The 72,089-nt window shown below is 34.7% G+C and overlaps 1 protein-coding gene and 1 long non-coding RNA gene across 3 annotated transcripts; one reads left to right on the forward strand and one right to left on the reverse strand.

The window, feature by feature from the left end:
• The first annotated feature begins 34,348 nt into the window (after window positions 1–34,348).
• On the forward strand, window positions 34,349–41,043 carry LOC145097641 (uncharacterized). Its single transcript, XR_013704443.1, has 2 exons — window positions 34,349–34,740; window positions 40,127–41,043. It is a non-coding gene; the product is annotated as an uncharacterized LOC145097641 (long non-coding RNA).
• Window positions 34,921–36,054, reverse strand: RTNLB13 (Reticulan like protein B13). 2 transcript variants are annotated; one of them, XM_079035256.1, is made up of 4 exons: window positions 35,784–36,042; window positions 35,483–35,696; window positions 35,202–35,413; window positions 34,921–35,117 (listed from the first exon to the last, which is right to left on the reverse strand). In XM_079035256.1, the coding sequence occupies exons 1-4, from the start codon at window positions 35,863–35,865 to the stop codon at window positions 34,921–34,923; spliced, it is 705 nt and encodes a 234-aa protein (XP_078891382.1). In that variant the 5' UTR covers window positions 35,866–36,042. The 2 variants fall into 2 exon arrangements, with proteins under 2 accessions (XP_078891382.1, XP_078891381.1); XM_079035255.1 differs by having other exon boundaries at window positions 35,483–36,054.
• Window positions 41,044–72,089: the final 31,046 nt, after the last annotated feature.

Raw genomic sequence — 72,089 nt, forward strand, 5'->3', positions numbered from 1 at the left:
AAGAGGGGGTTGACTCAGAATGATTGGTAAGGGCAGATTTTGAGGGCAAAATCTAATTTAAGTGGGGGAGAATTGTGACATCCAATTTCCAGGATGGATCAGTGTGGGGCTTTAAGGAGTCAAAAGCTTGGTTTTTGGGGAAAACTGAGTGTCACGACGTGACCTTAGGTTGGTCACGACGTTACAAGCCAAAATCAAAGAACGTGTATCGGGACAGTTCTCACGACGTGACACATAGGTGGTCAGGACGTGTGGAAGGCTGTAACCCAAGCCTATGATCATTTAGGATTTCGTTCGTATTTAAACCTCATTATCTTGAATTTAGGGTTTATTATCAGCCTCCATCACCCTCAAACCTCAAAAAACCCTAACCCTAATCTCTCTTGGTGAATCTTGGCCTTATGGTGCACTTGGTATCTTGAAGAAGAAGAAGAAGGAGAAGAAGGGGAAGTTGTTCTAGTAATGGACCTAGCAAGTAAACCTCAATAACATCATTTTGTGCTCATTATTGACCTTTGTATGTGTCCAAGATCCAAAATTTATCACCTTATGTTGTCAGATTTGGGTTTTTGTTCCATTTTTTCATGTTGAGCAAGATTGAATGAAAGGGATCCATAAAGTTAGCAACTTTATGGATTCTAAGTGCCCCTTGAGTAATATAAGTTTCGAATCTAGAAGTTGGTTGAGTATTGGATCCATGCATATGAGTTTTGGTGTTATCTTTTCACTTTTGACCTAGAATGTATTGAGGACATGCATGGAGCATGCATGTCCATAAAGTAATCATTTTTTATGGACCTTTTGAGTGCCCTTAAGCTTCTGGAAATGTTAGAGTTGGAGACTTAATGGTTTAGGGACTCAAATCATTAAGTGGATGTTTCAGACTGAAGTCACAACGTGACACTGAGGGTATCACAACGTGACCAAGGAAGGATCTCGCGTCTGAGTTATGTTGTTATGCTCACGACGTAACCAAGGAGGGTTCATGCCGTGATGCGTGTTAAGTGGGTTGTCCGTGACCAAGTTGGAGCGAGTTGAGGGGAATCAGGTTGAGTGAATTCTCATGACATGACCAAGGGCTGGTCACGACGTGAGGCTCAATGTTTGGTTTTGTTGGCTGTTGACTTTGACTTTGGCATGAGTTGACTTTTGGTCAAACTAAGGATTTTGGAGTATAGACTGCAAGGGTACTCTTTATTGTTGTTAGGTGCCATGTAGGATCAGTCTTTTCCTGGTGAGAGCTATGGTGTTTAGCCGCTACTTGCAATATGAGTTTTCTCACTATACTTTCATGTGTAATAATATATGCTTGTTGACCAACTGGGTCTTATTTTGTTAAATATTGTTATATGTGAACCGAGTTGTTGATAACTCCTAGACTATTGTGAGTCTATGGGACTGTTAATCAGTATTCATTATCTCATATTCAAGATTGGTCTTCTCTCCGGATCGTCCATCATGTGGGGGCATATCAAGATATAACTCGGTTATATCTATATTCTATTTAACCCACAACCCACATGTATTTACTCCGTCAAATATTGTTCCATATATATCTCATTAGGTAGTTGTAACACTATATATACCTAGAGGTATTCCTCTGTAATTAATTGAATAAGATACACAACACAGTTTCACGTATCTTCCCTTCTCATCATGTTCTTTATATCTTTTTCAATAATATAACGGTGGAATGGGATACTCCATAAGATTTATAAACCTCTAAAGTCTAAACCCACATAAAGATTAACAAACCAGAATATGTTAGTCTGAAATCTCAATCCAGAATAAATGCAAGTATGGAATGTATAATATTCGGTTCGGACTGTACTAGATAATTCTCGAATGTATTTATATATGCTATGTTATATCCGATCAACCTTTATATCATGTCATATAAAGAAATTTAAAATTCAAAATAGCCTAACGTGGAGTTCCTGACAATATCCTTTTTCAAAACTGAATTATTTTTTGGTTGTGCTGACTAACCCATTTGGAAAATGGTTAGTTGTGCAGGTATATATTTGGTGAATTTACACTCGATGGAACCATTTTAGTGGATAAGATTTTTCTATTGAATAAGCATTTTATAAACTATATTCTTTCATGCATTATCTGAAAAAAGTTGTGGAAGATACTCCAAATCTATATTTGGATATAAAATATAAGTAAATAAATATTGTGGACAGCGACGAAATATATAATCTAGTAATCTTTATGATGTGACCTTTAAAAGTTAAAACTATATAAAAGAATTCTGGGATGAAAGTGATACTCTAAAATAATAATAAAAAGCTTATGTCGTTATTTTATGAAGGGCAAATCTTAGAATTATTGTTAATATTTTTATTTTTATCTAAAAATTCATTACAAATTCTTTTTATAGTAAAATAATAAATTGATTTGGATTATATCCATTTGATTGGACTTGAACGTTTCCATATAAATATTTATATTTATTAGATAAGAACTTATTTTAATAAGTAAATAAAAACTAAAATAATAAAAGTAGTTATTAAATAGTTTTAAAATATTTATAATATATATATGATATATATACACATTAAATACATTTTTTTTTCCAAAATTTGACATTTTCCAAATGGATACTTGCAAGAGAAAACAAAATTCTGAAATTTGACATTTTCTAAATGGAGACTATTTTTTTCCTAAAATTTGACATTATCTATTTTACTTAATGCAACTTTTTAATTTATATTTATTTTTTTAACAAATTTTTATATTTTCCTAAAGTGAAACTCCCAAAATTATTGTTACGTTTGTAGAATTTTTACAATTTATCATAGGTATTTTTTTTTTCATTTTTACCCCATAATTTTCATGTAACTTTGGGTAATTAACACTATATATATATATATATATATATATATATATATATATATATATATATATATATATATATATATATATATTATAACTACGATGTATATAATAAAAACTTAACAATTGTCAAAACTAATGCAACATATATGTCTATATGATTGACATTATTTAGGTGTTGTTTGTTTTTTTGGAAAAAAAAAAAACTTTTCACACCTTTTATTGTTACGCGGCGCAGCACACACACAACAATTTTCATCTCGTAGGTGTTTGTTTTTTAGAAGTCTACGGATTAAAAAAACTTTTGCACATGTTCTTCTTGACGCAACACTTGTTTTGCCTATTCCTACTTCTTCCAACCTCTTATTCTTCTTTTTTTCTTGCTAAAATATTGATTATATATTGCTGAAATCTTATTTCACATTTTTTTTGTTTATTCCTGTTGAATTTTTTTTTTTCCTTTTTTTAATATTGAATAACATTAATTTGTTAATGAAATATCATTATTTTATGCTAAAATATCTTTAATTTTAGTTAAAATATCATTAGCTTTTGCTGAAATATCATAAATTCTAGCCGAAATGTCATACATTATTAAATTTTCGGTATTAAAAAACTATTTTTGGATTATAAAATCAATTTATTTTAATTTTTTAATATCTGCAGTAGCATCACTACAAGAAAAAGATCCTTTTACGACGCGCAAACCACGACACTCATTGGTTTATGTTACGCAAAAGAGAGTGACATTAAAAAAATATCATCTCTTCAAAAAAATTAAGGATTTACGTCACGCACTATTGTGCGCCCTTAAATTAGTGTCTCAAGAAAAGAAATTAAAAACATGGATGACGCTTTATTTTAATGGCACGTCCTCTATACGTGTCGCTTTATAATTTTAATGAAAACGCGCGTTTAGTAGAGGGGGAAAGAAATCCCCAAATTTTTGAAAACCCATCTTCTACCTTCTTTCTATCTTTCATCTTCTCCCCTTTCCCTCCTTCTCTCTCCTCTCCGATCCGCTTCTCCGCCACTCCTGACCTCCTTATCGGTCTCATCAAACATCTTGTCCCCTCCTTAATACCTTGCGGGAATCTAAAAATTAGAAAACCCCGTCCTCACAAAGTCTAAGAAACTAGGGTTTTTTTCATCCCTCAAAGAACGACCCACATCCTCCATAGATTGATCTCCATCTCTTCATTTCTCACAAGAAATCAAACACTTTACATTCATAGGGACACAATTGCAAGGATCCTCACTCAAATTTCTTGATAATACCTTCTCATATATAACACGATCATCTTCACGAAAATGGTTGCCACCATTGCTTCAGTCGGCTCAAGCTACGATCGACAATCGGAGCTCAAAGCATTCGACCAAACAAAAACCGACGTCAAAGGCCTCGTCTATGCCGGAATCTAGAAAATCCCTCCCATCTTCTTCCACCCACGGGACACCACTCCCAAAATATCCACCACTGTTTTCAAGATTCCGGTCATAGACCTTCAACCGACCCATAGAGCATCGATGGTGGAGATGATTCGTGAAGCCTCCGCGAACCTAGGTATTTTTCAGGTGGTGAATCATGGGATTCCTGTGAGTGTTATGGATGAGGCGGTTCAAAGAGTTCGTAGATTTCACGAACAAGATGACGAAGTGAAGAAAGGGTTTTACACGAGGGATCTTTCGAGTACATTAGCGTATAACAACAATTATGATATGTATAGTTCCCCCACCTTGAACTGGAGAGACACCTTCTTTTCATTTAGGGCTCCGTCACCTCCACCGCCTGAGGAATCATCGGAGATTTGCAGAGACATTTAAATCGAGTACTCAAATCAAGTCATGAAATTCTGAGGCATACTTTTCAGATTATTCTCAGAGGCATTGGGTTGAACGTGAATCACCTTGGAAATCTCGATTGTGGCAAGGGGCTTTTATTCTCTGGCCATTATTACCCTGCTTGTCCACAACCAGAGCTAACCATGGGCACAAGCAATCATACAGACGACGGATTCCTAGTTGTGCTTTTACAAGAACAAACCAAAGGTCTGCAAATCCGCCATCAAAATCCAAAGTGTAAGTAAAATCTTGAATCTTTGTTGTTAAATTCAAATTTTCAATTCCATCTTTTTTTTCTAACTTTTTATACTTTTTGGGTTTTGCTTTGAAGTAAAATCTTGAATTCGTGTTAGAAATTGAGGGAATCAGGTCAAAATCTTGAGGACAATCGAATTTACTGTCTATTTGTTAATCTACTCCATCCTGGAAGTCATTTCTTATAGATTGTTGTCTCACTTCATGCAACCAGGTCAAAATATGTTCTTGAGTACAGCAAGGAAATAAATTCCCTTTTAGGAAACAGGAAGTCCAGCCCTAGCTCGTTAATTGAAGATCCAAAGACAGTATTAAAGGTATTTGTTTTCGTGAATTGTTTCTTTTTATCATATTGTTAATCTTTATGTTTTCTTTATAAAATCTTCACAATAGATTGATGAGGAGCCAAGCTCTCTGAAAGTTGCATGGGAGCTCCTTGAAATATTCTATGCCGACAAACAATCTCAGTCTTGGATCCCTGAACAACTTGTTGATTGGTTAACTGTAAGCATACTTGTCTAAAGTTTAAACTTTTATGTGAATTTAATCGTCTTTTTATTTATTATGAATAATACATTAATACTTCTCTGATTCTCTCAAAGGTCGATTGACGACGAACAGGAATCGAATGCCACTGTTTGCATCTGGGAAGTGAAGTATGTGATTTTGAGTATTCGATTTGGGTTGATGACTGAAAAACAAAGAATTCGATTTTGGTGGTCTTATGTGTTCGATTTTGGGTTATTCAATGTCAATGGTTTGTAAATGCGAAGGTTATGGCTGGTTGAATGAAAAGAGAAGGACTGTAGTCGATGGTCAAATGGTTATTGGTAATTAACAATCAACACTTGATGATCTAATTTGAGTCTTTACATCTAGCATAAACGATTTTGGTGTCTTACTGTTTTAATGTCGAAGGGTTGATATAGAAGAATTCGTTAGCAACGGGATGGAATGAGACGTCGACTTGATGTCGAGTAGCGAAGGAAAGGACTCGAGATTCCTTAGCTTTGATATTGATGAACGGAGGCTTGGTATTGAATAGCGGAGGGTTGGAGATGTTTCGATTTTGACTTTGATTTGGTCAAATCTTCCCATTCATGTTCAGTGTAACGAAGTGAAGAAGAAAAGGAATAGTTTGGAATTACACCCTTGTTGTACATTGGGTTCCATTTGTTCACTTTCTAAATTATCTATGAAGACTCAAAGATATACACTTCATGGACATTGGCTCCAAACTTCAACAGCAACAGGAAGGTTATCCATGGAAGATCCCAATCTTCAGGTTAATATCTTCTCTTTTTCTTATTTTCATCCTTTTTCTTTTTTGGTTTTCTTATAAATATTTCTTCTAGTGGGTCAAGCATATGGTTGAATTCAAGATAGATAGCAATGAAAAAGAAGGCGATGATTCAGACATGGAACTCTACAAAGTAAATCCTCGTGATTTCTTCATTCCAACCCAGGTGTGTGAATTATTCTAATGAATAGAATATATTCAATTCGTTAATGTATAATATATATATATATATATATATATATATATATATATATATATTTTCATGCAAGAAAACTGGTTATTAGTAAGTGCAGATTATTCTCAGATAGAACTGAGATTAACGACTCATTTTTCTAAAGACCAATCACCGATTGATCTTCTAACAAAGCCTCTTGGTGATGTGTTCAATATGATCACTGCAAAATGGTCAGGAAAAGAAGAGTCTTTAGTGGGCCCCAAAGAGCGAGATCAAACTAAAAGATTGATTTATGGGATTTTATATGGAATGGGTGCAAATTCACTTACTGAACAGCTGGAATGGAGTTCAGATGATGCTAGAGACAAAATTCAGAGTTTCAAAAGATCTTTTCCTGGTGTTGCTTCATTGCTTAAAGAAGCTGTTGCAGATTGATCCAAAGTGGAGTTGAAAGTGGAGCTAAACTACTGCTTGATGGAAGAGATATTGTGGTTTTTTTTTCAACTTCATATAATTCTTTTTGATATAAGGGCAAAATGGTCATTTAGTCCCATTCAACAGACTTAAGTAAACATACATTTTGTTGTTTTTATGTTGAATAGGTTCCATGATATGAAGAAGGAAACTTTGTTGGGCCCATAATCTTGTCTGGTGTTACTGAAGTTATGGAGTGTTACAAGGTATAAGCTTTCTAGTGCTATTTTCAGTTATAAGGATGATGAAGGGCATTTACGTCTTTTGCACAAAGTATGTTACAAGATTTAAACTTTTATCTAAATGCAGGAGGAAATCTTTGGTCCAGTTCTTATTTGCATGCAGGTCTGTTAATACTTTCTATATATAATACTTATTTAGCTGATCATGTTCATAATTCATTCTCTTGAAGGCTAATTTTGTAATTTCACCTTTTTATTTTTCAGGCCGACAGCTTAGAAGAAGCCATAAAAATTTCCAACAGAAATAAGTAAAGTTTATTCCTCTCTTTATGAAAAAACAAACTCCCATCTTCATTATTTTTCAAGTTTTGGAGAAAGCCCACAAACACATTTTGGGATGCGTGGTTCTGTACCTTATAATTTATCTTCCAGAAATGCCCCTAGGCGTCCAAATAGACAAACCTTGATTACTGACTTTCAGGGAACTCGCAAAGACGGTTACTCCGGCACGATCCTACTGTTGGAACAGGGCTTGTGGGTGCGTCAGCTTGCAGTCATAAGTTGTTATTTTCACAATTCATATCATTTGCAGTATAATCGACGACACTTCAATCCAATGCTCACATGGGAAAGTACCAGTTTCGAAGATTTGCTCCATGAAAAGGTTATCAGCCATAGCTTGGCATAAAATATCTTCCAAGGTATGTAATATGTTTAGGTTTAATAAAACATGAGAAATTTCTGTATTTGACCCTGACTTTGACTTTTTTGTTTGCTTCTGAATCAATCAAGTATGGAGGTTGAGTCAATGGATAAGAAGAAAAAACATTTGGTATAACAATTTAAATTTTGTTTGCTGGAAAATCCCTTGATGGACCTTTGTACTACATATCTAACGCATAGTATGTTATTACTTATTATTTATTAATTACATTTGGGACAACCATTTAAAATTTACATTTCTTTTATTTATTTATTTAACCCTTATTGGGTGTTTTGACTTTTAGGTTGAGTCAATGGATAAGAAGAAAAAACATTGACTCTCCATGTGATTCTGATACTGGGCCAACAGCTTCAATCAGGTGTGAAAATGATCAACATATGCCTGAAGAAGCTCCCGGAGCCAAAAAACCAAATTTTTAATCACATGACTTTGTAACTATTTAGAGTAGATGGTGACCTGTCACTGAATTCGTTTCCTTTTTGGAACTTAAGACTGTATTCCATTATCACCTTTTTCTCTTTCAGTAGCTTTCCTTTACCACGTGAGCAAGAGAAAGAGTGCAGTAGGCTAGGCATTATTTTTTTTTTGGACCTTCACTACCATCCCCATGAGATTTTGTATGATAATAGAAATATTTACTTTCTTTTATCTAGGCTTGTAGCTATCCACAGAAACAACACACCAGCTGCACATCATTAATGCAATGAAAAAATTAGCCTTGAAAGCTTTTTATCTGGGCCTGTAGCTATGCGAGCCATTCTGTTCTGTTTTATTTCCAGACCATCTTTAGATGGTAAGTTTTATCTTGAAAATGAGATGTTTCCCCATCCCTACTTTAGTTTTTTTTTCGATTTCAGCTGCTTGTAGTGTTTTACCATCAAGTGTCAGTTGGGGGCAGGGTTATTGTTAGTATTTTGTAAATTAATTGTTTTTTTGATTTCACTACGATGACAAGTTGTTAAACTAAAATTTCTGGTAGGCCTACTACCATCCTAGCTTTTGTTACTGTAAGTGTAAACCGAGTTCAATTTCATGTATTAAAGCTTGATTTTGGATGGATATTGCAGGGTCATCAATGTTTATGGAGGCATTGTGGTATGATTGGTAGGATCTCATGGAGGCAATGAAAAGCCCTGCCATGTAATTTTAATGGGGATTATTAAGTTGTATCTTAATGAAACTCCATGAGGAAGAGAGGGAACATCGATGGATTTTGTGCCTGTTGAATCTGATCGAAGCTAATAAGAAGACCATTGATAAGTTTGTTGCCTTCAGATGGGTGACCTGACCGGAGTGTGAAGGTGGCAGTTGAGCTAATTCAATATTTCAGTAAACATCTTTCATCAATTTTTTACTTCTGATTTAAAGTAAATTTATTTTGTTTTTTTATTTGGTAGGTGCAAAATATGCTAATGTTCATTAATCTAATTTCACAGGTTTGAAATATGTGAATTTCTTATCGATTTGTTTATTCTTAATGAAGAAGTTGAAGTTTCCCAGGTTAGAATTTTACAGATATTTTCATGTTCCTTGTTTTTATATGTGAAGGTTTTCAGATTAAGTTATATTTTGCAAAAATGATGTACAAAATCTATAGTGATTTGCATTTTTGTGCTTTGATTTTCAGGTTTTGAGAGGTGGTGGACGAGGCTATCAGAAAGATGGGACTGATTTTGGCTTCTTCTTTAAATGTGTACAACACAAATTATAAAAGAACCTGTCTGCACCTAACAAGTTCAGCAAGGTAAACTATCAAGTTTAAATGAGTCATTTTTTGTTGTCTATTTGTGGTTTTAAACTTAAACTGTTGAGCATTCTTGTTTTTATGAGTAGTTTCGTATTATGTTATGTACTTGTTAATCTTGAATCCTATTCTGTAATTATTATATGTGTTAATTAAATGCTTTTGTACATTTGTAGATACCTCCCTGGACCAGATGACATGTCAGTTTTGGACATTGCATACACAATCTACACAAAGTTTGAAGAATGTCGAAGTGTAATGTCCTGATTTGTAAAAATTTGTAAGTGTAATGCTATACAATGTCATGATATTATCAATGTAGCCCTACACTACACTTTTCTGAGGAAGTTGATCCTCAATTACTTTTTTACCACTGGCATATTCTCAAGTCACTAGAAAACAACCTCTTTATTCTCAACTGCAGGTAAACCACATTTTACATGTCATATTTTAATTAATAGGATATACTATTAAGTGTGATGTGTTAATCTCCTATATAATGTTTTAATGCAGTTTTGAAACTTTATGGAACTTGGATCTGTCATATGGTATCATTAAAGAAGTGGTCAAAGGTTTGACTTATATTATCTAGATGATGATCTTTATGTTTTCATGCTCCTTTTTATTCCTTCTTTCCTCCATAGCCCTCCTTGCAGATTTCTGTAAACCCTAGAGGAATTCTGTCACCACTTCCTTCACAATCCTTCTACGATTTCCAAAATCGTTATCCTTCTGATTCAAAATACACTGACATGGATCTTCCAAGTCTAGCTGTTGTTCTACAAACAACACTTAGTCCCAATCCTGCTAAAAGAAAAGCCGTTGAAGAGAGCCTCAATAAGGTATTACTTCTCATTTGGATCGAAGTTACATTGGAAATCGTATTCAATCATGGATCTGATGGGTTTTGGTCATAAGACATCCTATGTGCTCATACAAACCCTAAAGCTCGGATCTAGGTTTCTCTATTGTACATACTTTGAATCCAAGACTTTGAACCCTAATACTAGCATATGGAAATCAGAATTCACATGTAAATAGGTTTAAGAACATACCTTGATTGTTATATAGCAATAACAATCCAATTCCTCCTTAAATTGACCTTGGAAAGCAGAGAGTCACAAGTGTCACTCCTCTAATGGCTTACAAACACCATAAGCAAGTGGAGAAGGTATAAAGAGAGAGGAGGGAGGTTAGAATTCGTCCTTAGGACCTCTTGGGAAGGGTTACACGAATTCATGACCCTAGGGGTGTTTATATAGGTATAGAGATAGGGTTTCAGTCATTATCCTTATCTAGTTGCTTATCCACCAAGCAACCAATAAGATAATCCTTGAATCCTTATCACACTCGAATTCTAAGGCTTTCCAACCTTAAATTCGTTCACCATACTTATAAGATAATTCTTACCTTATTTTGTAACTATCACATAATTACAAATCAGCCCCTATAGTTTAATTAATTACACTTGATCACAAAATTAATTTCTTAATTAATTATTGACCAATATTAATTAAACAAATATGATTTCTCCTTTAATATATTATTCTTATATCATAATAACCTCTCTCTCTCTCTATTTATTTCTCCAATCAAGTTGCTTTGGTGAAGGCAACCCAAAAGGACCATGCACCATCGGGTCAAGTACATACCAAAATAGTTATGGACTTAGACACTAATCCAACAGTCTCCCACTTGGATAAGTCTAACAACTATTCTGCGTATGACTTCGGATCCCGATCTGCAATCGTAGCTTTCCAAAGCCGCTGTCAACTCTGATCATATCAGATACGCGTGTCCTTAAGATAAGGGATCATATATTCCTCCATTCTAGATATCATATGAGATATGATTTCAAATCATTCTCTTTGTACTACTTCTCGATTTCTGATTTATGACGACTGACTAATTGAACAAATCAAATTAGCCCTAGCCCGGCCGAGCATTTACGTTTGTCATCACTAAACCATCGAGGGGCCCAAAGATATCGCTTTTATTCTACTTTGAATAAAAGGAACGGATAAACTTTGATACAATGCTTGCTTGTACTCACGCACCGAATCACACACAACAATATGTTTTATAACACCAAGTTACTGGTGCGTTTACATATTATCAATGTGCAACCGATTTGCAAGATACAACTCACACATCTCGGTTTCAAGAATATAAGATGTTATCGTCTCACCAATCACTCGTGATACAATTCATGGAGTGATCCAAGTGAGCGTGGGTTTAATCCAATGCTCAAATCATATTCGTAAGCACTCATGAACGTTGCAGCAAACATTTGCTTATGTCTAATACTTTTCTAGACAATCCACACACCAATTCACGACAGTCTTCATTCATATCTACTTCCAACATATGAACGACTGTGGCCCGTTTGTATAATTCGATTATTCTTAATAAACTCAATTATTCTGGAAGTCAAAACATGCAAATGTGAAACACAAGAATAATACTAATCCCATATGGCCTCAACTCTTTGAGCATAAATAAAACACCTTTTATTTATCACCATATTGATTACTCATTATTTGTAGTTCCGGGTAATCAACTTCTTACTTGAATTACAACACTTGTCCCATGCTCCTAGCATGCACACAATGTTTACCTATGGTTCTTACTTTGTGAAATAGATCATATTGAACACATTTCTAATCATTCTCATTTCTCAACTCCAAATCCTTTTTCCATAAGTTAAAGAATATCAAATTCTTGCTACTTATAGAATATGCTAGATTCTAACATTCTATGCAACTTATCCTTTCGTAATGTCACTACACCAAAGTCACAAAGACTATTGCCAATGATATTACAAAGTCCTCTATCAGAGATTGTTACAAGACAATTCCATAGACGTGATGTCTCTCACTCAAAGTACATCCTTTGAACATCCTTTTGCGTAGAAGTTTCTAATCTAATCATAGATTTCTCAATATTCAATTCCCAATATGGACACACTTCCATATGTTCCATATGACAACTCATTCTTAATAGAATCTTATCTATTCGTAATGATGTCGATATGGTCCATCAAATATGGAAACATTTCCATATTTTCCAATACTATACTTCCCACTACTCACAAGCGACCAATCCTCGTCGAACTTGGATCGTCCTTTGATAGTTATTTAATTATTTTAGTCAAAACCAATTCTAGTCCCTTTTCCCTCTAAATGCGCTCGACATTTGGAAAATTTTAGAATGGTCAAACATTAAAGCATTTGCAATCGATCCTATACCCGAAGCATATGGGACACGACGCATAATGTTTTATTTGCTATGTTCTCAAAATTCGAATTGTGAAGAGGGATGCCGTAATCATAATCAAAATTTTAAGAACACACTTTGTACCTTTGACTAAATTTATTAACATTTCTCAACCTAATCCTTTAGATTTGAAATGAAGCATAATATTCTCTCCCTTAATTATAGCAAAACAACCTTTCAACTCTTACAACTTTGCAAAGTATGACTCTTGTTTTCTATAATTAATATTGCTAACCTTGCAATACTTTCCTTAATAATCATACAATCATAACATTTATGCTCCCACTATCATGATGATTATTATAAAAGATAACACTTATGCTCCTACTAGCTTCGACATGTATTCATAAACATCTTAACTTTCAGAAAACAATACTTATTGAGTTTCTTAAGTTCATGTTTCTAATACTTAGTGCTTTGATAATATTTTATCAAGGCCTATTAAACTTATACACCTTTGCCTTAGATAGTGCATTTGTGTGTCTAAACAATTAAGACTAATTGCCAAACTTCATAATTCAAATTATGGAAAGGGATACCGTAACCATAATCGAATTCGAGAATGCAATTTTACAATCACTATCTTCTTAAACCTTTCTTAGTGAAAGCATTTCCTCACAATCATTTTCATGAAGGAGGAAATCTTATGACACTTAGATTTCAACGGTGTATGTGTTCCTATCCATGTGAATTTGTCAAAACCAAAGTTTACGACAAATTCAAACTTTTATGGATCGAACTTTCTTGATCTCGATTTCTTGCCTTATGGTAGCACAGCTGCCCACCATGTCTTCCAAGTAGTTAAGCAGCTCACCTTTTTCTTATCAATGTACCTTTCATTGATTAAGGTGCTTTGCCTTTTATGCGTTCAAAATGAGAACTCATAGAACTCACATGCATAATTAACTCGATTGGATTGGCACAGAATCAAAATAATGTCAACACGATAGGTTGTAAACCTCAACTCGTGTGCTAGTGATGATCGATAAGGTTTATTTGATTTGTTCTTGAAACCTTTCAAGACCATTAAGACTCCCACTGACTCCTTGACATATAAGATTCTCTTGTCAAAACCATTTCTTGACAAACAAATATTCAAGAGTTAGTGTAGCTTTTATCAAAACACTTCATAAATTGGTCCTAGTTGGTCTTTGTCTTATCCAAGACATCACAACTTTCCACATTTAATGAAAGTTACAAACCTTCTTAATACCTTTCACTCACAATCTTAACTTTAAGATTTGTTATTGGAACGAAGTATGATTGACTTATTGATTTAACCATTTCTTCAATTCTTGATTCCTCTTCTTAGACATACAATTGTACTAAGACTCACTTAGAGGATCAATTGAGATATGATTCTTAATCATTAAGACCTATCATAAAGCATAAAAGGTACTCTCCCTTCATCTTAGAATGGAGTAACTTTTATCTTTCTGCCTACTTGATTCTTCTTATTCGTTATGCTATTGATCTAAACCCTTTAATCAATTCAGAATTACACTTAATCTTGTAAGTATAATCATATTTACTAAACCTTTAGTAAATCATGACGAATATCTTTGTTACTCTTATGGTGGACTTGATCAACACGCAACTTTGTGTGCTCGGTCTCTTAGTCCTTCACTTGACACTTTGTCAACGAATTGGTCTAATTTCCAAATATGAAATTTCTCATTCATCGTGCAACCAAGTTGCATGATTCCAAATTTCTGTCCAATTGAAACTTGGGCGATGAGAAACTCTCCCTATTTGGTAAATTCTCGACTTTTCCATAAACACCATAAATAAGAATCATATCCATTTGTTGTAGAAATATGCAAACACTAATTTTTCATAACGATTTCATTGCAAGGAAATAAATAAATAAATAAGTAAGTCAAACGAAAATTTATTTTATAAAAGCAGCGGAAAACATATGTCCTTACAATGCAAAATCCATTGAAAACTATGTATAAAATTTCTAACAACTCTATCATAACTATCTAAGATCAAAATCTAATCTTCAAGTCCATGCGATCAAGATCCATTCCTTGTGATTAGATTCATCTTGCTCTTTCACCAAGCTTCCTTTCTTTTCACCGATCCTGTAAAACATTCAAATGCAATCTTATTACATTATGTATTAATAATTAATGAATAGGAACTTAATGGAGTTAGATAGTGGATTTTACCTGAAGCGCAGCCATACTCTTTGACTCTCCCATCTTCTGGACTCTTCAGGCTCTTTGGGCAGACTTGTATCCAACGCCCTTTCTTTTGGCAGCAAACGCAAGTTGGTTCTCCTAGAACGTCCTCGGAAGTATGGTCGGTTGACTCTCCCAACAAATACGCTCCATTGCTTCGCCAAATCATTTCTGATTTAGTAGCAACGAACATGTAAGTTAGGTCAATGAGGTTGTCGTCATGATCCATCATATAATACTTTCTTTTGAACTCATTATATGATTTAGGAAGTGACTGCAAAACCCAATTTACAGCCAACTCATCTGGGAATGACACACCCAACATTATCAACCTATCAATGTGTGATTTCATTCCTAGAACGTGGGCACACATGGGTTTACCATCTTCATGTTTCATTTCCAATAGGGCCTTAGTGATATTGAACCTTTCAATTCTTCGATCTTATGGGTTGGGGAGAACAATAGGAGGAGAAGGAGGAAGTGAAGCATGATTTCTCGTTCCTCGATTGAATCGTGGAATACCATCTTCATGTGGAATGCTTGTTCCACGGGATTTGGGAAGACCATAGTTGTCGAACTTTGACATCTACAAAACGGGAGAAAAAACAAATTCAAGTTAGTTGATTGATTGAGTCCTTAGTAAATCACCCAAATGAAATACTAAGGCTAGGACCCAACACAATATGCTACAACCTAGAAAAGGGATGCCGTAATCTAGTTGCAGAATATTTGAAGGTAAGTGAATGACGATTCACTAATTTCCACCATGAAAAACGAAAAAGAAATTTATGTTTTAAATCTATGAAAACTCCTAGATCCTTTGAGATTCATTGAACATTTCAATGGCATGTTTAAATCTCGATATGCCCCTCTTGTTTGTGACTGGGATGCCGAGGACCTGTCACTGAATTCGTTTCCTTTTTGGAACTTAAGACTGTATTCCATTATCACCTTTTTCTCTTTCAGTAGCTTTCCTTTACCACGTGAGCAAGAGAAAGAGTGCAGTAGGCTAGGCATTATTTTTTTTTTGGACCTTCACTACCATCCCCATGAGATTTTGTATGATAATAGAAATATTTACTTTCTTTTATCTAGGCTTGTAGCTATCCACAGAAACAACACACCAGCTGCACATCATTAATGCAATGAAAAAATTAGCCTTGAAAGCTTTTTATCTGGGCCTGTAGCTATGCGAGCCATTCTGTTCTGTTTTATTTCCAGACCATCTTTAGATGGTAAGTTTTATCTTGAAAATGAGATGTTTCCCCATCCCTACTTTAGTTTTTTTTTTCGATTTCAGCTGCTTGTAGTGTTTTACCATCAAGTGTCAGTTGGGGGCAGGGTTATTGTTAGTATTTTGTAAATTAATTGTTTTTTTGATTTCACTACGATGACAAGTTGTTAAACTAAAATTTCTGGTAGGCCTACTACCATCCTAGCTTTTGTTACTGTAAGTGTAAACCGAGTTATATTTCATGTATTAAAGCTTGATTTTGGATGGATATTGCAGGGTCATCAATGTTTATGGAGGCATTGTGGTATGATTGGTAGGATCTCATGGAGGCAATGAAAAGCCCTGCCATGTAATTTTAATGGGGATTATTAAGTTGTATCTTAATGAAACTCCATGAGGAAGAGAGGGAACATCGATGGATTTTGTGCCTGTTGAATCTGATCGAAGCTAATAAGAAGACCATTGATAAATTTGTTGCCTTCAGATGGGTGACCTGACCGGAGTGTGAAGGTGGCAGTTGAGCTAATTCAATATTTCAGTAAACATCTTTCATCAATTTTTTACTTCTGATTTAAAGTAAATTTATTTTGTTTTTTTATTTGGTAGGTGCAAAATATGCTAATGTTCATTAATCTAATTTCACAGGTTTGAAATATGTGAATTTCTTATCGATTTGTTTATTCTTAATGAAGAAGTTGAAGTTTCCCAGGTTAGAATTTTACAGATTTTTTCATGTTCCTTATTTTTATATGTGAAGGTTTTCAGATTAAGTTATATTTTGCAAAAATGATGTACAAAATCTATAGTGATTTGCATTTTTGTGCTTTGATTTTCAGGTTTTGAGAGGTGGTGGACGAGGCTATCAGAAAGATGGGACTGATTTTGGCTTCTTCTTTAAATGTGTACAACACAAATTATAAAAGAACCTGTCTGCACCTAACAAGTTCAGCAAGGTAAACTATCAAGTTTAAATGAGTCATTTTTTGTTGTCTATTTGTGGTTTTAAACTTAAACTGTTGAGCATTCTTGTTTTTATGAGTAGTTTCGTATTATGTTATGTACTTGTTAATCTTGAATCCTATTCTGTAATTATTATATGTGTTAATTAAATGCTTTTGTACATTTGTAGATACCTCCCTGGACCAGATGACATGTCAGTTTTGGACATTGCATACACAATCTACACAAAGTTTGAAGAATGTCGAAGTGTAATGTCCTGATTTGTAAAAATTTGTAAGTGTAATGCTATACAATGTCATGAGATTATCAATGTAGCCCTACACTACACTTTTCTGAGGAAGTTGATCCTCAATTACTTTTTTACCACTGGCATATTCTCAAGTCACTAGAAAACAACCTCTTTATTCTCAACTGCAGGTAAACCACATTTTACATGTCATATTTTAATTAATAGGATATACTATTAAGTGTGATGTGTTAATCTCCTATATAATGTTTTAATGCAGTTTTGAAACTTTATGGAACTTGGATCTGTCATATGGTATCATTAAAGAAGTGGTCAAAGGTTTGACTTATATTATCTAGATGATGATCTTTATGTTTTCATGCTCCTTTTTATTCCTTCTTTCCTCCATAGCCCTCCTTGCAGATTTCTGTAAACCCTAGAGGAATTCTGTCACCACTTCCTTCACAATCCTTCTACGATTTCCAAAATCGTTATCCTTCTGATTCAAAATACACTGACATGGATCTTCCAAGTCTAGCTGTTGTTCTACAAACAACACTTAGTCCCAATCCTGCTAAAAGAAAAGCCGTTGAAGAGAGCCTCAATAAGGTATTACTTCTCATTTGGATCGAAGTTACATTGGAAATCGTATTCAATCATGGATCTGATGGGTTTTGGTCATAAGACATCCTATGTGCTCATACAAACCCTAAAGCTCGGATCTAGGTTTCTCTATTGTACATACTTTGAATCCAAGACTTTGAACCCTAATACTAGCATATGGAAATCAGAATTCACATGTAAATAGGTTTAAGAACATACCTTGATTGTTATATAGCAATAACAATCCAATTCCTCCTTAAATTGACCTTGGAAAGCAGAGAGTCACAAGTGTCACTCCTCTAATGGCTTACAAACACCATAAGCAAGTGGAGAAGGTATAAAGAGAGAGGAGGGAGGTTAGAATTCGTCCTTAGGACCTCTTGGGAAGGGTTACACGAATTCATGACCCTAGGGGTGTTTATATAGGTGTAGAGATAGGGTTTCAGTCATTATCCTTATCTAGTTGCTTATCCACCAAGCAACCAATAAGATAATCCTTGAATCCTTATCACACTCGAATTCTAAGGCTTTCCAACCTTAAATTCGTTCACCATACTTATAAGATAATTCTTACCTTATTTTGTAACTATCACATAATTACAAATCAGCCCCTATAGTTTAATTAATTACACTTGATCACAAAATTAATTTCTTAATTAATTATTGACCAATATTAATTAAACAAATATGATTTCTCCTTTAATATATTATTCTTATATCATAATAACCTCTCTCTCTATTTATTTCTCCAATCAAGTTGCTTTGGTGAAGGCAACCCAAAAGGACCATGCACCATCGGGTCAAGTACATACCAAAATAGTTATGGACTTAGACACTAATCCAACAGGATCATCCAAGTCTAGCTGTAGGTGTATATTTTTTTAATGAATAATGTAATCATATGTATGAATATGAAATAAAGTTTGTTATTTAGTATGTAATAATCATGTATAGGGAGAAAACAACTTCTATTGATTTGTTTTATCTTTCCATGGATCGATTATTTGTTTGATATTAAATTTTATGCAACGGATTTTATTTTTTATATATAGTATTTTATTTTTTGTTATGAGACATTAAATGTAAATTTAATTTGAAAATTAGTAAACCTATAAATAATATTTTTTTAACATTTAAAATTACGATACGCAAAAATGTGTGTCATCTTCATTTATGACATGACCTTTCTTGACAGCGGCTTCCTTGATACGCATTACGTGTCATTGACACGCGCGTCGTAAGGTTACGACGCGCGAATGCGTGTCGTCTTCCTTTATGACATGGCCTTCCTTGATACGCATTGCGTGTCGTAATTGCATGTCATAAATGAGCGTCGTAAATGCGCGTCGTCTCTCTTTATGACATGGCATTCCTTGACGTGCATTTGCGCGTCGTCTGAGCCGTTTACGACGCGCAATGAGCATCATAAAAGGTTGTTTTCTAGTAGTGCATGCAGATGTTAAAAAAAACAAACACCTTTTTATTACTATGACAACCCGAAATTTCTAGCTTACATTCTTCACTTTTATCAAAGTTAGCTTCGTTTTGCTCTTTTATAATGAAGTTTTGGGTCTAAAAGAGTGCTTAAAGCTTAGTATAATTAAGTTACGTATCAGAGGATGGGTTAAATTGGGTGTAGCATCGAAAATTAGGGCCAAACACACCAAACCAGGTGTGTGCTGCTGCACACTAGAGTGTGCGGCCAGCCAACCACACACACCTCTAGCCGCACTCACCCTCCTATATACATTATCCTTGGTCATTTTGATCATTTCTTAGACTTCTACAAAGCAAGGACCCGAAAATCCTCTCAAGTATCATCCGGAAAGGTAACATCTTTCACCAAGAACACCATGTTTTCTGGCAGCACACGCCTTCTGGCCGCACACATGGCCGCACACACATGCTGGCAACACACCTGGCCGCACTCCTGGCCGCACACACACATATAGTGTGTATTTTGGCCATACACTTTCTTGTATAGCCATAAAACCCTTCATACGATCATATATGGTTGTAACACTTCAATTTAAGTGTTTACTAGTCCCTAAGGTGGTCCCAATTCAATAGTCAGTTGTTTTAAACACTAATTGGATTCATATATGTGATATTATATGTTAACTAGGATCCGCGTGTGTGTTCAAGTCTCAGCTTGACCCTTAGCAGCCTATCCGACACTTTCATCCAAAACACTCACTACAAGTGAGTTCATACCCCTTAATCAATGTTTTAACTGTTTTTAAATGTTTGATGGGGGGATACAAGTAGAATCATGCTAGTTATTATATCAATCATATGTGATTGATAAGCAGCATTCAAATGATTGGCTACTCATTAGTCATTTTACCAAACAGTTTCCTTCAAATGATTTTTATAAACACTTCATATGTTTAAAACTCCTTATTAAACTGTACATTTTACTCTGTATGTTCCATTTCAAACTCATTTACAATTGTGTTTCAAATAAATGTTTATTTATACTTAAACTGTTTTATCAAACCCATGCTTTCAAACCGTTTTATAGATTGACATCAAGTCGATCTTTTCTTAGATAATAATTATGATCAAAGGTTTTACAAAACTTATTTTATGCTTTTATATTATCAATTTCATGCCTCTATATGTATAGTTAAATAAGAAATATTTAAAAGACTTAGGAAGGCTATCCACCCTATTTCCTTTTCGCGCGTGAGATGTGGTCTGGTGGGACATCGGGTATCCGTCCGAAGGTTGTTTAAATATTAGTTACATATCATATGTACATATATAGTCATAAAGGTCCTGCCAGTTCATCCAATGCCCTTGGGCAGCAAGGGTATACATCCATGTTCATACGTAACAGTTACATTACTAGTAAGCTACCATATGGGTAGTTTAGGAAGATACTAGAACTATTACTAAAACACGATATCATACAATGAGTCAGTTCATTCATGAGTCAATACTTGCTAGATAGAGAGAGAACAAACATTACAGCTAGTACACACAGTACATTACTATACATGCTAGATAGAGAGAGAACACACGTTATAGCTAGTGCACACAGTACATTACTATACTAATACATAGATACATCTACATGAGTACGTCTTCATGAGTACATTTACATGATTACACTTACATGAGTACGCTTACATATACGATGATAGGACAGACATCACTAGGTGCTATAGCATGGAACGAGTTCAGGATCTAACTATACCGATGAATCACAACGCAATTGTGATAGTTATATCGGGTATACATTATCATAGTAATGTGGATGTGTCACGACGTGCATATATGCATGGGCGTGTAAAGGTCTCAAAATCCCTTTGACAGGGGAGCGTCTAGCCTGGGATCTAGCCATCACATTATGCCTTATCCCTCAAATAAGGCAATAGGAGTACATAAGTAGTCACATATTACAAATACTACAGTACTCACAAAATTACCCTAGACTTAAGGTAATTAGTACGGTTGTAGTTCGACACTACACCATAGTACTATTTCATTTTCCCATTACATTCACTCCGTGAATTTTCACACGACGCACGGTAATGTAAAAACTATATTTTTGGTTAATGATAGTCAGATTTGGGAAAATACACACTCTTACAAGAGACACACACAGACACTAGATGCCTTGGTAGAAGGATACGATTAGTAGGAAACATAGGGCTTCCTAGGATCATTCAAAACATTTTCATACTTACAATTCATATACATTTTCAATACTTACAGTTCATATACATACAAATACTTACATATAAATTAAGACACTAAAATACTTATGATCTCACCAGCTTTAAAGCTGATACTCTCTTTCAAAATAACTTGTATCCTCAGGTCAACCATAGACAGGTACCGATGCAAGGTTCAGAGAAAATGGTGCTCGTTCAAGATGCATCTTTCATTTTGATTTATTCTTTAGTGTCTATTATATATTGACAGAACACACTTGTATTAAAATTATATTATTAATGCAATGGATGATGTTGCTTCTTGTTTACTACTTTTCATTGTTGTGATATTGTACATGACGTCCTCCGCCCCAGAACGTTTCCGCCGTTCTTGGTTTTGGGGTGTGACAATTACAGTCTGCAGCCATTTTGTCCACCTCTTCTACTGCAGAGGGTTGTAGAGGTGGTCTGCAGATTTTATGGATTTTTACTTCAAAAAAATAAACAGCACCTTAAAATAAAACATGTGTCTTACACCCGATATGGTCCCTATAAGAAAGAAGATTCTCACTGAAAGTAATTTGATACCATTGCTAGATGGTCAAATACTAAATAAACAATTATCTCATTTAGATGGTATAATTTTGTAAAGTAATTTGGTAATATGTGTCGGAGCTCGGGAAATTCCCAAAAGTCCTATAGGCCTGGCAATTGGGTTGGGTTCGGGTTGGCGGGTTGAAATTCAGAAATGCAACCCAACACATATAATATATGGGTTGACGGGTTGGAAACATCAACCCAACCCAACCCATATAACCTGTATAAATATATGGGTTGGCGGGTTCACGTGTCAGTGGGTCGAACCCAACCCGTATAACCCATTTAATAAGAAACACATTTTAAGATGAAATTGAAAATCCATATAAAATGAAGTCTAAAAGTCATAAACATTAAACATAAAGTCATAAACATCCAAAATAAACATTAAACATAAAGTCATAAACATCCAAAATAAACATTAAACATAAAGTCATAAACATCCAAATAAAACTCTAAAAATCAAAACATTCATGAAAAGTGCAATTGTTCAAACATACTGTAGAGTTTAGATTGTTACTTACCGTAGAGGGAAAGGAAGGTAGGTCAAAAACGTCGAAGCTGACAAGAGTGAGTGCGAACAACGATGAGCGGATGAGGAGCGGTTGAGGATCGGCCCGATGAGTGATTAAATCGTGAGTTCTTGATGTGGCTTCCTTCGAAGATCAGTCCTTAACTCCTTAATCTTTATCCTTCGTTCAATCGTTCGTGAATGTGGAGACTGGAGCAGGTGAGGAACAAAAGTATGTCACTAGTACAACTATTATTATTCCTAAATCCTAATATGTCACTAAAAATAAGAATAAACATCCATATAATTTTATAGACCTCTATGCGATTGAAATACTCGAGATTGGTTTTGTATGCTTATTCTTATTTTTATTCATGTATAATGAATATAATGTACACAACAGTATTTTTCATACACAACAATTTATGTTTTAAAGTGTTATATTATATCATTTTCTCCTTTTTTATGTTCTCAATCACTAGAAAATGAAATGTCATTGTAACTTGAAATGGGTAATAATCTTTGACCATTCGACTTTTTTAGTTAATTGGAGTTATGTTTTTGCTACATAGTTTATATGCAAAATTTCGTATATGTCCTTATTAAATGGTAAAGTATCATATTTACCCGGCCTAACATCTAAATATCATATTTGTCCTTTCTAATGTTATAAAATATCATATTTACTCAAATCTTTTTTTTAATGATTTTCAATAATTTATAATCCTTTTTTATGACCTTAAATCATTATAATTGAATAAAAACAATAAATTGACCATAATGCCCTTACTTCTAATAAATGGCAGGGCATATCAAAATTTCACACGTTTGGATTTACCTTCCCTCTTCCTCATGATCGTTGATATCTTCCTCATTCTTCCCTATCGCACATTCTTGCAATAAGACGCATCAGTTCCTTCTTGCTATAAGACACACCAGGTAGTTGTACTTTTGCTTTATTCCTATTTTCCCGCTCCATCTTCGTTAATAATTTGACCGATTTGTTCACATGAATTTGTTGAGATTTATCTTTGTGTTGCTTGATCATAAACCCCTAGTAACTTGATTTTTCAAGCTAGTGTAGTTACACTGAGATTCTTAAACTACAATTGTATTGAATGTTTGATGGGCTCAGGTAACAACAAATCATGAGATATGGGGATCCAATAAGTATAGAATCTTGCATTGCCCTCACGGCTGCTAGTTCCATCTCCAAGCTTTAAATTGTTTTATCTAGTGTTCTGCATAATTGATATCAAACAAGAAAAAAGAATTCAGCTTTCAAAAGTCAAACATATTTATTGTCCCATCCAAAAAGATGGAACATTGTGTGCAATGGACTAGAATTGGTGTCAATAGGAAAAAAAAGGTTGCAACTTTTTGTCCCGCCATTACGAATAAGAACTATGTGATGTTTGATTTGTAAAATGTAAAGTTTTGGGGGGAAAGAGCTAAAACATGTTTGATTTATTGGTGATTTTAGTGTCACCATGTCATTTTAAGTAACTAGAACTAACATGTGAGCTAAGGGGCTTCATAATTTGCACTCTAATATATGTATGGAGTAATGCGGAGTGCACGCATGTATAAGATCGAATTAGAACCCGGTTCGACGACTAGTCGGGGGTCCGGGGGCAGCGCCCCTGGGTTCGGGGTTTCCAAAGGGGCAGCGCCCCTTTGGCGGGGTCTAGGGGCAGCTCCCGTAGCGGGGTCCAAGGGGCAGTGCCCCAAAGCCTCACCGAATTTTGCATGTGGGAACATAATGGAAAACTCAATTTCTTGAGGGTGATTATGGTAAAACTAACGAAACTCGTTAGTTTTGGTAACCCTAATCCGGATTAATATTACTTGCTTCCAATGCAACTAATGACGGCCCAACCCTAATCTTGTTTAATATATAAAGGGCTCCTTTTATACAGAAGGGGTTACATTCTTTAGCTCTCGTTTTCATCACACATTCATAGAACCGTTTAGCATATTGGCTTACGTTTTCTGTGCCTAGAAACATAAGTGTCCACTTGCATTATCCTAGGCTGAATTTCTTGTAACCCAGACATAGGGTAGAAATATCAGTTCGGAAAGTGATATCACGATCCAAGGTTATATCCAGATCTTCGCCAAAAACCCTATCCTTCCTACATGATTTCTGGTAATAAAGATGGTGTTTTTGTTGGAATTGGGAAAAGAGATGATAGTAGAAGTATTGGAGATGATGATGGGGTTGAAACTAGTGGCGTGGAAGGTGATGTGGTAGATGGAGACAATGATATAGATGAAACTGGAACCATTAGGTGAAAGATTGTTGCAATTTATAAAGAAGCGTATTATGGTCCATTTAGTAGTTGTTTTTTAGTTTTAATGATCTAAAGTTATAAAAAATATTATTAAATAATAAAAACTAGAAAAAATAAAATTTGGGTAAGAATTAGAGTTTCTTGGTTAATAGAACCAAATGGTTGAAAACTTGATTCTTTGTATATTTTCTTTAAATGGTTCGACTTAATTTGTAGAGCAATTGATTTTTAATGGAGTTGTAACATATATATATATATATATATATATATATATATATATATATATATATATATATATATATATATATATATATCAAAAGAAACTTGAACACAAGAAATCACAACATCAACAGTTCTTATTTATTAAGAACCAGAAGGTTTTCGAGTATACTTACATAAGAAAACCTCTCTACAAATCACTCCTCTCATTACAGATAAACCTCACTACATATTCTCTCATCTAATCTACTCTCATACAACTACATGAATCAAAACAAGAATCGAAGTAAGAACAAGACTCTATGAATAGATGAAGACGATATGAACAGAGAAGAGGATAGACTCGTATATCTTTCACACTCTCATACATAATCAAATATATATGATATACAGACTATACGGGTCATCAAGTATCCAAATAGATCCGCGTGTTACACCATTTTAATATACTACTATTTCAGTCCAATAGATTCACAAAATGTTCAAGATATATCCTCTTGCACAAAACATTAATATATACAAGCAATATATATAAACAAATGAATAATAAATTATTAACAAAAGGATACTTAGAAAGGATATAATTATAAGTTTGTAATATTAACACTTATAATTCAACACCCCTCCTCAAACTTATAATTCAAATAAGTTCAATACTTATTCTGGAATGGATCAACAAGACCCAACCCTTTACAAATCCATTCATGCTGAGCAACCCCCAAAGGTTTAGTAAAAATGTATGCCAGATTAAAATCTGAACTCACCTTATGAACTTCAATTACTCCTTTTGATACCTTATCTCTTATAAAATGAGTATCAACATCAAAATGTTTTGTTTTCTCATGAAAAACTGGATTATGTACAAGTTTTATTGCTGACTCATTGTCACAGAAAATTGAAACAGGAGTTAAATCTTTTAACCCAACATCAAACAGTATTTTTAAAATCCACATAATTTCACAAGAAATAACACCAAGTGCCCTATATTCTGATTCAGTAGAAGATCTAGAAACAGTTTCTTGTTTCTTACTTTTCCAAGAAACAATTGTATTTCCAAGAAATACAACATACCCTGTAACTGACCTTCTAGATACTAAGCACTTAGCCCAATCAGCATCAACAAAACTTTTTAAATTTAGATTTCCTTTTGTAATTAAAAAACCCCTTCCAGGATTTAACTTCAAATATCTAAGTAATCTTACAACAACATTAAAATGAGATTTTCTTGGAGAATGCATAAACTGACTCAAAACTTGAACAACATATGAAATATCTGGACGAGTAATAGTCAAATAAATGAGTTTTCCAACCAACTTTTGAAAAAGAACAATATTTTGTACCAATGTATCATTAGCATCAATTCCTTCTCCTCTAACTACAACATTATAGTCTAGAGGAGTCTTCATAGGTTTACAACCTAACATACCAAATTCATGTAATAATTCCATACAATATTTTCTCTGACTTAAACAAACACCTTTATTAATATCTATTACTTCAATTCCCAAAAAATACTTTAATTTTCCCAAATCTTTGATTAAAAATTCATATTTTAAAAAGTCTTTGACTTTATTTATTTCTTTATCACAATTACCACTCAAAATTATGTCATCAACATATACAAGTAATATAACAATATCACCATTAGAAGCCTTTATAAATAATGAGAAATCATTCACACTCTGAACAAAACCAAATTCAAGTAAAAACCACATAATTTTTCATTCCACTTCCTAGGAGCCTGCTTTAACCCATATAATGATTTCAACAACTTACAAACTTTGTTACTATTATTTTTATTATTGTAACCAAGTGGCAATGTCATATAAACATCCTCATCCAATTCACCATAAAGAAAAGCATTATTTATGTCTAGTTGAAACAAATTCCAATCAAAATTAATTGCAAGAGAAATAACAATTCTGATAGAAACCATTTTTGCAACAGGTGAAAATGTCTCATCAAAATCTATACCTTCTCTTTGATTATATCCCTTAGCTACAAGCCTTGCCTTAAATCTCTCTATTTCACCATTAGATTTGTACATTATTTTATATACCCATTTACAACCAATAGGTTTCCTATCAGCAGGTAAATCACAAATTTCCCAAGTATTATTTCTATACAAAGCTTCAATTTCTTCATTCATAGCATTTATCCAATTAGGATCCAAAGATGCTTGATAATAAGAATGTGGTTCAACAGATTTATTTAAGCGTGTTGCAAAACATTTATTATCTTGACTAAGAAAAGAATAATTGACAGATCTTTCAATCCCATATTTATACTTTCCTTCTATGACAAAATCATTAAATTTTTGAGGAAATCTAGACTCACGATTAGATTTTCTAATACCTAGCAACTGAGAATCAGAAGTTACAACATTATTATCTAAATTTTCCTCAGAACTATTAGTAGGAATGGATACAACAATCTCTGGTTGCGAACCAAATGTTTCCCAACCATGAGTACCCTCCTGATTAGATGTTGTTGCATCTAAACTAGAACTACCATCCACATCAAAATCAGTTGCACCAGATGGTTGATCAACAACTGTATCACCATCCTGATTGTTACTCCCTAATCACCACTAGTTTGATTTTTATCAAATTTTTCAGAAAATAATAGCTCATCATTAGAAAATGGATCATTATTATTAAAAACAGTTTCCTCAAGAAATTGAGAATCTTCATTTGATTTAGAAGCCAACTTAAAAGGAAAGACAGATTCATAAAATTTTACATCCCTGGAAAAGAAACAAAAACCATTATCAAGACTAAATAATTTGTAACCTTTTTTAACATTCGAATACCCAATAAGAATACATTTCTCAGAACGTTCAGAAAATTTATCAGTATTGTTTAACTTGGTTGCAAAGGCTAAACATCCAAACACACGAATTTTGTCATAAACTGGAACACGATTATAGATTAATTCAAAAGGAGTTTTACCATTTAAAACAGATGAAGGTGTTCTATTTATTAAAAAAACTGCAGTTAAAATAGAATCTCCCCAAAAATTTTTAGGCAAGCCAGCTTGAAATAACATGCAAAGACCTAGCAACATTCAATAAATGCATATGCTTCCACTCTACCACTCCATTTTGTTGTGGAGTGTGAACACAAGAAGTCTGATGAACAACTCCTTTGGCTTTAAGAAAACTATTCATTTTTTGATTAACAAATTCTGTTCCATTATCAGATCTAATAACTTTTAGACTAGCATTAAATTGATTTTCCAATATCATAACAAACTCATGAAAACAACCAAATACTTCATACTTAGATTTCATCAAATAAACCCATGTAGCTCTAGTGAAATCATCTACAATAGTAAGAAAGAATTTAAAACCACCAATAGCAGCAACTTTATACGGACCCCAAACATCTAAATGAACAAGTTCTCCCAGACAAAAGGACTTATGTTCACTCAAAGGAAAAGGTTCCCTAGTTTGTTTAGCCTTATGGAAAACCTCACATGGCATAACTGATTCATTATCAAAATTTAAAACTGATTTTAAAGTACTTAGAGCTTTATCAGCAGGATGTCCCATCCTATTATGCCATGTTAATTTTGATATAAAACATTTATGAAAATTAACAACAGAATTTGACCTACCTAACAATTGATTTTCCAAATAATAAAGACCTCCAGATTCTTTACCAGTCATCACAGTCTCCATTGACAGTGAATCCTGAACATAACAATTATTTTCATCAAAAACAACTCTACACTTATTTTCTTTACATATCTTGTGAACAGACAATAGATTAACATGAAAATCAGGTATAACAAAGACATCTGACATACTAATAGAATCAGAAAGAATAATGTTTCCAATCTTATCTATTTTAGCAGTTGAACCATTAGGATGATCAACTCTTAGATTAAGTTTGGAAACATCCACAACATCTGAAAATTGTGAATCAGTAGCAGTCATATGTTGACTAGCTCCTGAATCAACAACCCATTTTATTTTATTTAAAAAAAACATTATTACAAGATATACCAAATTAGCATTAGCAGATACACCTTCTGATAACTCTTTTTCATGAAGAAGAGACATCAACTTTGAGTATTGATCATTTGTTAAAAAATGATGACCAGACTTATCAGAAGAAACAACTGAAGCATTAGCATTTGTACTTTCAATAACATGAGAAGAAATACCAGTCACAGCTGGTGACTTATTAAACTCAGACTTGGGTTTAAAATCCTTAGGATACCCAATAAGCTTATAACATTTCTCAATAGTATGACCCTTTATTCCACAATTTTTACATATTAAATTATGATTTCTTCCTTTAAATTTCTTGTTATCAGTAATTTTACCAGCAAAAGCAGAAGAATTTTGAATTTTAGTGGATAACACAGAAACACTTCCATGCTTCTGATTAGACTCTTCTCTAGAAACAATTGAAAAAGCAATTTTAACATCAGGTAAAGGTTCCATTATGAGAATATGACTTTTAACTGTGTTATATGAATCATCAAGACCATTGAGAAATTGTTTTGAATGATTTTTAGTATGAGTAGCAGCTTCACAAGTGCAATCTGGACACTTTGTTAAGCCATCAAACTCTTTCCATAAACCATCCAACTTATTAGAATAATCTGAAACAGACATGCTCCCTTGTGTGAGCCCATTAATTTGTTGATGAATGTTAAAAACAACAGAACCATCGGCCTTAAAATAAGTTTCACAAAGTTCATTCCAAACATCTAAAGCAAACTCAGAGCAAGCATGCCCAATGTAAATAGATTCAGAAAGTGAGTTAAGAATCCAAGAACATACAATAGCATTAACTCTGTCCCACTTTAGAGATTTAATAGCATCCTTATTATCTTTTAATTCAGTACCTTCTATAAAACCTTGTTTGTTCCTGGCTTTAAGAGCCCTAGTCATTGAACTTTTCCAAACCCTAAAGCTTTCAGTACCAAGCAATTTGAAACTTATAATAGTTGTTACAGAATGATCTGATGGATGTAAAAAAAGAGGATCATCAAAATCAACAACATCAGTTTTACTAGATGATTCTGGTGGTGTATCACCCATGATCAAACAAATAACCAATCAAGAAATCAAATATGTTCAGAAAACCAAACCAAAAAAAGAACAATCACACTTTCTACAACAATTTCTAGAATCCCAGATAAGAACACTAAGATCAGAAGGAAAGAAACTGATCTATCAAGAGTTAAAGACTAGAAAGCGTGCGAAACTTACAGTGATCCTCAAAAAACAAGCTCAGCAAGCAGCAATGTAGTTCCGATGAATCTGAAACACAGATTCACCGCTGAACACCGAAACGGGCATTCAAATGCCAGAACCAACCTGATTTAGTACCTTGTTTGCACAGTCTTAATGTTGACCGTCAAGATAATGTTGACCGTTAAGATTAACACAATGTTAACCCTAAACGTTTACTACTATCTTGATCGTTTACTCTTAAGACGTGACAAGAGAACAATCAGGTTGACGATTTCTTCACAATTTTATGATCTAAACAGATCTAAACAAACCCTAGATCTGTTTAGATCTAACGAACACCAAATGAAGAATAAACCAAATCAGAACCAGATATAGATCGAAGATCTGAAACCCTAAATCGATCTAAGCTAAACGACCTGAAACCCTAACTCGATCTAAACCCTAACTTGATCTAGATGACAACAGATCACGAACCAACGTAACCACGCTCTGATACCATCAAAAGAAACTTGAACACAAGAAATCACAGCATCAACAGTTCTTATTTATTAAGAACCAGAAGGTTTTCAAGTATACTTACATAACAAAACCTCTTTACAAATCACTCCTCTCATTACAGATAAACCTCACTACAGATTCTCTCATCTAATCTACTCTCATACAACTACATGAATCAAAACAAGAATCGAAGTAAGAACAAGACTCTATGAATAGATGAAGACGATATGAACAGAGAAGAGGATAGACTCGTATATCTTTCACACTCTCATACATAATCAAATATATATGATATACAAACTATAAGGGTCATCAAGTATCCAAATAGATTCGCGTGTTACACCATTTTAATATACTACTATTTCAGTCAAATAGATTCACAAAATGTTCAAGATATATCCTCCTACACAAAACATTAATACATACAAGCAATATATATAAACAAATGAATAATCAATTATTAACAAAAGGATACTTAGAAAGGATATAATTATAAGTTTTTAATATTAACACTTATAATTCAACAATATATATATATATATATATATATATATATATATATATATATATATATATTAATATACTACTATTTCAGTCAAATAGATTCACAAAATGTTCAAGATATATCCTCCTACACAAAACATTAATATATACAAGCAATATATATAAACAAATGAATAATCAATTATTAACAAAAGGATACTTAGAAAGGATATAATTATAAGTTTGTAATATTAACACTTATAATTCAACAATATATATATATATATATATATATATATATATATATATATATATATATATATATATATATATATATATAGAGAGAGAGAGAGAGAGAGAGAGAGCAAGAGAGAGAGAGAGTGGCAAGCCTAGAATGTAAAACCACTAAGTTTACTATTTTAATAAAACTGATAGAAAATTTAAATAAAAATCAAAAATACTAGTCGTGGATTTGAATCGAGTCGAAATGTATCAAAAAACAAAAATCTTACAATTGTACCCAACAATGTCTTATATCTTGATATATCGTCAAACTTATATCATTAGTAATACTTTATAACATTGAAAGTTTGAAACAATAAAAATCTTATTGTGGAATCATGGAACAATAAGAAAAGTGAAAAAAATAGTATTACCCAACATTCAATAGCTTTGATGTTTATGAAATAAATATTAACAAACAATAATTTAAACAAAAAAAACAACAGTAATAGAATGCAATTAAACCTAGGGCCTACATTGAACTTTATTACTATCATTAATTCATGATTGTGGCCCACAATGAATTTAATGTTCATGGAATTGAAAATAGAAATTCCACATATTTTATTTAATGCACATAAAGTTAACAATGTAGAATAATTTATCGGCGGTTGCAACAACCCATAGGCAAAATTGGATCAACGACTGTGAAGGGTCGAAGTGTCATGTGCTGTGAAACAACCTTGCTGATTTGTGGTTCATGTTTATTATTATTGTTATTTTTTAGTTTAACTTGTATTGGGCGATGAATATTAGATTATAGTTTAAAAAATATTGAGTTATTAAAGTACAACATGTGAGCTTTAAAAATCTGAATTATATATTTTTTTTTTATCAAAAATATTAAGGTGGTTCATTTAAATTTTAGGTATGTCACAAATTTTAAATTTTATATATATATATATATATATATATATATATATATATATATATATATATATATAATTTAAGTTTATAAAATAGTCAATTATCAGAAATCAAATGAATTTGTGACATTATATACACTTATATAGAATTGGAATTTAATTAGAGAATACTTTATAAATAAAAATATCATGTAGTAAATATTACTATTACTATATTATATTAATAGACATGGTTGTTACAGTATACTTGTTGGTCATTCATATTAGCCACCAATATTTTATTGCTTGTGCTATTTAGTCCTTTGCTTTCCTTTTTTTTTTTTATAGTTTTTTTTTTCTCAACTATTTTGTTTGTTATATTTAATCCTTGACATTATTTTTGGTTTTCTTTTGTCTCTCTGTCTCTTTTTAGTTCCGTTTTTATGTGAATCACATTTTCTTTTTCTTTCCCTCTTCGTTCCTTTGTGCTGGCTTTAGGTGGGGTCAATTGTGACATAGGGATGTTAAAAATTTTTTGTGGGACACCGATCCTATATGGGGGTATTTGTTAAAAAAATCAGGGACAGAAGAAAGGTTGACCTCCGTTTTAATTTCGAAAGCAGGGACGGGGGTAGGCAGTCTCATTCTGAACACCTAATGGGGGCCCCGTGTGTGTGTGTGTGTATATATATATATATATATATATATATATATATATATATATATATATATATATATATATATAATGATTTTGAACTTCCAAAAATCAATAAAAATACACGTTTTTAAATTGTCAGTATAACGTTTTTGAGATGTGATAACATATTTGTTTTTACATGTAAAATTATGTTATAAATAAGTAGGGGTGAACATATGGATCGAGGAACTGGCCAGAACCCGATGAAACCGGCCGGGCCGGAACCGGGACAATATTTTTGTGGAGTTTTGGAACCGGGAACCAGGAGAACCGGAAAAAACCGGTAAACCGACAAAAACTAGAATTATATGTTGCTATATATCGATGACTGTTTCCAACATTGAAGACACGGCAAAAAGTACCGGTAGGAACCGAAAGCTATAGAACTAGCGGTTCGGTTCCTATTTTCCATCAAGTTCGGTTCCCAGGTCAGTTCATTTGCTCATCCCGGTAAATAAGTATTTTTAACTCAAAAAATAGTTTCTTTAAACCAAAAAAAATAACTTCTTTTAGCCAAATAAAAAAAATCACAATCAATTAGGGCGGGAGCGGGGGTGGCGAGGCTGGAAATTACGGGGGTGGGTGGGGGATTGTCCCGTTTGCCCCTGTTGACATCCTTATTAGGACATGTGTCTATCGTTCTTCGTGTGTGCCACATGTCTTATAATATTTATCACTTTAAGTTTCTTTTGTTCATTTTTGCCTTCCTTTTGTCCATTTTTTCATCTTACTACTTATTTTTTATTATAGACGGTCACACTTCTTTTAATATTTTCCACTTTCAGTCCCGTTGACCATTTTGATCTTCCTTATGTCTCTTTTCCATCTACCGATATGTGTTTCCATTTGGGTTTCGTTTTGTCATCATCATCCTTTGTGAATAAAACAAGACGCATTTTAGTTATATTGGTCCTTTGTGAATAAAAGGAGACGCATTTCAGTTATATCGGTTCAAGTACAAGAACAGTCACATTAAAAAATACAATTTTTATTTTTATTTGGTAAAAAAAAGTCTCCTCTTTCTAAACATATAAAAATCAAAACAAAAATGATTATCAATGAAGTTGAAACTGAACTCCATTTTAACGCGCACACACGCTAGTCTACTCGTTAGGGACTCTGGTTTTTCAATCAGTTTACTTCGCAAATTCTAAAACAGAAACGCTTTCACACATGCATCTTCCTGGATTAATCATCACAAGATTCGTCAATAGTGTTCTTCGAGATGCAGCGACTTTGAGTTCGAGCAATTTCTGATATAATAATCCTGAACTTTGCTCGAATTTCGTGTGTATATAACAACAGAATCCAACACAACTAGTTAGAAATCGGAGATCTGATCGAGATTCGTTTTCTTGGTGTGAAGAAAGTCTCAAAGACGCAAGCAACCTGTTCGATGAAATGCCTCAATGACAAAGGTACATAATCTTTAATACACCTCAAATTCATAAACGTGAATAAAACATGTAATCTAGTTTTGCCAATGAAAATAGATATGGACCCTTATAAAGAACTATATATATTTACATCAACATTATTTCAAAACATCGACACCTTAACATACTAGACAAATACAATCGTCATAAATCATGATAGTTCTATTCAACTTTCTTCTCCTTCATCTCCTTTGTTGGTGAGTTGACTTTGTCTTTGACTTTATCCATTAGATTCTGCACATTCTTCTTCATCGTACTGTAGAATTTCATACTCTGCATCTGCAACCTCTCCCCATGCTCCCTTATCTTATCATCATATTTCATCCAAATCACAGGCGCACTCATACCCACCATAGTTCCTGCACACAACTCCAACTCATATCATCATTATCCCACGACAATAAATCAAACAGTTGGTGGGCATAAGGTAAATCGCTACATACCTATGTATAGAAGAGTAAGTAGGTCTGAACAACTGCCAATGACGGAAAGTAGCCACAGTCCAACAACCGCCGCAGCAAAAACATACCACTCGCTTTGAGCACCAACTTTAAACACCCACCTCATCGCCTCTTCGCCGGAAACCCTTATCCAGTTTGCAATTCCGGTGACTGTCTTCTCTGATATCCCTAGCCCCGACATACTCGGCTCCTCTCTGTGGAATAACCAATAGAATTATAAGTGGAAAATCCATGAACGCCAAGTGTTCGATGAAATGACTTACTTGTAAATGAGCTTATAAATATTAGCCCAAGTGAAAAGAGATGAAACAAGAAAGATGCCGATCCATGAAGCGACGGTGATGAAATTGAAGCCGTAAACTTCCATCACCACCCATAACACCGTCGCGGTGGCCACCACCCCTAAACTAACTCGCTTTTTCCTCCACATTATTACGTCTTTCATGGAGTAATTACCATGATCTTGATGCAATTCGTCTGTATTAATTAATTGATTAAATACGTGCGTGGAGAGAGAGAGAGAGAGAGAGAGAGAGAGAGAGAGAGAGAGAGAGAGAGAGAGACCTGTTGATGAATGAGAATGAGGGTGTGTTGTTGTTTCAGACATTTCCGATGATGAAGGAGGATCGTGTGTTGGTTCTGCCATTTTCGTAGATTGTTGGAGCGATTTCTGAGTTGTGTATCGTGGAGAAGGTAGAAGCTTTCTTCGGTTGTATTCTGAATGGAAGAGAGGCAGATGAAAAGGGAAGAACTAGAGTGCCTAGGTGTCATAGGAAGATAACACGTGGCAGACATAGGGTAATACGTGGAGGACATTCATGCACACCAACGATACTTCTTCTGATGATTTTATTCTTTTTCGTTCTTATCTTTCAAAATCGACGGGGCTCGCCGAGGTTTCATAGTGTAAACGGTTGGTTGGATTTGGAAAATTCACAAATCATAGCTAAAGAGTTATATACATATAAATGAAAAGAAAAAAAAAACATAATTTAACTAAGGTCTATTAAGGTTACATTTTCATGAACCAAGTATTTTAATATTTGAGTTTTGATCAATAATATATTCGAATAGTTTGAGCGCAAGCTAAGCTCGACTTGAAATAGATTAAATCGATTTCGAGTATTGAATGGATTCGATTCAAGTATCTAACGAGTCTATTACATTTAAATTGTTTGAACGATTATAAAGTTAAACTATGCGAGAAAATGCACATTACTTTACCCTAGTAAGGCTGGAAGGAGCCAGTGCGGGAAGGAGGCCCGGGGCGTTCCGCTCCGCCGAACACCGCATTGTGGCTGCGGGTAGCGTTGCGCGGGAAGAAGCCAAGGGGAAGGGTTGCCGCATTCTAGCTCCACCGGTGATTGGATGAGAAGATTTAATTTATCATTATTATTATTATTTTGAATACAACCGTTAAAAAACAATAATTTTTTTTCCAACGGCTGTATCATTGAAAATTTAATTTCTTTTACCCCTCTACAACCTCTATAAATACCTATATCCATTTGCCTCCAATTAATTTCTCTCTATTTTCTTCAAAAAAAAAAAATCCCGACAATCAAACCGATAAAAGAAAAAAAAAACTCATGTTTAGAGTTCAAGTACCCCTACTCGAAACATTTTTGATATCGATTCATCATCACAAGGAGTTTATCGTCCCCAACTTAATACTCACATTCAATCTCCACTACAATTTTAATATCAAAATGTTAGATAATATTACCTGGTCCAAGTTCCAAATGTTACTCCGCAAATGTTTTCAAACTTTGGTGTTTATATCGATCAACATTCACCAAATCAACCTCAAATCCAAACCTAACCCCAAACCCAAACCCAAACTCAAACTCAAACTCAAACCCAATAACAATTCCAACTTGTCGATGAGTTGGATGACTAGGAAGAAGAGATGGTTCGCGAAACTCAACCCACACCATCCCCACAACGACGCAAAGGAAAACAACAAACGCACGAGGGTGTCACACAACCAGGAAGACAAAGGCCGATACTGTAACACCTGTAAAATTCAAGCCAATTTAACACTTTTTCAAACATCCAAAAGCCATTAGTTATTACATACGTTTTCAAAATAATTTAATATTAGAGTATTCCAGAAACCATAAGTCCAAAACACAGGGATGTGTACGGTCACACCTTCGCCTTGCCAAGTCATCTGAAGCACCTGAAACAATAAACTAAAACATAAGCACAAAGCTTAGTGAGTTCCCCCAAAATATCCATACCCACAACAATACACATATAATCATAAACAGCATACTAAGGGTCCAGTCAACCATCGGGTTGGAATACCCCCGACCCACAACCAACAGGTTGGAATGCCAACATATTATGGGTCCAATCATCCTCGGGATGGAATGCCCTAGGCCCACAACCAACAGGTTGGAATGCCCACATACTATGAGTCCAATCATCATCGGGATGGAATACTCACGGCCCACAACCAACAGGTTAGAATGCCTAGGTCTATTGGCCTTCGCACAAAGCAGATAAGCCTCAACCGCCAAACAAATATGTGCACATATATATAACAGATAATCACATAACAGTCTATAGACAACAACCGATCTATCGGATCATACCACATAGCACATAATACTATCCTATCTACCAGGATACTGATCTAACAGATCATACCACATATTATATTATATAATATTATCCTACCCTTTAGGATACCGATCTAACAGATCATAGCACATACCACATAATATTATCCTACCCTCTAGGATACCGATCTAACAGATCATACCAGCATAACATAACCAGATAACAATCCAAAGGGCCGACCTTGGTGTCTTAGACCCTTGAGTATAGTGATGATAACTCACATGGTACTGCTGAAGTCTCGCAGATGAAACTCCAGCTGCTGGTTGACAGATTTCCGAACTGCCAACATCAAACAACACCCAATTAATAATTGGGTTCCAAGCCCAAGGTCCAACTCACACTCTAAAGGCCCAAAAGTCAAGTAATGGGCCAAAGCCCAACATGTGGCCCGATTTTCCAAATTGGGCCCAGACCTCCACATGGTCTTTCCTTAAGGCCCATTCAATTATTCTAGTCCAAACTCTTGGTATTCCTATGGCCCAATATCAAATAATTATAAAGGCCTCGACTATGGCCCATCTATGGAAAATTGGGCCTAACTACTCATATGGGCCTTACCCTAAAGCCCATCAACATATTCTAGTCCATATGATCATTCTGGGATGGTCCATTAATAATCCAATTACCAAAGCCCAATGGAAAGGCCCAACACAAAGCCCAAGTGAAATTAAGGTTTCACACAAAATGACAATTAGAGTTAAGTGTTTCTCACTTAACCCATTAAGGCCTTAATCCATTAAGTCCCTCACTTTACTAAATAAGTCATATGGTGTGATTGGGCTGAATACACGATTCCATTCCGATGGCCCAAATATGAGTCCCGATAAGTCCAAGCCCATAATCCTAAAATTAGGGTTTTCACATGAAATTTGTCAATGATTATTATTTAATATTTCAAGTTTATTAAATAATTCCCGTGTGTGTGCCCGATCAATTTCCACAAGTTAGGGTTTTCCAACCCAATATTAGTTCATTAGTCCATTGGTTGGGCTTTTAGGTCACATTGGGCCTTATTAGCCCATTAGGGTTCCATTGGGCCCACTAGAGTTTCGTTGGGCCCATTAGGGTTCCATTGGTCCCACATTGTCCAAACATCCCCCAAACGAGGTTCAAACGCAATCAAAGCACACCGCCACCCGACACGACGACCGGTGGCGGCAGCCACCACCTTACGGTGGTGGTTTCAAGTTTTCTATTGATTACCGACACTATTACACTTTTACAAAAATACACAAATACACACACACACTCACGTAAATAACACACACATACAACGTCGCACTGAGGCGGCATGTGGTGGTCGGAGGTGGCAGTGGATTTTTTTTCTTCGGATCTCCGGCCAATGGATACTCCGGCAGCCTTATACCATCACAGCACCCGAACACGAGCAACACAACCCGCACACTCATCCTATTTGCTCAAGAAAAATAAATCCAACTCCCACCTGCGGTGGGTGGCGACGACAGCAGCCCAAGAAAACGGCAGCAGCAGTGGCCATTAGCGGCGGATGACGTCGGGACGCAACAACACTAGTAGCAACCGTAGCGGCTAGAGGTGATAACAACAGCGGCAAAACGAAATAAGAGAGGAGAGAGAGAGATGGTGGCATCAGCTACGAGTCGGAAAAGAAATGAGAATGTTGGTTTCGCCGTCCGTGGTTTCACCGATCAACAGAGCAGCAGCACAATCGGCGGTCTTGGTCTTTGACTGTGGTGGTCGCACCTCCACCGAAAACGACCATAGCAGCTTCGTTCCCGGTTCACCCATCGGCCTTCGGTATCTCCGGTCATGGCAGACGTCGTTGGGGGTCTTAGTTGGTCGGAGCAGCAAGCTAGTCGGGGGGAAAGGATGGTGGCGGCCGGTTGAAGATGAGAGGGAGGTATAAGGGTGATGGCTCCTATAGAGATTAGGGTTAAGGTTTAGAAAGTGACGGATGAAGAGGTTAAATACTTGATCCCTTGAACAAGTTTCCATAATAACGCATTTGGTCCCTTCTTGTAATATTCTTTTCAAAATGAATCCAAAATTTACCAGTCACACCCCACCTTCTTAAAATCTTATAATCCAAGTCCAAAACTTAGCCTTTAGTCCCTGCTTCCATGAATCTTTACATATTTAGCCCAAATAATACCAAACACTCCTTGACTTATGAAAATCTTTACAAATTAAGTCCCAAAATTACACTTTAACCCCTGGAGATTCAATTCTTGCCATTTGACTTCCTAAAACCAACACCCCACTAACCATTTAATTATTCTATTTAAAACGGGGTGTTACAGATACCATGGCTTGCACAAGAAGAGCTAGTTTTGGTAAAAGCTTGGGTTGACATTTATGAGGATTCGAAGACGGGAAATGCACACCTGGGAGATCATTTTTGGCTTTGCATTTTAGACCGGTTTCGGGAGGAGCAAGGAGAAGGTGGCGACTAACGTACGAAACACCAAATGAATTCGAAGTTTCGAGAAATAGCAAGGGTGGTTTCAAAAATAAACGTGTTGTATAACAACCTAAAAACCCAAAGAAGAAGCGGCCAAGACGACGAATAAATACTTCAAGAAGCTTTGCAATTTTACCTTAAGGAAGTCAGAAAACCATTCAAGTGGCACGATTGTTGGAAAATATTGGTTAAAAGTCCTAGGTGGAAAAAATATGAGCAAAAATTTATTTTTTGAATACAACAATCAAAGCGAACGAAAACGGGCTCTTGTGGTGGTTACACAACATCCTCCGATGCTCGGGTCGGTCTATATTTAAATGAGGACGAACTCGAGCTAGAAGAAATTGTCCGACCGATGGGTAAGGACAAAACAAAGAGGAAGGGAAAAGAGATTTCTTCGGGTGCATCGGATTTCAGCATGAACTTTGATGAAATGTGGAAAATAACAGCGTCGTTTGATCGATATAATCTTAATTTCGCTGAACGTTTGACGTTCGACAAAGAAAAAGAAGAAGGAGCATGCGGAGAGACAAGAAATGGAGGATATGAAGTTCTTGATGGAGAACACCGACCATCTCTCGGGACCGGCTCTCGAGCTCTTGATGAAGAAAAGATAAAAAATTATGAAAAAATATTTTCCAGAGGTGGTTGTTGGTTTGTTTGTGTTTTCTTTTTTAATATTCTACTTTTTTAAATCTTAGGTTTATTGTAACTTTTTATTTTAATTAATGAAATGCATTTTCTTTTCAATTAAAATTTATGTTTATTATTAATTTAAAAATTATAAATGATAAAAATGTATTAACTTTATTTAAAAAAATAAAGAAACAAATAGTAAGGAAAGCTTTCCATCCATTTCTTGGGTTTAGGTGAGGGAAAGAAAAATAAGGAAAAAAATGACATGGCAGAAAAAAGTGAGGGAAACTCATCACCCACAACCTACCGTCTAATAATAATACTATACTTTTTTATACACCTTTAAGTTCTGCACAATCATTTTGTTTGACAATTCTTCTATTTTTCTTATATATGATTTGAAACCTTTATTTTTTCGAAGTTAATGACTTATTTATAAAAATGAGTGTTTTCATTTAATTATACAATCGAAAGTGGATCATTTAACGACTTATGCATACATGCTTGAATTTGTTACAAAAAAAATATCAGTTAATATATGTATAAATTAGTAAGAAACCCATTTAATTATATAAAATTTACAAATAAATTGATATCCAAGTTCCAACCAAAACATAACTTCAGAAATTGATCATAGCGGCTCTATCTTCTTCTAGAGCTTCTGTTCTAGTCAACAGTCGACGAGTTTGTTGTTGAACAAGGTCTTTGCCAAGGCGATCTGCTACCTCCTTTTTCGTTTATTATAGCCATGGAAGGGTTGAACGTAGTATTCAAGATGCTACTTTAGGTAATGCTTTTCATGGGATTCATATAAGAGATTCTAATTTGGAAATCTCTCAATTTTTTACGCTGATGATTTTATTACACTTTGTGATTAGAATTTGGAGAATGCGGGACGAATCCTACGTATTCAAATATGTTTTCATTCGGTGTAAGGGCTGAAAATTAACTTACAAAAAGTAAGTTATTTAGGTTAGGGGTCAGTTTAGGTTTGTAAACGAACTGAACGTTCAACGGACTGTTCGTGAACCGTTCGACGGGAGTTCATTTATGTTTGTTTATTTAACAAATAAACGAACATGAATACAAATTTCCATTCGTTTATTCAAACGAACGAATATGAATAATGATTTCGTTCATTAATTTATGTTCGTGAACATTCGTTTATGTTGTTCGTTTACGTTCGTTTGTTTAAGTTTATGTTCAATTTTTTTTTATGACGTTACTATATTATATGTTTATTTATGACATTTGTTTACGTTCGTTCGTTTAAGTTTATTTATATTCATATATGCTAAATTGTTTTTTATGACATTACTATAGTATATGTTCGTTTATGTTCGTTTACGTTCGTTCGTTTAAGTTTATTTATGTTCGTATATGTTCAATTGTTTTTTATGACATTGCTATTTTATATGTTTATTTATGTTCGTGTATGTTCAATTGTGTTTGTTTGTCTGTGTTCGTTTATGTTTGTTTAGTATGTTTATGAACATAAACGAACAAACACGAACAATATAATTTGTTAAACGTACGAACAGTAACAAGAAAACTTGTTCGTTTGTTTCGTTAACTTAAACGAACAAACATAAACAAGTCATTGTTCGTGTTCCTTTGGTTCGTCTACAACCCTAAATCATTGTTCGTGTTCCTTTGGTTCGTGTTCCTTTGGTACGCGACTCCCTTTATCTACCTTGGAGTTATGGTGGGTAAAAACATGAATCATATTGCTTCATGGAAACCGGTTGTGGACAAATTTGTTTTGAATTGTTAGAAAGAAAAAAGATGCTTTCAGTACGTGGGAGACTTACCTTATTGAAAGAGATGCTGGGAAGTTTTAGTATTTACCACATGTCTAGTTTTAAGGTGCCAAACTCGGTTTTGAAGTTGTTAGAGTGTTTAAGGGCTCGATTTCACTAGGTTAACCGGAAAACGATTATGTCGAGTAAGAAGTGGATGGTTTTGGAGTGGGAGTTTTTTTTTTTTTTTTTTTTTTTTTTTTTTTTTTTTTTTTTTCCTTCAATAGAGCTCTTTTGTTTACATGAAGGTGGACATTATTTTAGTAGAATAAACTCTTTGGGTTTGTGTGATCAAAAGCTATACATGGCCCAAATGCATACCTTCATCAAGTTGAAGCTGCTTTGCATTCTCAAGGGCTTTGTTCAAGCCATTAGACAACTCCACTCAAAAGGGGTAAACCTACAAGATTTATATAACATCAAAGTTGGCAATGGAAAGAATGTTAAGTTCTGTATGGATCTAGCTTGGAAATGTTCCACTTAAAGACAAACTTTCGAGAATCTATGCCCTAGATTTGGATAAAGGCGTCATCGTTGTAGATTGGTTCCATATTGCAAAAAATACAACACCAATAGTACCGGAAAGGACAGTTTCAATATTGCCCATACACAATCCTTTGTATAGACATTGGGGCTGGAGGACGCTAAGATGGAATATGTCTGCTAAAAAGGTTATCGATAGCGATAGCGAGGAAATAGCGACAACCCATCTATATGCTACGTAGCGATAGCGATGAAATAGCGACACCTATTTCATGTTTTGTGATTTCTTATAAAATTAAACACTATATTTACTTGCACCTATGCAGCAATCAAAAATAACATAGAACTAACAAGTACTAGTTCTATTAAGCTAACATTAAGTTGCAAAAGATGTTTACCACAAAAGATTGGTTAGTTTTAGACTCTAAAGTCTAAAATTAAGTTCTAATACCACAAAAGAATGGTTATTTTTAGACTCTAAAGTCTAAAATTAAGTTCTAATACCACAAAAGAATGGTTATTTTTAGACTCTAAAGTCTAAAACTATGTTTCAATACCACAAATCGATTTTGGTGAGGTGTGTTATTGTCGCTACTGTCGTAATAGTGAGAAATAACCCGCCAAAATCGATTTTGGTGATTTTGGCGTCGATCGTACAATCTTAGTCGATTAGAGGGGAAAACATGAAATTGACTGTACGATTGCCTGCCTAAACCTATTCCGAGCCTAATTGCTACGTCTCTTACCGATTTAAACAAAAAAAAAATTTGTCGAACATCACTACACACGTTATTGCCTCGCTATAGGCATCGCAGCGACCCATCACAGCTATGTTACACTATTCGCTATAGCGAGTGTAACGATCACTATTAACAACCTTGTCTGCTAATATGCCCAAAGTCCGCGTCACAATGTCACAATCTGATGAGAGGTTATTCCTCTTGGAACAAAAGGATCATGACTTGCTTTTTTGGGTTGTTGAGGAGAGAGCCAAGAGGAGGTTTATAGGTAACCTAGTGGAAAGTATTTGTTGCCCAAAATTGTGATTACAATGCTTCAATAGAGCAGTACAGTTGGTTTAGGACTTGGACACTTCAGTTGTTTTTTACGTGATGCTTTTTCCTGGATGGTGATACTTTGACCACTAAGGGATGCGAGAGTCATTCCCATCAAACCCACTAACACAACAGTTATTATTATTATTATTATTATTATTATTATTATTATTATTATTATTATTATTATTATTATTATTATTATTATTAATCTCTCTTTTCTATCTTTCCCGACTCACAACACATGGAAATCTTATATTTCAGAACCCACTCAACCTACTTTCCAGATCATTCTTTTTTATTTAATTACATTAGAAAATATAAAATAAAATAAAACATCACATTTTTTCATTTAAAAATAAATTTTTGCTAATTTAAAACAAAAAAAAATCTAAAATAATATTAAAAATAACATTTGACTAAAAAGCCACACTACAAATTAAAAAAAATACACGGTAATTAAAAAAATACACTTAAAAAAGACTAATTTAAATCCTAAAACGACAATTAAAATTAACTAATTATTATCCAGAGTTGGAATATAGACATGTTCAATATGATCAGTAAGATCGAATTGAAGTTGGTGATGGGTTTCAACATATCAGAATTCATGTACTATTTCTTGTTGTGTGATTGTTGCACTGGGAAATATTGTTGGTAGTTTTAATATTGTTGATAGTTTGGATTTTGAAAATCTGGAGAAAAAAATTAAATATCTTGACTTCAACCGCCTTTTTGTGAATTTGCGTTTTTGGCTAGAACCAGTTTTTTTAGCTTTACCCTGGGAATCCATTGAATGTAACTATATATATATATATATATATATATATATATATATATATATATATATATATATATATATATATATATATATATATATATATATATATATATATATATATATATATATATATAATTTGCTCAATTTCTTCAGTTACATTCAATGGATTCCTAGGGTAAAGCTAAAAAAACTGGTTCTAGCCAACTAAAACTGAGTGAGTGAAATATTTATGTATATTTTCCCTTTTTGTTATTTTTCACTTTTATCGGGTACTTTCTAGTATTTTGAGCTTAATTACAGGATTTACTGAAGACTTTTTCATCATTGGAGGTAGGGATGTGCGCGATGCAGTTTAGAGTCAAAACCGCAAACCGCACCGCATATGCAGTTTGAATATTTTAGAAACCGCCAACTGCACCATAGATGTTCAAAATCACGTTATGTGGTGCGGTTTGATGCGGACGGTTTATGCGGTTTGGTTGTTGTTTGTGCGGTTTGATGAGTTGTTCAACATTAAATCTATCAAAAAACCAAAAAACTGACCAGGTTAAAAAATTTGATTGCTTTTATTTTATAAAAACAAATACAATTTTCGAGTTAAATCGTTTTTAATAAATTGTGATTCATGCTACTATAGTTTTGCAAGTATCATTGTTATTGTTTTATATTGCCGTTATAGTTGCTATATTCTTGTAAACCGTGGGATCTTGATCTAGTAGTGATTTAATGTTACGTTATAGATATTTGGTTATTGTAAGAAATATATTTATATACATCGTTTCTAAATCGTGATTTGAAGTTATAACAAAGTAAAGAAAAACAAGTATATATATAACATGCGGTGCGGTGCGGTTTGAACCACAATTTTATAAATACAAACCGCAAACCACACCGCATAGTGCGATTTGATAAAATGATGAACTGCAAATCACACCACGAAATTTTAAACCGCATTATGCGGTGCGGTTTGGTGCGGTGCGGGCGGTTTGTGCGGTTTTTTGCACAACCCTAGTTGGAGGTAGGAGAGGAGTGTTGGACTTTTAGAGGCTTGCGATTTGCTTGTGGACTTGAAGTGCTGCAATTGGGCTTGGTGTCAACATAAACAAGAAAGCGAGTTGGACTTAATTTTTTGACGAATATGATGACGAGACGACTAGGACTCGAGCTATGGAAGATTAAAGGAGCATTAGAGCACCTTTGAAGGCTTTGTGAGGGAGGGGGGATAATTGGGCCCTCAAGAGTTTGTGCATATGGGCTGGATCATTTATGAGAAGAATGAGCTGGTATACTAATTAAATGGGCCAAAGGACCCATTCAACTATACCTACGCGGTCCGCGTGGATCCACAAACGGTCCGCATGGATCGTGCTGTGAAGGACTCAGATTTTTGACATGAACCTCTACTTTGGGAAGGTTGGTGGAGTGCTTTTGGCCATCTTTTGAATCCGGAAATTGACCTCTTTTTAATAGAGATTTTGAATAGAACTAAAAGAGAACACATTGAACAACAACACTTTTTGCTCTCGAAGGGGTTTTTTTTGGAGGAATTTGAAGATTTTGAAGATTAGAGTAATTTTATTTTATTTTGCAACTTGAATCATGTTTGGTACGTCTAAACTGTATTGTATTTCTTTTATTTTAGTCATGCTTTGCTAGACTTATATTTGGTTGATTAGGGTTTAGCCCATGGATGAATGGTTGTTTTAAAGACTTGATGCTATCTTGTGTTTGAAGTTTATGGAAATTTTTTCTAGCCAAATATCTTATTGTGTTTGTTTATCTTTCATCATGAGCTTGGATGAATTAATACTTATTTTGTTGACTAGTTTCTTGGTTAAGTAATGGACCTTCAAATTAGTAAGCAACAAATGGTTTATATGTTTGTTTTCATTTCATTTAAATCATGAAATGTAAGCATTTGATTATCTTTTGAGCTTGGTAACTCTTAAATCTTAAAGCTAAATGATTTTCACAAGATTATATGCTCCATTGGTTTTATGATTTTAATTAATGAAATGTGTTAAGAGCTCCTCTAATCATTTTAATAACAAAGAAGAGTTGAGGTAATTTGTGTTTATGAATTGCTATGGCCAAGCTAAATTGATTTACAAGTGTTGTCCCATGTAGTCTAATGATAAGTCAACTATATCATCCATGTGGTGTATTTCAAAATCAACCAACTTTACTTCATTGAATTTAATCAAATCATCTACTTGTCATATCAACTTCTAGCTTAAGTCTAATTTTCTTAAACAATCAAAAAGATTTAACCCCCCCCCCCCCCCCCCCCCCCCCAAAAAAAAAAAAAAAATTAGTTTTACTCTTATTTTACAAGTACCTGAACAAGTAATATACATAGAGATTTAAATTGAACCAATCTTCGTGGATACGATCATTTTACCACTATATACTATTTTAGTGTGTAATATTTAGGGTCTTTATTTTGTTGGTTTTGACAACCACCACTTATATTGTCAATAAATTTGAATGCAAACTTATATTCAAGTTTCCTTGAAATTTCAATGCAACATACTGTACATGCATTCAATTTCACATGTATTTAATTTCAATTGTCAATAAATTTAGTCAAAAGTAAGTGGGTTCGTGAACTCGGTTCCATGCTTTAAACCAATGAATCCGTTGAATCCTCTCAAGATGGAACAGTTAACCGGTGGTACATTCAGCACCACCCTTTCAAGCTGCCACGGTACCCTCCTCCTTAATGGAGTTCCTACTAGATGGAACAGTTTCGTTCCCACTGGAGTAAATGTCCTACTTTGGTGCATTTCTTTAAATCGGATTATATTCGGTTAAACCTTCTCAATAAAGGTATTGATGCAGAACCAAAGCAAGAATAGGGAATACTCAAAGTATGTTTTTATCACCGGAAATCAAGATATCTCTATAGGTTTACAATTAGGCCCTGTATATAGGGTGAGCTAACTTTGACAGGTATGGCCAAATTCGGAATATCGAAATTAACAACAATTCTTAAAATTAAACATTTAAATAAATAAGGAAAATTTAAAGAAAAACAAGAAATGACATTATGTCATTAAAACGGGATCACCAAAATTTTGGAATATGAGTTGGGGAAATTGTGATTTAGAGGTCTAAACAGAGGGATCGACAATCGACCTGTCGAGACCTCCGTCGATATATCGCATGTCCCCAAATTCTTTACAGATCAAAAGTTACATTTGTTTTAAGTTTGACCTCTTTTAGCCCAGTTTGTCATTCTTTCATTTCTTCATGTAGGCTTCTACTAGGTCTTCAATATGCTTTGCATCATGTATTGATATTCCTTATATTCTTTGCCCTTTTATTAGGGAACATGGGAGAGTATAAATCATGCAATCATGTCTTTATGGAGTAATATTGGCGATTGGTGGAATGTCTCGTGCCCTGTCCCGTGGTGCACTCGGTTTCTAGCTTGTCTCTTGGTCCAAAAATGACTTCTCTTGATGCTTTGCAAAAAAAGTGTTTTGATGTGGTAGTTATCAAGACATTTTAGACTCTATTGGAAATATTGAAACACCTTGCTCTTTGAAATATTGTGATTTAAAAAAAAAAGAAAAAAAACTATTTGTTGTGAGTCTTTGAGAGGCACCCCGTTTTTCATCAATAGACAACAAACTAGCATTTGGATTTAATGTTGTGCGTATTTTCTTTTGTTGATGGGTTATTCTCATGTTGTATATTTAATTGTTTAATAAATATAAGCCTTTTAACATTTCGAGCTCATTGTTAGAGATCCAGTGAGTTTTCATAGGAGGTAGAACATAAACCGTCGAGAATGAGAGGATGAGCAATAGAAGTCTGAGAAGAAATAAGAGATGATCAATTGAAATTGGAGAAGGTGGGCGGAGGACAATGGTATGGGTCAATGGGCTTTCCATTGATTTAAAGGGAAAAAGGGTGGTTATTTATTTGTTTTTTTTTCAATAAAAGTTGGGATCCTCTATTTTTATTATCATTTGGTATATACATTTTACAATCACTATCCTGTGGTAAAAAAAACTCATGTTTTATAAGACATTGTTAACATGGTAATATGATTGTGATCCCACATTCAATGAAGATAAAATTATTGAATAAAAAAAAGCGGTTATCTTTAAAGTATAAGGATACCCCTTCAGTTTTTTAATGATATTTAGAGTATATTTCACGGTATATGATTCTTTTTAGATGAAATATTGTTAATCTTCGTAGTCATTTAAAAAAAAATTGATCTAGTCATTAACGATTTGAAAATGATAATAAATTTATAAAGAGTTTAATTTAAGGTAATATTATCTTATTCTAATTAGATACAAAGAAGATAAATATTTTTTATCCAATCCGCAAGTGGCATTAATTACCAAATATGTTCGTATTTGTATCTATTTCATTTTAGGGATATTTTAGGGATATCTCAAGAAAAATCCTAATATTTTGGGCATATTTTTAATAAAATCTTAAATTTTATTTTTTGAATAAAAAAGTCATTAATTTTTTACTTTTTGAATAGAAAAATGTCCAAAAAACCGGCTAATTTATTCATTTTAGCCCTTTTTGACCTGTTCAGTAGGTCATGGAACTAAATTGTTAATTTTTCGAAAATAATGAGACTATTTTGCAAAACTTCGTCAAAATTTTTATTTATTGTATAAACATATTTTTTTTACATATCTATATCAACTTTTACGTATTTTTGTATTTTTTTTTATGTTTTTATGTGTATAAATTTACGTATTTTTATGTATTTTAAATGTATAAACGTATATTTTTACTTATTTATATGTATTTTTAACCATTTTACATATTTTTTTTAATGTATTTTTATGTGTTATTTTTTATGTATTATGTATTTATATGTACTTTTATATATTTTGACATATTTATGTATTTTTTTTAAAGCTTTTTATATAGATGTTTATGTATTTTAAGTGTATAAACGTATTTTTTTTATGTATTTATATCTATTTTTAAGTATTTTACATACTTTTTATGTATTACGTATTTATGTATTTTTTTTAAAAGTTTTTTATATAGATGTTTTTGTATATTTATGTACTTTAAATGTATAAACATATTTTTTTTACGTATTTATATGTATTTTTTTTAAGTATTTTACATATTTTTTTGTGTGTGTTTTATGTGTTTTTTTATGTATTATGTATTTATATATATTTTTGCGTATTTATGTATTTTTTTAGTTTTCTTATATAGATGTTTATGTATTCTTATGTATATTAAATATTTAATTGTATTATTTTTACGTAAAAAATATATAAACACGTAAAAATAATACAAATAAACATTTGTTATAGATAAAAATACGTAAAAATCTATATAAGAAAACTAAAAAAATACATAAATACATAAAAATATATATAAATACATAATACATAAAAAAAACACATAAAAACACATAAAAATATGTAAAATACTTAAAACAAATACATATAAATACGTAAAACAATATGTCTATATATTTAAAATACATTAATATATACAAAAACATCTATATAAAACACTTAAATATATATATATATATATATATATATATATATATATATATATATATATATATACACGTAATACATAAAAAATATGTAAAATACTTAAAAATAGATATAAATACGTAAAAAAATACGTTACATATTTACAATACATAAACATCTATATAAAAAGCTTTAAAAAATACATTAATACGTAAAAATACATAGAAATACATATAAATACATAATACATAAAAAAATAAAATATAAAAATACATAAAAAAATATGTAAAATGGTTAAAAATACATATAAATAAGTAAAAAACGTTTATACATTTAAAATACATAAAAATACGTAAATATATACGTATAAAAGCATAAACAATACACAAATACGTAAAAATAGATATAGATATCTAAAAAATATGTTTATAGATTATATAAAATTTTTGACGAATTCTGCAAAATAGTCTCATTGTTTTCGAAAAATTAACAATTGGGTCTCATGACCTGCTGAACAGGTCAAACAGGGCAAAAGTGAATAAATTAGTGGTTTCTTGGGCTTTTCTATTCAAAAGGTTTAAAAGTCAAGACTTTTTTATTCAAAAAATAAATTTTATGACTTTATTAAAAAGTTTGCCCAAAATATTGAGACTTTTCTGGAGATATCCCTTCATTTTAGGGTAAATTTCACAAAAGTCCCTATATTTTAGATAACTATTACAAAAATAATTATATTTTAGTTTTTTATATATAACTTTGACATTTAGACCGGATGAGTGGAAGGGAAGCTTCCCTCACTTTTCGTGGGACATACCACCATTTCCCTCACCTAAAACCTAATGAATGATTGGGATAGGCTTCCCTCACTATTTTTTTAAAATAAAATTAATTGATTTTTATGATTTATAATTTTTACAATAAAAATAACCAAAATATTTAATTAAAAAGAGAATGCATTTCATTAATTAAAATAAAAATTACAATAAACCTAAAATTTTAAAAACTAGAAAATTAAAAAGAAAATGCATTTCATCACTAGGTCGATAGCCGGTCCCGAGAGATTATCAATGTTTTCAATCAAAAACTTCACATCCTCAATTTCTTGTCTCTCTGCCCGCTCCTTATTCCTTGCTTCTTCTTTTTCTTTGTCGAACGCCAAACGTTCGGAGAAATTAAGATTATATCGATCAAACGACGCTGTTATTTTTCACATTTCGCCAAGGTCCATGCTGAAATCCGATGCACTCGAAGAAGTCCCTTTTCCCTTCCTCTTTGCTTTGTCCCTACCCATCCGTCGGACAATTTCTTTCTGATAACCCAAAACTTTATCTTGTACACTTAGCCAATTCTATCAATGATAAACTCGTTTCAGCTATCATTTAGCATTGTTTTAAGCCTGTTTGGATGATCTAAAGCCTTGTACAACCAAAGTTTGAATTAGGGATTGGTTGGTTTAAGATTTAGGGTTGCAAATAGGCCAAACACTCCATCAAAAGGAGAGTGTGGCCACACACTTGAGTGTGTGGCCGCACACCCGAGTGTATGGCTGCACACATGAGTGTGTGGCCGCACACCCGAGTGTATGGCTGCACACATGAGTGTGTGGCCGCATACTCGAGTGTATGGCTATACACATGAGCATGTGGCCGCACACCCGTGTGTATGGCCGCACACATGAGTGTGTGGCCGCACACCCGAGTGTATGGCCGCACACCCATCCTCCTGTCGCACACTCATCCCTATTTATATAGGGTGACCCCTTCACTCATTCCTTTCATTTCGCTGCACTCTACTTTCTCTCTCTACTTTCTCTCTTTAAAAACTTCATCCAAGAACGCTCTCAAGGCCTCAAAAACATGAGTTTTCCATCACCTAGCTTATCATACATGAAGGACCCATTGATCTAAGCGCTTAACCATCAAAGTTCATAATGTTCTTCATCACATGAAGGTGTACGGCCGCACACATTCATAAGGTGGACGTACACACCTTAAAAGCTCTCCAAAGTGAAGAGTTTGGCGGCCTTCATTCACTAGTAAGACCTGGTATTTTCACTAAAACATCTAAAAATCGACATTTCGGGCACAAATGAGGAGTGTACGGCCGCACACACCCTCTGTACGGCCGCACACTCCTGTGTGCAACCGCACACACAGCCTGGCCGCACACCCTGGTCGCACACACACCCTAATGACCATACACCTCCTTTGTTTGATCACATAAGGTCCCGACAAACATTTCCAAGTCTTTAGGGTGGTTTCCCGTCATGTTTTGTCATGGAATACCTAAATCTAATACATATATGTGCTATTATATGTTACTAGGATCCACGTGAGTGCGAATCCTCAATTGACACTCAACACTCGTAACCGATCATCCGCTCGAATCGTCCGCCAAATGTTGAGTTCATACCCCTACGCTTTTTCCGAGTTTTTCATGTTTTCATGGGGGGGGGGGGATATAGGCAAAAGTACAAGGGAACTTGTGCTCAAAATATAGTATTTGTTTAAGATACTTATATTTTCAGTATGCTTTTAACACAGAAAACAGTTTTACCAAGTGATTAAGAAATCAACACGTAGAAATAGTTTTCAAAACTAGAACAATGAACTTGTGAATCCTGTAGTAAAATGTATTATTTTGTAAAGGATTCATTCAAATCATAAACATGATTTTCTATATTATTACTTGTAAATTTGTTAGGCAAAGTTTGAGACACGTCCTTGGTAACACTCCCACTGAATCAGAGTGTAGGACTAGCACTTGTGACCAGAGTCTCTTGTAGGGAGAGCGTGAATGTTGTGTATAGATCTATACGGGAGTGACAATCCCGCACCTCACTACTAGCTACAGTCAGACCGGCAGGTCTGTAGGTGACAAAGTCATTATGGATACAGGCCGTTGCGGGCTATATCCAGTCAGTTATGGTCATGAAACTCAAAACCTAGGTAGCAGAGATTTACTTTTGTAATAATGAATCAAGTGAACTAACCTCAAAGTAATAACCGATTTAATTACTGGAGGGTATTAATAATAATATCTTTAGGACTTAGTTCATCACAGTTTTCTTTTATTTAGTTTTTAAAGTTAATATACCTCTCTGGGTGTAACCAGGGTTTTTAAAAGAAAACTGCTTTTATCAACATGAGTATGGTAGATACTTGCAAACCTCAGTTTAAAATGGATAATCAACCATCAACCTTTAGAGAAAATATAGGATTTTCTCGGGATAAATCGAATATTCAAAACGAATTGTTTTACAATCAACGGATATTCATATTCATTCCACAACTCCTTGGAATGTACATATCTTGTACGAACCTAGAAGTCTTGGAAGGAACGGGCTTTCAAAAACGCTTTTCATAAGAAAATATAGGATTTTCTTGAGGAACAGTTTTCAAAAGGATCAAAGAACATTTTTTCACCAAAAACTAAACGCTTATGAACTCATCAGCTTTATGTTGATATTCTTCAAAACCGCTTGTATTCTTAGGGAATTAGTAGACAGGTACTTCCAGGAGTTCGGAGAAGTCGGAGCCTTAGAGTTGCGTCTTTACTATTTTACTTTTGATATGAACAAAACTATGTATTAAACAATATAAACCTTTTTCATATATGTATTCAATGTCTGGTTGTGTTTACTATGCTTGCTATGATACAATTGATGTGATACTACGCATGACGTCAGCCACCCCCGAACGTTTCCGTAGTTCCGGTTTGGGGGTGTGACATTCTTCTAGCTCGAGTTCGTCGTCCTGATTTAAATCTAGACCGACCCGGGCATCGGAGGAAGTTGTGTAACCACTAGAGCATGTTTTCGTTCGCTTTGATTGTTGGACTCCAAAAATAAAATCTTGCTTGTATTTTTCCACCTAGGACATCAGATCAATAATTTCCAAAAATCGTGCCACTTGAATGGTTTTCCGATTTCCTCAAGGTAAAACTGAAAAGCTTCTTGAAGTATCTCTTTGTCTCCTTGGCCGCTTTTTCGTTGGGTTTTTAGGTTGTTGTACAACCCGTTTATTTTTGAAACCCCCATTTCAATTTCTCGAAACTTTGAATTCAATTGGTATTTCGTACGGTAGTCGTCACCTTTTCCTAGCTCCTCCCGAAACCGTTCTAAAATGTGAAACCAATAATGACCTCCCAGCTGTGCATTTCCTTGAATCGAATCCTACGAAATGTCAGCCCAGGCTTTGACCAAAACAAGCTCTTCTTGTAGAAGCCATGCTGTTGGTTTTTGTCTTCCCGGTTGTGCGACATCCTCGTGCGCTTGTTTTTTCCTTTTACCTCTTTGTGGGGGTGGTGTGGGTTGAGTTTCAGGAACCATCTCTTCTTCTTCCGAGTCATCCAACTCATCGACAAGTTGGCGTTGTTGTTGTTGGGTTTGGGTTTGAGTTTGGGGTTGAGGTTGATTTGGCGATTGTTGATCCGGAAAAACAACAAAGTTTGAAAACATTTGTGGCGTAACATTTGGATCTTGGATCGGGTAATATTGCCCAACATTTTAGTATTGAAATTGTAGTGGGGATTGAATGGGAGCATTGAGTTGGGGGCGATAAACTCATTGTGGTGATTAATCGATAGAAAAAATGTTTTGAATATGGATGTTTAAACTCGAACCATGGCTTTTTTTTCCTCCGATCGGAAATTGGGGTTTGATTGTCTGGATTCATTTTTTTTGAGAAGACAATAGAGAGAATATAGGGTTAGTTTGAATGTTGATTGAAGGTAAATAGTTGGGTATTTATAGGTGTTTAAAAAGGTAAAAAAAACAAAAACAAAAACAAAAAAATTTGGGTTTAAATTTATATATCCGTTGGTATCTTCCCCTCTCCGGTTCCCGCACCTCCGCTTCCCGCAGCGACAGTCCGGTGTTCCGTCGTACGGGAAGGCTCCTGCTCTCTCTTCCTGTTATGATTCCCTCCAGCCTTAGAATGTGGTGTCACAAAAAAATATCACATCAACATGTCCTATTAATTGTCACGTCAGTTGGCACCAAGATGACCAGGTAAATGGTCTACATTGAAAGAAATTGAAAAATAGAGTGTTTGTAACATCCGGATTTCCAGGTATCATATTTTAATTATTTATTTTAAGTTAAGGAAGAAGGACTCAACAAGTGATGCCTAAACTCGCCGAGTAGGATCGCGATTGATGACTCAGATTAATGAGTGGACTCGACGAGTCCGCGTTGTGGACAGAAACCCTAAATCTTTGGGACTATGCCCTATTTAAGGGTCCTTATGGCCTTCATTGGCGGCCACCTTCACCCTTGAGAGATCCCTACGAACCAGAGAGCATAGAGAGTGAGAGAAGAGCTATCTTGAGTTTTATTTGTGTGATTTTGCAAAGGAAAAGAAGGGTTTCAGCAAGAAGGACCAAAGGAGATTGTCATTCCGAGATTTTGGAGCAAGGAGCTTCACTTTGAGGTAACAAATCGGCCCTCTCTTTCTGTATGGTGTAGATTGCATGAATCTAGGGTTTCTTGACCCTTGTCTTCAAAGGATTATAGAGTATATGAAGTCCCAATGTGGAATAAGCATTAGATCTGGACCTTAAGAGGTCCAGAGAGTCCCAATCTTCCAGCTTTATGCAGTCTCTTTGGAGTTGTGGACCTTGGTTGCCATTTTAGGAGCTATTTCATCAAATAAGGACACATGAGTGTTGCATGAGCTTAAAGATTGAACCTTTACGTGATTCTTGGGTGTTAGGAGGTCAGATCTATAAGTTAGAGAAGCAGATCTGACCTCAGAAGGTCATTTGAGTGTTGCCATGTAGGGAACTCGCCGAGCTCATAAGGGGACTCGACGAGTAGAGTCGGGTTGCCCCACGATTCGTGACCAGTGGTAACCCAACGAGTGAAAAGCTAACTCGACGAGTCGAGTGAGACCTTAGGAGGATTTTGAGAACACGCATAGACTCGCCGAGTCACCCGAGTGCACTCGACGATTATGGTCAAAGTTTGACCGTTGACTAGAGTTGACTTCAGTTGACCTTAGGGTTTTGGTCAGGCTAATCCAAGATAGGTCAGGGAAGGGTAGAACGGTCTTCTACCCATTCTTTAGAGATAAGAGCAAGTGAAAGTATTGATTAGAGGTGTGATCATTTTGATAGGAGGAGGCTAGGTCGGGTTATCGAGCACGAGAGGCTATCCGACATCATACGAGGTGAGTCTTCTCACTATACTTTACCTAGAGTGGTAATTATGTGTGACCGGAAGGTCTTATGTGCTATGATGAGTATGTGATGTATGCCGTTATATGATATGTATGTGCTATGTTATGTTATGAGTATTATGATATGGACCGGAAGGTCAACAGTGTATGGGCCGAAAGGTCAAGATGATACGGACCAGAAGGTCAGAGAAGTGGGACCAGAAGGTCTACCAGGATTATGGGACGGAAGTCCCCTGAGACACTGTTAACAAGCAGTCGCGCACGTATTAAGCAAATAAATTATCATTGCTGGTTGTACTAAAAATATAACATAGGGAAGCAGGGTCGAATCCTCAAGGACACATCCTAATGGTCAATGCCTTTTTGCATCAGGCACAATCTAGTCAATACAAATATTATTAAAAGGGGGATTTGAATTAAACTAAAAACTAAAACTGCAGTGATATTAAACTAAACAAAAATCAATATAAAAAACGATTTCAGTTCTGCTACGACTTTCCTAATCATGTAACTGATCCAGATCTGATTATTAGAGATGCGTTCTATCTAAGCTGGTACTGAGAGAAACTAACAAGCTCTAGTAATTTCCCTTTTACCTAAATTAGTTAATCAAAATAGGCTCTTCAATTAACCCTAACTTTTTACTGTTCAATTAAACAAGGTCTTAATTAAATCAGAAAAACAACTTTATGATCTGTGTAAAATTCCCAGCAATACCCAATGCTTCTCACAAGCTCGGAAGCGTAAAGGTATGATTTTTCAGTTTATAATAAAGTCAAATCCCAAACACGGAACCGATTTATTACTTGTTACTTATTACCAGTTGACAAGAACAATTACGTATTCTATAACTGATTAACTGGAATGATAAAACCCTAGCTAGGTGATCAAACTAACAAGAATCAAAATCAAACATTCATTAAGAACAAAACGGAAGAATCTAGATAGAAACACAAATCAAAAATCAAATCTAATGATCAATCACATGAAAAGTACTTGTTTTATGCAAAACTGAAAACTAGGGTTTAGCCAGACATGGCCAAAATCTGATAAAAATAGATGAAAAGAGACATCAAACAACTAATCTTACTAATCTACTTGAAGGAGATGATCCACAGTCTTCAGTCTTTAGAAATTGATGAAATCAGAGAAGAAACACCTCCAAAATCGTATTTTCGTCGTCTGATACCTCTGGAATCATCCACTTAGGTTACTGGAAGGCTATCAGGATCTTTTTATACGTCCACAGCAAAAAATGACGCACCTGCGATCACAAGGAGACAACCTGCGATTGCAGGTTTTGAAATAAATGCATCTGATGCCGTTTTAATGAAGTAGAATGCTATTTTGACACTTTTTATCGAACCTACGATCGCAAGGAGACAACCTGCGATCGTAGATTTTGAGTTTTCACTTATGGATAAATTTTGGGCACAAAAGAACCTCGAAGGCAACCTGCGATCAAACTTGCGATCGCAAAAAGGTCACCTGCGATCGCAAGTAGACAACCTGCGATCGAGGTTGTGCCTATGACGTCCGAAATTTCGTTTACTTTTCAGATCATTTTGAATTGCGTCAATCGGATTTACGGTTCTCGAGATATGGTCAAAACACTGACAGGGGGTCAAAGCTGCCAGCAACATCCTTTAACTTTGATATTGTATATGTTGGATTAGTGTCTAAGACTATAACTACATTTGGTAAGTACTTGACTCGGTTGTGCATGGTCCTTTTGGGTTGCCTTCACGATAGCAACTTGACATGATGATTTGTTAAGAGAGAAGAGATATTATTGTTAATATATTATGAGAATAATATATTAAATGAATAATAATGTTATTTGATTAATATAAGTCATATATTAATTGAGAATTAATTTGGCGACTTAAAGAGATTAAGTGAATAAAGGGGCATAAACTGTCAAATGTGTGATAGTTGTGTTTTGGCTATGTATCCTTATGGATATAAGGGTGGACGGATTTTAGGGTTGGGAGACCATAAAATCGTCCAAGCCTAATATCTAGGAGGATCTTGGATTGCTTAGGGCCTAAGTTATTCAATTAGGGTTAAAGGTGAAACCCTAGTGGCTCATAGTATAAATAGATCCCTTGGGTGAGGGAAATCAGCACTCATGCAAGGCAAGGAACCCTAGAGCCGATTTCTCACCCTCCTCCTCTCTCTCTCAAGATCATCCTCTTGCTAGTTGGTGTTTGTAAGCCATTAGAGGAGTAACAACTGTGACTCTAAGCTCCAAGAAGAAGAAGTATCAAGCAAGTAATTCAAGGTATTGCTCTAGATCCGATTTCATATGATTAGATTCAATTGTTTTCATCAGATCTAGAATTGTAAGTCTTGGATACAATGCATGTTCAATTAGAGAAACCTAGATCCAAGCATTAGGGTTTGCATGTGCACATAGGAAAGTTCTTATGGCTCAAACCCATCAATGGTATCAGAGCTTTGATTGATTTCTATTGAATTGATGCATTGGTTGATTGCTTGTTGCTTGAAAAATTCGATTTTTGTGATTCTGCCTGATGAACTCGGCGAGTTCCACTGTGGACTCGGCGAGCAGCTCCAACTCGGCGAGTCCATAGAGGAACTCGGCGAGTTCGAGCGTTAGAATGAGGTAGTTTCGGGATTTCTTGTTGTTTTACTTGAGGATACTTACCTTAACTGTTTTGGGTCATTAAAATCCGATTTTAATCAAATATATGAGTATATTCTTGACCTAACAAAAGATAATTACCAATTAGTTGAATAATAATTTCCTTATATGATAATAATTGATTATTTAAGTTGAATTGGTGAATTGTCTTGCAAGTAATATTAAATAAGATCAAATTGAGATAATCTAATTAGTTGATTTATATTATTTGCTATTTGATCCTCATGTTTTGAAAAGTTTAAAACTTGTCCTCAAGTTTTGAAATTTAAGTTTTGTGATTAAAAGTTTAATTTGAATAATTTTAATTTCAAACCCTAGGATTTTACAAGTTTAAAATTCAACACTATACTAATATATTATTACAAGCTTAATATATATATATATATATATATATATATATATATATATATATATATATATGTATGTATGTATGTATGTATGTATGTATGATTAAAATGCTAGTCTTACCGTTAGTAGGCCTCATTCACGAAGCCGGTCTATAAGGTGGGTATAAGGTTGCTGCCTATAAAATGGCGCTTAATGGGTGTACACTCACAGCCACCGCTTGCTTGACTGGTGGAGGGTCGTTAGCCGAACGGGTAGGATAGGGCAAACCTCTTCTCATTAATAAGTATAATGAATCTATTTAAAGTAACTAAACTGTTTTATAAAATTCTCAATCTTAGTTACTTTAGGAAAAGTGAATTGATGCAATCCCATGAAATTACACTTTGCACCCTTGTTTAGATGTTAGTGGAGCGTGTGTGGTTAACCGGTACACTAGTTAGTTCTAAGCAAAGGTGGCAAAGGGTGATTCATTGTTTGTTATAGTTCGGTGGAGCGTTTGTGGTTTACCGGCACATCGAATAGGTGATTGTAACAATGAATGCACCATGTAGATTTGCATGGTTATTCACACCTGCTTTGTGATCCTCAGTATCCCAGTCACGAACTAGAGGGGCATATCGAGATTTAAACATGCCATTGAAAAGTTCAATGAATCTCAAAGAAATCTAGGAATTCTCAATACATTTAAAACTTATGCTTATGTTTTTTCATGGTGAAGAATTAGTGAATCGTCATTCACTTACCTCCAAATTATTTGTATGTTGGATCACGGCATCCCTTTTCTAATGTGTAAATAATGTTGTTGGGTCCTAGCCCTAAATTTTCATTTCGGGTGTTAATTAGGGACTTAATTTTAATCAACTTTGTTCTTTTCTACTTGAAGATGTCTCATGCAAACAACACTGCTGCTAGCTCATTCACGCTAATGAGCCTTTGTCAAAAAGTGACTTTCGATGGATTGAACTATGGCAAATGGATAAGATACATTCGCACGATCGCGCATTACGAGGACAAAGAGTATGTTCTCGATGAGAAGCTCGAGAAGATCAATCGAGAAACTGCTACTCCCGAAGAAATGGCGGTCTTTGAGACCCATGAGCGTGATGCAACGAAAGTCCATTGCATCATGATAGCCACAATGAACTCTGAATTCCAAAAGTCCTATGAGGACATGTATCCTTATGAGATGCATCTAGACTTGATGGAGAGATATCACCAAAGCGCGAGGCAAGAGCGCTATGAGATCATAACGAATATGATCACTGCTAAAATGGGAAGTGGAGAGTCTCTGACCGTGCACTTGCAAAAGATGCAAAGGTATGTTGATCATCTTCGCAAGTTGAATGTCAACTTTGGGGAAGATTTGGCTATCGAAATTGTTTTTCACTCCATGCCCTCATGCTACAACCAATTTAGGATGACCTACCATATGAACAAGGAAGAGGTCACCCTAAGCAAACTCCAAGGGCTCCTAAGGACTGCTGAGAGCAACCTCAAGGACAAGTCTGTTGTACCAACTCCCAATCCATCCGCTGCTCCTGTTTTGGCTATTGGGCAGGGAAGGGGCAAGAAAAGGAAGGCTTCTTCAAAGAACCACCGCAAGGGAAAGTCCCAAGATGGTTCCTCTTCTAGTGGGACCAAGGTTGATCCTGCTAAGCCCAACCCAAACCCAAAGGAGGCAGAGTGCCATCATTGCCACAAAATAGGGCATTGGAAGAGAAGCTGCTCGGAATATCTGCAAGCCATCAAGGATGGGAAGATCAAGCCATCTTTTGCAGGGACTAGCAAGAAATAGGGATGTGGAGCTTGGAAGAATAAATCTAATCATGGGGAACAGAAGATCGTCGCCTGTTACCAAGATTGGAGTGTATTCTTTAGTGCTCAGTAATGGATTGAATTTAGATTTAAATAATTTTTGCTACTCGCCAGATATGGCAAGAAACATCATTTCTTTTCATGGTTTATTTAGACAAGGATTTAGATATTCATTTAATAATGGGAATGGTTCGATTTATGCTTATCTAAATGGTGTTTTATATTTTGAAGCAATGCCTCGTAATGGAATTTATGAAACTGTTATGGTTGTAGATAACCTATGAAATGATGTGTTGTGTATGGATTCTTCCAATAGTATGGATAAAGCATCTTTGTGGCATTGTCGTCTTGGACATGCCAACAAGAAGCGCATAGCCTAACTCCAAAAGGATGGAGTGTTGGAGTCATTTGACCTTAGGGAAGATGACACGTGTGAATCTTGTTTACTTGGAAAGATGACCAAGTCACCCTTCACTGGCACTTGTGAGAGGGGTGAGGGTTTATTGGATCTCATACACACCGACGTGTGTGGGCCTTTTAGATCCATCATAAAGGATGGGAACCGCTTCTACATGACTTTCACCGATGATTATAGTAGATATGGGTATATTTACTTAATCAAGCACAAGTCAGAAACGTTTGAAAAGTTCAAAGAGTTCAAGCATGAAGTGGAGAATAAATTGGGCAGGAAAATCAAGATGCTTCGATCCGATCGAGGATGAGAGTACCTAAGTCTTGAATTCCATGACTATCTCAAGGAATCCGGAATAGTTTCGCAATTAACGCCACCTAGGACACCGCAGTTGAATGGTGTGGCAGAAAGGCGTAATCGAACCCTGTTAGACATGCTCCGTTCTATGATGAGTCGTGCTTTACTACCTATCTCATTTTGGGGGTATGTGTGACAACCCAAAATTTCCATTTTGTACGAACATTATCTATTCAATAGAAGCTAGATCAGTTTCAATGAATTTCAGACTTTTCCGAATAAGTTTGTGTACATTAGGGTTTACGTTTAAGGAGATATCAGGAGAGTGGATGCTCATGGGCTTGTGAAACTTGAGTATTTCAAAACTTTATAATATTAGAGTTCAATTCCAGAATAAAAATATTTTCTGCCAAAAATATCTCAGGACTATAAATAGATTTCTGAACTAAATTCATTCATTATTAACATTTCCAACTAGAGAAAAGCCATTTTCTCTCTCACGGATCTTCGGGTTTTCATCCCAAATAGTGAGTACACTTCTCTAGTTGTTTTATAATGCTTGTTATATGCTTAATAACATAGATTACATGTCAAATATGTGAGATTCGGGAGTTTACCGCCCAAGAACGTTCTTGGGGAGTAAACTCCAAAATGAGGCTTAAAGGCTATCTAGTCCCATTTCCTTGTTAAGTAACTAGCTTAGGATTATATGTATGTATATTTGAGACTAGAAAACAATAAAAAACACCTAGCTTAGGGTGTTCACGGCCCAAGAACTTCTTGGATCGTGAACTCCAAATTCAAGGGCCAAAATGTGCCCTAATCACTCCTAAGGCTTTAGACATTAATACCCATTTACTCCTAGCTAATTTGTGGACTTTAAAACATCAAAAGCACCCCTTAAAGGGATTTTAGGGCCAAGGAAATACTCTTAGGCGGTAAACACCAAATAAGGGCACCAAAGTGTGCCTAGGGTCCTCATTAGCCTTAAACAAATGCCTAGAAATTATCCTACTTGTGCTTGGGACTTGAAAGAATAAAAATACCCATCCCTTGAGAGTTTACGGTTGTAAACTCCAAAAGAAATGGTCTTTTGGCCGAAAACTCCTTAAAGGAGTGTATTAAGGCCCTAAACTACCCAAAGGATTAAACAACCAAGTTAGGCTTATTCTAGAAATCAAATAAAACTTCAAAACACCATTTACCACCAAGATTGGAGTTCACGGCCGTAAAATCAAGAGTTTACAACCGTAAACTCCTTGTGTGGGGTTTATTGAGGATTAAACACTTATATAAGGCCCTTTGGTACATTAAACCCTTTTAGCCTTGTCCCATAACAACTTAGATGCAACCATTAGGACCTATAACACTTATACAAAGTGTTTACATGTTCCTGAGTGTCCCAACTTATTTCATTAGTTATTATTTGGCTAATTAGTTATATATATGCTCATTATATGATAACTAGGCTCGTGTGTGTGAACAAGTCTCCGTTTGCCACCTAGCACGGTATCCGACACTTCAATCCAATCCACTCACCGCAAGTGAGTTCATACCCCTTTAATTAACCTTTGAAATACTTTTAAATGTTTTAAATACTTTTATGGGGGGGGGGAATACAAGTTAAATACTTATAGTTATTACATCAATCACATGTGATTAATAACTAGAAAACCAATGATTTTATCACTGTTCAAACTGTTTATCAAACTGCTTTACTTCAAAATGTTTTACAAACTCTTTTACTTATCAAATACTTTTATTTAAACTTTGTTATACTTCTTATAAATTGCATGCCCATATATGTATAGATATATAAGCAATGTTTAAAGGGCTTAGGAAGGCCATCCGCCCTATTTCCTTTTTCTCGATTTGGATGTGGTCTGGTGGGATTTCGGGTAACCGTCCGAAGGTCGTTTCAATATTAATTATATATCAAATGTACATATATAGACATAAAAGTACTTCCATATTCATGCGTATTAGTCACATCATTAGTAAGTTACCATCGGGGTAACACAGGATCATACTACTACAATTTCTAGATCAATGAGTCAGTTCATTCATGAGTCAATACTTATTACTATGAGTACATATACAACTATACTAGAAAGAGAACATATACAACTATACTAGAAAGAGAACATATACAACGATACTAGAACAAGTAACATTACATTACATATACATGAATACGTTAACAATTGTGATCCACTGTATCGGAGCATGCCTTAAATGTCATGGCCCGAGTTGTAGCCAGAATTCTCTTGGAGGGAGAGCGTGAGTTTGCGTATAGATCTATACTGGATTGACTATCCTACACCTTGCTGCTAGCTACAGCCGGACCTGCAGGTCTGCGGGTGCCAAACGTCATTCCGTTATTACGACCATTCGTATGTCGTTGTTACCAGTCGATAGTATGGTGCAATTTATCACATGATACCTTAATATAAATCCGGTTTAAGGTAGTTAGTACAGCAGTAGTTCCTATAATACGACACTACAATACTACAATAATTTACCCATTACATATATTTAGTGATTATTTCACTTAAACATTAATGTACAAACTATATTTTATTAAATGATAGTTACACTTGGGAAATTACACACTTTTACAACAAACGAGCATACAAAACAGTTAAGCCTTGGTAGAAGGCTACTTTAATAGAAAATATAGGTTTTTCTGAGAGATTCAAACTTTTACAAACACTTACAAACATTTACTTACATTTTACAAACTTACACTTGAGACATGTTCAAACGTTTTTGATAACAAACATCGACACTAAAATACTTATGAACTCACCAGCTTAATGCTGATAAAATCTTTCAAAATAACTTGTATTCTCAGGTCATTAGTAGATAGGTACCGAGGCCAGCTTTTGAGAAGATGGAGCACATCCAAGACTCATCTTATTATTTTGATTTACATTATATTTTTGGTGTCTAAAAACTGTACAGAACACGCTTATATTAAACTTATATATTTAATGTAATGGATGATGTTGTTTGCTTATTTACTTTTACTATGTTGTGACACTTTACATGACGTCCTTTGCCCCAGAACGTTTTCGCCGTTCTTGGTTTTGGGGTGTGACAGATTGGTATCAGAGCATTGTTTATAGTGAATCAAGTATATCAACCCATAAAAGATATACTAAACTATAAACCCATTAGGGATTAAAGCACTCTGACCCAGAGTCTATACTTTAAATATTAAAACATTTAATTAAGTATACTAGTTTGCATTCATACTAAAATCAGTGTCACAATGACAAGAACAAAAGTATTACGATTGTTAAATATCACAAGTGAGCTCGGGGATGTATGGTCAGTCCTAGGAATGGCATAGCCTGATCAACTATGCTGGTCCGAGGAGTGATTAGCATATGCCCTAGAATGGTTGTGATGTATTAACAAGTCTAACAACTTACCAACAATACCACAAGAAGATCAGTAGAACTTAAACTTAAAATACTATAGGTGTATTTTGTACTACTAGCTACATGTATACTATATTCTTATACCTCTCTTCTCGCGTAGATTTAAATGGCTGGATTCCATCACGGCGACCCGTACTTTCCAAATGAAGGCAATTCCGGGTGGATCGAAGAAGAGCCCGAAGATGAGCATCCAATCCCTTTGGATGATCACCTCGCAAAAGGCTTTTCTGATGGATCTGACTCCGAGCCCGAAGTCAACAACCTACCGCTAGTAGGTTAAGCCCCGAAAAACAACCCCCGACCAGCTGTTCCAGGTCCTACTCCCTTGTGGGCAACCAACTTGAATCGCTGGAGTGCTGAACAGGGTCAACCCTTACCTTACTTTGGGGACCGAAGCTTTTACAACGTCAACGAAGGTGGTTCTGCTGACCGAGCTCTGCCAGTCATTATCCGCAGAATAGCTCGTAATGTTGAGCAAGGTCGAGCAGCCATCGACCGGGTCATGGAGATTGATGCCAAATCAGGTGTCAACACAGTCCGCATCCGCCGTCTTGAAGAAGACATGGAATAGACCCGAAGAACCAATGAAACCCTGCAGCAACAACTGGATGCCTCCTGAGCTGAAGTCTTGGAACTTCGAGCCCGCCAGAGGGCTCAGGAACGACACCTTCAAGAGGTGTTTCGTCAAGTGTCAGACCTCAGGGCTAGCCTGAGGAATTTCCATCACCGTTAGATGATGTCTAGTACATCTCTGTCTTTTGGTTAATGAGTAGCCTTTAACATCTGTGCTCTAAGTAGCACTTGTCTGTAAAATATTCCTAACTTTCAGTACTCTAATTAGGAATCTAAGAACTGTCAAACGTTTCTGTATGGTATGATGTAAGTGTTGGATTAATGTCTAAGTCCATAACTATATTTGGTATGTACTTGACCCGACCCGGCATGGTCCATTTGGGTTGCACTTCACCGACACAATTTATATGGATAATCTTTTGAGAATAGTATGTTTATGATTAATATTAATATATTATAAGTTCTAATATATTAATATGGAATCATATTATTTAATTAGTATTGATCAAGAATTAATTTATAATTAATTAAGTGATCAAAAGGAACTAATTAAATATGGACTCTTATATATATGGAATGGGCCAAGTTCATTTAGGTTGGGCTAAGCTTTCATGGATAGTCCATGGAGTGTTTAACCCATGTATCCTAGGAAATGAAAGGTCATGGGTATTAGGGTTTAACCCTAATCCTCCACATTATATAAAGATGTCCTTGGTTGGTGAAATTGGCACTAGTGTGGTAACACTAAGAAGGGCTAGCCAATTTCACTAGAGAGAACCAAGTATCCATATTCTCTAAAGTCTTCCAAGGTGTTTTGGTGCTTTGTGATTCCATTTGAGGCTTCCACACTATTGGGGCTAAGCTCTTAAAGCTTGAAGACATCAAGCTACATCAAAAGGTATGTCATCTAACTAGTACTTTGTAGTATAAGAACTTCATAATATGCTAGTTAGGATTAAAGCCTTGGAAAGTTCTTATTTGCATGTATTATAGAGAAAACATAGATCCAAGGTTTCTAGGGTTGCGTGTACACCATAGGAGTGTTAGAATGCTCAAAACCCAACAGTGGTATTAGAGCCTAGGCTTGTTTTCTTGCTATACTTGCAAAACTGCTTAAAAAAATCGAAATTGTTGCTATCTGATCATCAAACTCGGCGAGTCCATCAGGAGACTCGGCGAGTCCATGCCTAAAAAGTGATCAAATCGGTCAACTCGCCGAGTTGGTTCATGCACTCGACGAGTTGGACCCCCAGACAGCATAAATTCGACTTTTTTGGCTGGAATTGGACTAGGAACATTACCCTAAGATGTTTTTGGACTTATAAACTTGTTTTTGATGTGGTAATGTTCATGCTAATCCAATTTCAAAGATAATTGTCAATAGATTCATGTTTTGTATTAGTTTAAGGTTTAGACTAATTACATGAAAAAGTTTGATTTGAATTATCTTGTTCTTATGAGTTGCTTAGATTAATAGAAAAGTTGAGTGAAATGGTTGTTTTCAATCCAAATTAATCTAAGAGTTGATTCCAAATTGTGTTTTTGTAACTTGTCCTCAAGTTATATGAAAAGTCACATTTAAGTTTCATAAAACTCATAAAAGTTGGCAAAGGTTACAAAAATGAAGAGTCTAGTTCTAATTAAATGGTTTTATGACTCCATAATTTGTCCTCAAGTTATGGAGGACCAAGAGTCTCTTCATTAAATAATAAATTAAAAAAAGTGTAACCTTAATTAATTCCATAAGTTATAAAATAAAGAAAAGTTAATTCTTTTATTAGTTTAAAGTCTTTCATAACTTGTCCTTAAGTTATGGAACTTGAAGAGTTTTTGTATTAAAACTACTTTAAACACATAAGTTATGGAATTAATTAGTTTTGAATAGTTTCAAAACTTGCCCTCAAGTTTTGGAATTTGAAAAGTTTTCACTTATGAATACTTTAATTCCAAGTTAGCCCTTAGAATTTTAAAAAGTTAAAATTCAACCCTTATACTTTTTAATATTATAAGTTAATAATATATATATATATATATATATATATATATATATATATATATATATATATATATGTATAAGAGTAAAGTCAGTCTTACCGCTAGTACGCCTCATTCACGAAGCCGGTCTATAAGGTGGGTATAAGGTTGTTGCCTATAAAATGACAACTTAATGGGTGTCCACTCTCACCCACCGCTTGCTTGACTGGTGGAGGGTCGTTAGCCGAACGGGTTTGACAGGACTACAATTCTCCCTTCATTAAAAGTATTAATGATAAATACTAAGTAACTAAACTCTTAGTAATACCCAATCTTAGTTACTTAGGAAAATGTGAATAAGGTGCTAATCCATGAAATTACACTTTGCACTTTGTTTAAGTCGGTTAGTGGAGCGTGTGTGGTTAACCGGCACACTAACTCGTATTTAACAAGGTAGGCAAAGGGTAACTTAATGTTTATCATAGTATCGATGGAGCGTGTGTGGTTAACCGGCACATCGATTGAGGGGTAAACACTTAAGGGTACCAAGTAATTTGCATGGTTACTTCACACCTTGTTTTGTGATCCTCGGCATCCCAGTCACAAAACCTGAAGGGCACACTTGAGATTGAAATATGCCATTGAACAGTTCAATGAATCTCAAAAGATCTAGGAGTTTCAAAACCAATTAAAACCTAATAATACATTTCGTTTATCTTGGTGGAAATTGGTGAATCGACATTCACCTACCTTCAAATATTTTATAGCTTGGATTACGGCATCCCTCTTCTAGGTTATAAAATAGTTTGTTGGGTCCTAGCCTTAATATTTCATATTGGGTGTCATATTAAGGACTTAAGATCAACTATCTTGAATATCTCCCAAAAGATGTCTGGTTTAGAAATTTATGATCTTCCCAAATCTCTTGAAACAAGCTTTCCTAAATGAAGATGATGTCCCTTGGAAATCATACTTCATTCACCTCCTCCAATTATTCTCCCCAACCCACAAGTTCATGAAAAGTTTAAGGTCACTCAAGCCCAATTGGCAATGCAAGGTCTAGGTGTGGTCACGTCTTGGAGATGTAGTCACATATTGACAAGCCGGGAGAGTTGGGTGTCAAAGTCTTGAGAAAGTTGGTGGTTCAATCACTTTCTAAGTCACATAGTGAGTTCCTTTGGGACACCTATGAAACAGACTTTGACAAGACCCTTAATGATCTTATCTATTTTTTAAGATCAACTTCCTTAACACTTGATGGACATTGACAATAGTGACACAGGAAATCCAGGAAAGCATTCTCTTCCTAATGGAAAGGGATCGGCCATAGTCAACTCGGTTGACCAAATGGTAAAGAGAAAAGCTAAGTCTAGGATAGTCTTGTGTACCATTATCAAAGGGTCCATATGTTTATATTTCCAAAGAAAGGGGCACTGGTTGCGAAGCTGGCAAATTTACCTAAGGATGTTAAAGTCAATAAGTTTGACTCTACTTCAGGTAAAGTCCACTATCTAACTCTGTTAAGTTTCTATTATGAGATTCTTGATACATGATGTGACTGGGTCACATGGTGATGTTTTAAGAATCAAAGAAAAAGTGAAGGAACTTAAAGAAAGAATATGTTGAATATGATCGCGTAGATGGATTTCTATCACGTAGTTTAAAGATCGGATTCTTGAGCTACTTCTTAGGAGTTATGAGATATTGCTTAGGAATAGATAACAACAAGTTTTCATATGGATTGTAAGGATAAGTTTTCCGCAAAGTTTTTTAAAATAAAAGAAAATTTTTGATTTTATTTATTTTAAAATATCCTTACAATGGCATTTGAGGAAAAATTGTTGCTTATATGATTCCATTAATAGCAAGAGTGGAAATATGAAATTTATTCTTTCATTTGTGGTAATATTTAAATTTACCAAATAAGGAAAGATTCTCATCACCCAAGTTTCAATTGGGCCGGAACTTGGAATCATGCAAGTTGTATAGCATGATGAATGAGAACTTTCAAGTATTGGAAAAATAAGACTAATTACTTGTTCACATGGATGTGTGAGTCAAGTGAAGGACTAGGGGATCGAGTACACATTCTTGTGCACTGATTAAGTCCACCACAAAATTCGTCATAGTTTACTAAAGCTCAGTAAACATGATTATACTTACAAACTTAAGTGTAACTCTGAGACATTGGAAAAGGTTCCAATGTATGACAGAGCGAATAAGAAGAATCAAATTAGGCAGAAGGATAAAAGTTTCTCAAATCTGAAAAGATGGGAGAGAGTACTTTCGTAGCAGTTTTGTGATCATCTTAATGATTTAGAGACCTTATCACAATTCATCCTCTAAGAGCCTTCTTATAGCTAAGAAGAGGAACTTGAATTGTTGAAGTGGTTAAACCAATAAGATGATTCATACTTCATTCCAAAAACAATTCTTAGAGTTATACTCTAAGATTGTAACTTGAGTGACATGTCTTAAAGAAGGTTTAAAACTCTTGTACATTTAAAATTGGTAAGTTGTGATGTTTTGGATAAAACAAAGACCAACTAAGGCCAATTGTGTGAAGTGTTTGTCTTGATTCGAATCCACACTATCTCTTGGATGTTTGACAAGGGAGTCTTATATGTCAAGAGGACAGTGGGAGTCTTAAAGGTCTTGAAAGTCTCAAGAACTAATCAAGAATAAACCTGAAGTTCTTCACTAGCACACGACTTGAGGTTTATAACCTATCGTGTTGACATATTTTGTGCCCATTCCAGTTAAAGTTGGCTTTGCATATGAGTTCTTAGAGTTCTCAATTTGTTGCAAAACTACTTGGAAGCAATGGCAGGCCCTTAAGCTGCCAGGTGGCAAGAAATTAAGATTGAGTTTAGTCCATATAAGTTTGGATTTGTCATTATCCTTGTCTTGCGACTATCGTTTTGATAATTCACATGGATAAGAACACATACACCATTAAATCTAAGTGTCATAAGGTTTCTCTCCGATTCATGAAAATGATGGTGAGGAAACACTTTCACTAAGTAGATTTTAGCTGAGATAGCAATTGTGATATTTGCATTCTCAAAGTCGTTAGTGGAGCGTGTGTGGTTTACCGGCACACTAACTTGGACTTGTGAGAAGTGGCAAAAAGGTCTAACCATTATGATTACGGCATCCCTCTTCATAATTGTTTAGACACACAAGTGTGCTATCTAAGGGAAGGTGTATGATTTTGATAAAGTTTTATCAAAACAATCTAGTATCAGAAATCTGAACTTTGGTAAGAAAGTCAATGAAGTATTGATTTCTAGAAGTCCAGCTGATTTCTGAGTACATGTCAAAGCTAGTGGGAGCATAAGTGTTATGCCAATAATCATCATGTTAGTGGGAGCATGATAATTATGATAAATTATTGCAAGTTAGCAATGTTAATTATAGAAAACAAAAGGTTTCAATTGGGAAAGAGTTGTTTTGCTATAATTAAGGGAGAGGAAATTATACTTCATCTCAAATCTATAAGCTTAGATCATGAGGTTTTAATCATTTAGTCAAGGATATATATATGAATTTCATGTTGGAATGGCTCAACATAAGGAAATTCTGTATATGGGTCCATTATTTGCGTTCTAAAATTCGATTATGATTACGACATCCCTTTTCATAATCTGAATTATGAGAACTTGGCAAATTGAAATGGTAATAGTATAGCAAAAGACTGGTTCAGTCTTTATATGAGACATCATGAATCGTTTCCCATATGCCTCGGATATAGGATCGATTATATGTGCTATATTTATCATTAAGAAGGGAAAAGGTTTAGAACTGGATATGACTAAAAGGATTAAACAATTGTCGAAGACAATCTAAG

This window comes from Lactuca serriola, chromosome 4, assembly GCF_051521515.1.
Source record: "Lactuca serriola cultivar US96UC23 chromosome 4, Lser_US96UC23_V15, whole genome shotgun sequence".
Classification (NCBI taxonomy): Eukaryota; Viridiplantae; Streptophyta; class Magnoliopsida; order Asterales; family Asteraceae; genus Lactuca; species Lactuca serriola.

Bases quoted from the DNA above. Each gene is read 5' to 3' on its own strand.
- RTNLB13 (XM_079035255.1), bottom strand. From the start codon at position 35,865: ATGGCAGAACCAACACACGATCCTCCTTCATCATCGGAAATGTCTGAA. The intron at 35,414-35,482 runs GTAAGTCATTTC...GTTATTCCACAG, and splicing joins ATTTATAAGCTCATTTACAA to AGAGGAGCCGAGTATGTCGG. The intron at 35,118-35,201 runs GTATGTAGCGAT...AGTTGTGTGCAG, and splicing joins ACTTACTCTTCTATACATAG to GAACTATGGTGGGTATGAGT.